Here is a 72,089-nt window from a genome sequence, read left to right as displayed (position 1 = left end):
TCCATTTATTGGAACCAGACAGTCGGATTTCGGTAATGAAAGACAGAAAATGCTGGAAAAGTTCTGCAGGTCTGGCAGTATCTGTGGAGAGAAAAACAGAGTTTGTGGGCGAGATTCTCTAACCTCTAGCGTGTTTCTGGGATGCGGGAGGTGGCCCGGCATTGGCTGGTGGCAGGATCTTCCAGTTGTCAATGGGATTTCCCATTGAATCCATCCCACGTCACCGGGAAACGCACGGCGGGGGTGTGCCTCAGGCGGGAAAGGAAGATCCCACTGGCAGGAACAGTCGAAAGATCGCGCCCAATGTTTCCAGTCCATATGACTTCTTCAGAACTGCCTGGAACTATGTCCCAGGTCTCGGAGGACAGTTAAATGGTAGGAGTCCTAGGGCGGAGAAGGTAGGAAATGTTTGGGCAGTGGCGTGAGGGGGGCAATTGAGGTCTCCGGGCAATAGGCCAGAGAGTGTGAGATGGTTTGGAGGTCACCGACAGGAGGCAACATCTGATGGAGGCGGCCCCATCCCATTTCCACCCAAGATCGAACTTTGGGCGGGATTCTCCGCCCGCATTCGCCCGGCGACCGGAGAATCCCACCTGAGGTCAATGGACTTCTCCATTGTCCGCGTCTCACCAGTGGCGATCTTGCAGTGGGCGGGGCAGAATAATCCAGCCCTGTGTTATTTTCCAGCCTGCCCCTTCTATCACCCCTTACGGCCCTTAACTGGGGCAAGGGCAGGCTTTCTCTCTGAGTCCCTGCCTGTTCCCTTGTAAAATTCTAACCAGATCAGGGTGCATGGGAACCGAGAAGAAATCCCAACCCTGCAGTTTCACGCTCCCCTATAAAATATCGGCACTGAATATTTTCAAAAATTGAATTTAAATTCCATCGTTTATCGTGGGTGGGATTTGAATGCAAGCTTGGCCCTCTGGATTGCTAGTGCAGTGATATCACCTATACACCACCATATCCCAATGTGTGTGAAACAATGTTGGCTAAAAGTAGCAGTTATTTTGCATTATCACCCATGACCATAAGGTGTTAGGAAATGGAGTGACGTGGCTGAGGCTACTTAACTCATATCAGACTGACCCTCATTAAGGCCAGTACACGCAATATATTTTCATCCCATCTGTCTGAGGGGGCATTTGAATCCAGAACCAAAAGGCCACTACCCACCACATCAAAAGATACACCAATTAGCGCAGGAAGAGGCCATTCTTCCTGGCAAGGCCAGCAGTTATTGCCCATCTCTATTGACCGTCCGAGCATGGTGGCGAGGAGTGAACCAGATGTGTTACAACAATGGTTTCATTCGGCTTTTAATTGCAGATATTTTATTGAGCTTAAATTCAACCACCTGCCATGGTGGGATTCGAATCCAGGTCCCCAGAGTATTACCCAGGGTCTCTGGATTGCTAGTCTAGCGTCAATACCACCACCCCACCACCTCCTTGTAAAAACTTTCTAATTAGCCCCACTCCTCTGTTCCTTCCCCGAGTCCTGCAATTGTTAACTTTTTAAGTCAATACACTCATGTATTAACTTTTTGCCAATAGGTGTCACTGATAGTATTTGGATAAAAACTGGTTTGCAATATTGATAGTGACAGAAGAAAGGGTCCCTAATGTACATCAAATATCCTTTTTTTCCACATTAGAATGGCAAACGTGCTCTGCATTAACGTCTCAAACATTTACTTTAAACAATTTAGCCTGCAGCCTCAGTATTCAACCAGCAAGCAAGCTGTGTGTTGTCTCAACAGTGCTGCACAACAAAAGGTCATCACTTAATTTGGAAATAAAATCAAACTTTGTAGCGTAGTTCATTCAAAAAGCGCCCTCGGCAAAGAATGGCTCGTTACAGTGCAACAGCTCCGCTTTTGTCTTTGTAAATCCGGTATTTGGTATTCTAATTGAATGCCATACTCGCAGACTAACATCCTCCAGTGATGAATTTTTGTGATATTTTACAGAACCCAGCCCTGTTTTTTATCACTTATTCCAACAACAGCAGTATCGGTATAAATTCTGCATAACGAGTGCAGTGAATTTACAGTGTGCAAGATTTGAGCAGAATTAATGGTTCATGCACGGGCCTCCAATCAAACCCACCTTCGCTTTGTATCCGATTATGCAAACTTGCTGACCCTGGCAGAGCACTGACATGCATAAGCCTGATCCTACCATCATATTTTCCACCAATTATGCATGTGTATATTACTCAGGGCACCGAATGTTGCAAATCTATTATCTTCGTTAGGGCACCAGGCAAGTATTCTCAGCTTTCTCTCCGCAAACGGTTTCACGTGTTGGGGGGGTTAAAGTTTCTGATTGTGTGTTCCAGGAACAGAGTCTCAATCAGTGACAGATTCTCCTGGGAAATAGGCCACAATTCCAGACTGTGTAACTGACTTCCTGATGAAAGTTGATGGTGGACAGGACTCCACATCAGGAGGGGGGAGTGATCGGAATACTTGCAAAGTACCAATCTTAAAGTATTTGTAAATTTTTCCAAAATGCTGTAAATTTAGTTACAGGGCACGTTTAGTTACAGGGCTCATTCGCGGGGTGTGAGTGTTGCTGACGAGGCCAGCATTTGCCTCCCATCCCTGTTTGCCCTCGAGAAGGTGCTGGTGAGTCGCCTTCTTGAACCGCTGTAGTCCACCTGGCGTAGGTGCACCCACAGTGCTGTTAGGGAGGGAGTTCAATGTTATTGACCCTGACAGTGAAGGAATAGCAATTTATTTCTGAGTTCGGATGGTGTGGGGCAGCAGGGTGGCGCAGTGGATTAGCACTGCTGCCTCATGGCGCCGAGGCCCCAGGTTCGATCCTGGCTCTGGGTCACTGTCCATGTGGAGTTTGCACATTTGCCCCGTGTTTGCGTGGGTTTTGCCCCCAAAACCCAAAGATGTGCAGGCTAGGTGGATTGGCCACGCTAAATTGTCCCTTAATTGGAAAAATGAATTGGGTACTCTAAATTTATATTTTTAAAAAAGGATGGTGTGGGCTTGGAGGGATAATGGTGATGTTCCCATATGTCTGGTGCCCTTCCTCTTCTAGGTGATAGAGGTCACGGGTTTGGAAGGTGCTGTTGAAGGAGCCTTGGCGAGTTGCTGTACTGCATTTTCTGAATGGTGCACGCTGCTACCACTGTGTGTCAGTGGCGGAGGGAGTGGATGTTTCAGGTAATGAATGAGTGCCGACCAAGCGGGCTGCTTGTCCTGGATAGGGCCAGGTTTCTTGAGTGTTTTGGGGGCTGTAGTCAGCCACACAAGTGGAAAGTATTCCATCTCACTTCTAACTTGTGCCTTGTGGATGGTGGACAGACTTTGGAGAGTCAGGAGGTGAGTTGCTCCCTACAGAATTCCCAGTTTTTTTCTCTGCTCTTGTAGCCAGTATTTATGCTACAGCCATAGAACCTTAAGGGAAAATAATAGATTATTTCTCATTGCAGACGGTCATTGCGTGACATTTGTAAGGCATGAATGTTGCTTGCCATTTATCAACCCTTAACCTAAATGTTATCCAGGACTTGCTACAGCGGGGATAGACTGCTTCAGTCTGGGAGAATTTCCAAATGGGACTGAGCGCCTTTCGATCATCCATAAACATTCCCATTTTTGTTCTTATGATGGAGGGAAGGTCACTGATGAAGCAACCGAAGATGGTCGGGCCTAGGACGCTAAGCTGAGGAACTCCTGCAATAAGCCCCTGGGATGGTGATAGTTGGATGCACTCGAAGTACATGATTTCATGTGAGGACCAGTAGGCATGGCTATGCTCATACATGCCATATCCGCAGGCCTTAAACCACCTATATGTTGATGCTTAAGGACAACTACTGCCACCTCTGGACCAAAAGAGGACCAGTTACAGAGGTTTCCAATCCATTTTGAGATTTCTCTGGCCAATCTCACTGTCATAATATACACCAGTATATCATGGTGCAGACACACACACACTGATGGACATGCAGTGGGACCAATCAGCATACACAACACCACAGCCAATCACCAGTGAGAGCACACACACTATAAAGACAGGGGACAGGAGATTTCCCGCTGATTCTAGTAGCAGCCAGCTCAGAGCACAGAGCTCGCAGCCTGCAACACAGACATTCACCATGTGCTGAGTGCATCACCTGGTTAGGACTAGGCAAGGGTCAACAGTTAAAGCTGGTATTGCATTTACCCACAGTTCAAGTATGTTAACATAGTTAACCTTATAATAAAATAGAGTTGCACCACTTCCAGTGTTGGTGACCTGTTTGTGATCCAGAACACCCAACACATCACTCACTTTACCATAAAGCCAACAGTACCAGTCAAGATCATCACTGCCAGTTTTATTAAAAAAGGAAGTCTAGACCACGGGCCTGGATAACTGAAGACGATACCTACGGAGACAGAAGGGAAGCAAATATTTGGATTCCAGTGCAGTGACTTTGCATCAAACTGAGGCTGCTTTGCAAAGCAATATGTGCATGCCTGGTGGAAATGAGAAATAACAGCAGATGGTTCTCGTCCTGCCCCGGGAACACCTATGATTGCATTCAAAATGCCTGCATGCCGGAATGACCATGGTCATGGTGACTCATCTATGGGAGCTAAGAGATTGTAACATTTGCACCTTCTTCCAGTTCAGGCCTTCTGTTCAATGTTAACTTGCTGCAGAATTACAGCAGAAATCTCACAATGTGGGCTGAAGGAGCAAGAACACAGTGACAGATGTGTCCAACCTGCAGGCCATGCTGTGTGTCAGTCAGTAACCATGTACCGTGCAGCTGTTGTGTTAGAATTATCTGGCATGTGAAGCCTACGGGGAAGATATCAGTCAGCTGAAGCTTTCAATTGAATGTCGCAGCTCAGAAATGCCTTTTGAGGTGGAGGTACGCATGGAATGCCATGACGGGTCTGTGAGGCCTTGGCATGGGTAAGCAGTTAATGAGGGACGGGTTGACAGGCAAAAACCTTGCTGCGTGCAATCTGGGGGAATCAATGTCACACACACAACTGTTGGGCTCTCTTACCCTGCCAGATTTCTTTCTTTCCCAAATCTAGTGGACAGTATGTAGAACACTGAAACTAGCTGCCGTAGCTGCCAGGAACAGTGCACCACGATGGTGCCAAGCTTACCAATGTATCCGGCGAAGTAGCTCTTCACTTCACCAGCCATCAACAACATCAACAGAAACATCTTAGAACCTTTAACATAGTAAAATCTCCCAGTGCATTTCACAGAGGTGTTCGTAAACAAAAAGAGGGAATATGAGGACAGATGGCCAAAAGACTGGTCTAAGATGTAGAATTTAAAGGGCACCTTAAAGGAAGAGGTTGATATCAGGGGAGCTTTAGGTGGCAATTTCAGAGATTAGGAAGCTAAAGGCAATTGTGGAGGGAAGAAAATCAGTGATGTGCTTGAAACAAGACGTGGACGAGCAAAGGATTTTGGAGGGTTCATAGAAATGCTACAGTGTAGAAGGAGGCCATTCGGCCCATTGAGCCTGCGCCGAACCTCTGAAAGAGCGCTCTACCCAGCCCCACTCCCCAGCCCTATCCTAGTAACCACGCGCATTGATCATCACCAATCCACCTAACCTGCACAATATTTGGATTGTGGGATGTTGTGTTGGGTGCTCTGCTACACAGACGAACCAACACGGTTGCGAATGGTACAACTCAGTTTTACTACTAACATTTATTTACAATGGTAAACTGGTTACTGAGGTTCGATCATAACCCTAGAATCTGTGGACCTATTCCTAATACTATCTTGGAGTGGCACTCAGCACATGGTGGATGTCTGAGTGGCTTGCTGTGAGCTCTGTGCCCTGAGCTGTCTCCTGCTGGAATGCCCGGGAAGTGTCGTGTTCCCTGATTTGTAGTGTGTATGCTCTTGCCTGTGATTGGCTGTGGTGTTGAGTGCGTGTTGATCGGTCCGTTGATCTGTCCATCAGTATGTATGTATGTTTGTACCATGATGTTTACCTGAATATCATGACATGGGAGGAAGCCGGAGCACCCGCGCAGACACGGGGAGAACGTGCAGATTCCGCACAGACTGTGACCCAAGCCGGGAATCGAACCTGGGACCCTGGCGCTGGGAGGCAGCAGTGCTAACCACTGTGCCACCGTGCAGCCTACAGAAATAGGGAAGGGAGAACAGAAGATGAGGTTAATTCTCTGTCACTTGCCCACTGACTGTTTTAAGCTTCTGCATTGTGTTTGTCTTACCCTGCTTTCTGGTTCTTACTTGATTTTACTCCTCATACAGCCTTTGTGAAGGAGCTGCCGCAGAGTTAATATCTATTTTTGGCCTTTACAGAGGCTGAGTTAATATTACCCCCAGATGTGGCCACTTATCTTTAATTGGCCACATCTCTTTCCATACTTTCTGCTCGCCCCTTCAGCGAGCAGCTGGTTGCGATTGCAACATAGACGTTGAGAGATTATTTTGGTGAAAGGTGAAAACAGAGGCTGCTGTGCTAATAACATACCTGTTGGAAAGTCTGGTTTCAGCACACAACTTTGGTCCTAATTGCTGATTACCATGATTTAAACTGGCCTACAGGCATTAAAACAGACACCTGCAGATTTAGCACGAAGCACTATTTAGAAGCACATTTTGGAGTGGTTTGATGTAACCTCCAAACACCCACTTCCATTGGAGTGTGTGTGCTAGGCTGTCACGCGTGGAACATTACAGGATGGCTCAGGGATTGAGGGAGAGGGTGCATAGGTTCCCAGGCATAGTACCGGATCTTCTGCTGGAGGACGCCTTAAGAAGGAAGGATGTCCTGTACCCACAGAGCTCATGTCATCCTCCGATTTCTTCTCCAGCAAGGTTTGCATGACCAAGCACTCCCTTTCTCCCTGTGAGATCCCGGCCCTGGGTGAATGTCCGTGTGGAGTTTGCTCTTTCTCCCCGTGTCTGCGTGGGTTTCCTCCGGGTGCTCCGGTTTCCTCCCACAGTCCAAAGATGTGCAGGTTAGATGGATTGGCCATGCTAAATTGTCCTTTAGTGTCCAAAAGAGTAGGTGGGGTTACTGGGTTATGGGGATAGGGTGGAGGCATGGGCTTACGTAGGGTGCTCTTTCCAAGGGCCGGTGAAGACTCGATGGGCCGAATGGACTCTTCGGTATGAAGGTCTCCAATGAAACACTGTTCACTCCCTTTCGGTGAAATTCTCTGAGAATTTTCCAGAAAACTTGTCGACGGAGGATTCTAGGTGAAATCTCAAAAGAGTGTGCCAAAATTTCTCCCACGGTGGTTCAAACATTCTGTTCAAACCTGGGGCGAAATTCTCTGGAAACGGCGCAATGTCCGCCGACTGGCGCCCAAAACGGCGCAAATCAGGCAGGCATCGCGCCGCCCCAAAGGTGCGGAATGCTCCGCATCTTTGGGGGCCAAGCCCCAACATTGAGGGGCTAGGTCGGCGCCGGACGAATTTCCGCCCCGCCAGGTGGCGGAAAAGGCCTTTGATGCCCCGCCAGCTGGCGCGAAAATGACATCTCCGGGCGGCGCATGCGCGGGAGCGTCAGCGGCCGCTGACAGCTTCCCACGCATGCACAGTGGAGGGAGTCTCTTCTGCCTCCGCCATGGTGGAGGCCGTGGGGAGGCGGAAGGGAAAGAGTGCCCGCACGGCACAGGCCCGCCCCCGGATCGGTGGGCCCCGATCGCGGGCCAGGCCACCGTGGAGGCACCCCCCGGGGCCAGATCGCTCCACGCCCCCCCCAGGACCCTGGACCCCGCCTGCGCCGCCTTGTCCCGCCGGTAAGGTAGGTGGTTTAATTTACGCCGGTGGGACAGACATTTTAGCGGCGGGACTTCGGCCCATCCGGGGCGGTGAATCGCGCGGGGGGGCCCGCCAACCGGTGGCGGAGACTTCAGCAACCGGCGGGGGCGGGATTCACGCCAGCCTCCGCCGATTCTCGCCCCTGGTCTCTGTTCAGCAACAAAGAGTGAAAGCTGAGCAGGGGTTGAGGTAACACGAGAACTCCTCAGCAACGACTTCTTTGCTCCTTTTCAGCTGGTTGCTCCAGAGAGGTCGTTAATTCAAGCTTCATCCATCAAAACGGCATGTAGCTTCTTTAATGAGTACTAGGAGGCAATTTAATCATCAAACAGAGCATTAACGATCCTCAGGGTAGCTGTTCCTAGCACAGGCTTCATTACCAAGATGGCAGCTTGCACTGAACATGGGCTAAACTGAACTTGGCTACCTCAGAGATTCTTTTGGCCTACAATGGAGGGAGGGGGGAGGGAGGAGGAGGGAGGGAGGGGGAGAGGTAGGGAGGGGGAGAGGGAGGGAGGAAGGGAGGGAACGGGGAGAGGGAGGGAGGGGTGGGGGAATTAACCCCGGAGTTTGTCGAATGCCACAAAATAACGTGAGGTTATAATTTGCAGTCGATCGTGAGCAGTGCATTCAATACTCCAAAGCTGCCTGCCCTGTGTTGCGACTTGAGAATCGCTTTGAGTTCTGAACACAAAGGCATTGAAATACTGGAGGTTGTAAAGCGAGAAGAGCTACATGGTTGATCTCCAAGGTCTGTGTTATGAGAAAAGGATGGAGAAATTTCAGCTTTTAATCCAAAAGAAAGAGGCATCTGGGAGATGGTCTGAAAATAGAAGGTAAACCTAGAATATTATTTTGTTAACCGACACACGTAGTATAAGGGAACCTGTATTCAATTAGTAAAAAAGAGGATTGACATCCGAAGACTTCTTTACACGAACAATGATAAACACATGGAATCGACTTCCAGGATGTGTAATAAGTTCATACGGTATAGGAGCAAAATTAGGCCATTCGGCCCATCGAGTCTGCTCCGCCGTTCGAACACGGCTGATCTCATCCTGGCCTTAACTCACCGTCCTGCCCGTTCTCCATAACCCTTCAACCCATTACCAATTGAAAATCTGTCTAACTCCTCCTTAAATTTACTCACTGTCCCAGCATCCACCACACTCTGTGGTAGCAAATTCCACAGATTCACAACTCTTTGGGAGAAATAGTTTCTCTTCATCTCTGTTTTAAATCTTCTATCTCTTATTCTAAGACTATGACCTCGCGTTTTAGAATGCCCCACAGAGAAGGCATTCGCTCCACGGCTACTTTATTCATACCTTTTATTATCTTGTACATAATGAAGAATGAAATCCAGGCGCTTAGAGAAAAAAAGTTCCATTATTTTACTCGGTGGGTGTGAATCTTCATCCGTGTGGCGGATTCAATCATTTAATCTGGGCACAAAAATTAATTGCTCGCTAATTATCTCAAAACACATGGGAGGGTTTCTCCGGGAATCGGCGGGGCGGACAGAAACGGCGCAGTGGAGTGGCGGGAACCACTCCGGAGTCGGGCCGCCACAAAGGTGCAGAATCCTCCGCTCCTTCAGGGGCTAGGCCGGCGCCGGAGCGGTTTACGCCCCGCCGGCCGGCGTGTAAGGCCTTTGGCACCGCGCCAGCCGGGGCTGAAGGTACTCCGCCAGCCGGCACGGGTCCGTGCATGCGCGGGAGCATCAGCGTCTGCTGACTTCATCTCCGCGCATGCACACATGGAGTCACCTCCGCACCGGGAATGGCGGATGACCAAGGCCTCCGGTGCAGAAGGAATAGAGTGCCCCCACGGCACAGGCCCGCCCGCGGATGGGTGGGCCCCGACCGCGGGCCAGGCCATCGTGGGGGCACATCCCGGGGCCAGATCCCCCCGCGACCCCCAAAAACCCAGGAGGCCGCCCGCACCACCAGGTTCTGCCGGTAAGGGACCAACTCCAATTTATGCCGGCGGGCAGGACTTCGGCCCATCGCGGGCCGGAGAATCCGGACGGCCCCGGGCCCCATTGAGTCGCGCCGGACCCCGCCATTCTCTGAGGCGGGCTGCGCGACTCACGCCACGCCGGTTTTTGGGGGGTGGGAGAATTCGGAGGCCGGCGGGGGCGGGATTCACGCCGACCCCCAGCGATTCTCCGACGCGGCGGGGGGTTGGAGAATCCCGCCCCTAATTTTTACAACAAGCTTTTGTCCATGGTTGGCTCGACCCATTCTTCCCCATTTTGGATCCTGCTATTCATGCACTTAATGGAAAATAAAGGTTTTCTTTTCTTCTTCTTACTAGGCCCAGGTACAATGAAACAACTTTACATCAGAGCTGGGTTGATTGGTGATGCTTACAGTGTTATGATTCAATTTTAGACTTTTTTGCTCTGAGGTGTTGCATTGCATTGACAGAGCCAAGATTTTACTTGTAGGCTTCAGGAGACAGATGGCATCAACAAATGTCAAGGCAGTCTCATACAAACACACACGTGGAAAATAACCTTACACATCAAACTACTGTTCACTTAAGAGCCGAAATTAGATTTTCAAGCCCTTTGCTTTTAAACGTAACTTTTTTTTTGAATAAAGAAAATCTGCTGGGTATGTTTCAAAGACATTGACCACGCCCGCAGTATCCCACCCAAGTGTGAGCCTGAACAGTAAGTGTTGGAAGGCCATTGGCCCATGAGTAACTTCATAGCTGAATCCAACCGTGTCCTTACTGGGTGTCCATGAACACTTTGCAGCGTAAATCACTGGCTCTGGAAAGCAGAATCTCAGAGTGAATTTCTTTTCCTCTTCAGAATCTGGGGTTGTGTGGACCAGTTATAGAGCGTGTCAGTTCTGTGAACCCAGCATGCCCAGTGATCAAACCTCGAAACACTGATCTCTGTTGCTTCGTCCACACTGGGTAATGCATTTATCTCCTGAGCCATCAAAAGGTTTCTTAAATTTTATGCACTGCTGCCATGATGTAGTAACCATTCCCATTCTGCTCTAACCCCTTTCCCTCCCTCCCAGAGTCATAATAGGAATCCCCTTGCCTTCATCTTACACCCCACCAGACACCACATTGAATAGATCGTCCTTCTTCATTCCTGCCACCTCCAGCACGATGGTCCCTCAAACCACATTGTCCCACTGCTCTCCCTCCCCCTCCCCATTTCCAAAGGGGCCACTCTCTCTGTCACACTCTTGTCCACCCCTCAATTACCCCAACAACCCTTCTCTTCTAGCAAGTGCAGGAGATGCAACATCTGGGGCGAAATTCTCCCCCAACGGCGCGATGTCTGCCGACTGGCGCCAAAAACGGCGCCAATCAGACGGGCATCACGCCGGCCCAAAGGTGCGGAATGCTCCGCATCTTTGGGGGCCGAGCCCCAACATTGAGGGGCTAGGCCGGCGCCGGAGGGATTTCCGCCCCGCCAGCTGGCGGAAATGGCGTTTGTTGCCCCGCCAGCTGGCGTGAAAATGCGGCGCATGCGCGGGAGCGTCAGCGGCCGCCGACAGTTTCCCGCACATGCGCAGTGGGGAGAGTCTCTTCCGCCTCCGCCATGGTGGAGGCCGTGGCGGAGGCGGAAGGGAAAGAGTGCCCCCACGGCACAGGCCCGCCCGCGGATCGGTGGGCCCCGATCGCGGGCCAGGCCACCGTGGGGGCACCCCCCGGGGTCAGATCGCCCCGTGCCCACCCCAGGACCCCGGAGCCCGCCCACGCCGCCTGATCCCGCCGGTAAATGCCAGCTTTGATTTACGCCGGCGGGACAGGCAATTTCTGGGCGGGACTTCGGCCCATCCGGGCCGGAGAATTAAGCGGGGGGGTCCCGCCAACCGGCGCGGCCCGATTCCCGCCCCCTGCCCAATCTCTGGTACCGGAGACTTCGGCGGGGGCGGGGGCGGTAATCACGGCGGCCAACGGCCATTCTCCGACCCGCGGGGGGTCGGAGAATGACACCCCTGTTCTTTACCACTGTCCAGGGCCCCAAGCACTACTCCCCCCAAAAATAGAGATCCACCTGTGCTTCTTTTGATTTAGTAAACTGTATCCCCTGCTCACAATGTGGTCAACTCTGGATTGAGGAAACCAAATTCATATTAGGTGACTGCTTTGCAGAATTCCTCATGTTCGGTCTGCAAGCTTAATCCCGAGCTCCTCGTCATCTGTCTTTTTAACTCTCTGCTCCTCTGCCACTGTGACCTCTCTGGCTTTGACCTCCTTGCTTCAACCTCAAGCTCAAGGAGCAGCATCACATCTCTCAGTTATGCACTTCACAAACTTCTGGACTCAACATTGAGTTCAAAAATTTCAAATCAGGGCAGCACGGTGGTGCATTGGTTAGCACTGCTGCCTACGGCACTGAGGACCCGGGTCCAAATCCCGGCCCTGGGTCATCGCCCATGTGGAGTTTGCACATTCTCCCTGTGTCTGGGTGGATCTCACCCCCACAACCCAAAGATGTGTAGGTTAGATGGATTGGCCACGCGAAATTGTCCCTTAATTGGAAAACAAATAATAATTGGGGCGTCTAAATTTATTTTTTTGAAATTCAAATCATGGGGCTGGATTCTCCGCCCCCTGACAGCGAAATCGCGTTCGGCGATGGGGAGGAGACTCTGTTTTGGTGCCGAAATCGGGAGCGGCGGCAGTTTTTAAATTCTCTGCCCCCGAAAATCAGCGTACTCATGGAGTACGTCGTGCCGAGTATCCACCGCCTCAGGCCATTGCCTGAGGCCCGCCCCGCGATGCTCCGTCCCCAACCGGCTGAATTCCTGATGGCGTGGGACTCTCATGGTCCCAGCATTCGGGGACCTCACGAGGCGGTCTCAGTCCGGGGCTGCCACAATCGGGGGAGGGGCGGTCGGGGGGGGGGCATTAATTCGGGGCTGGGGGCAATGTGTGCCGGGGCGGTCCGGGGCGTGCGAGCGGTCGATGCGGGACAATACTTTGCCGGTCCACGTCCGGGGGCTGAGTACGCCATGGAGCATGGCGCAGCCGCTGCAGGCTGCCACTGTGCCCATGTGCGGCCTCTGACCCGGAAACCTCTGTGGGCCGTATCGGCAGCTGGGGCTGCGAGCTCTACGACGGCTCCCTGCTAGCCTCCAGCAAAATGGGGAATTGGTAGCCTTTGGACGTCAGTTGTCCTGCCGTAAAAGACCACGGTTTTCCCAAAGGCGTGAGGACTGTCTCCATAATGGAGCATCCAGCCCATGATCTCTGGCCTCCATCTCTTCAGCCAACAGCTGTTGCCGATGATTCTCTTTTCCTAATTCACACCTCCTCTGGACCCACCTTTTCTTTTTCCATTACCTCCCCGTTGGTCATATAATCCCCTTTGCCTTCCTTTTTTGTCTTCTATCCGCCACAACTCCCTTTAACCTTCTCCCACTTCTGCACCCTGTTTAAAACCTGTCAAATCTCCATCCATCTCCAGTTCTGACGAAGATCGTTGACCAGAAATGTCAACTTAGTCTCTCTACCCACAGATGCCGCCTGACCGGCAGAGTATTTCCAGCATGTTCTGCTTTTGTGTTGTAGGCGTAGCTTGATCCAAATTTTGAAAATAATTAACTTAATTACTCTGTCTCTGCGACGCAGGGAAAAAAAACGACTAAAATGTTTCAGGTGTCACTGTACTATTTTTACCCTGGCCAATGAAAGCCTGGTGGTTCCGCACGTGTGTGCAACAAGATAAATATCTCAACTCGAGCACAGAAATCCAACAACTCTCATTAGGTGGCCGCCTCTGATTGTATTCACTGTATCACATGCTAGGAGGTTCAGTGAAACCTGTTCAAATATTTAGTGGCATATGAGGGACAACGTTCCCGCAACTAAATGTATTTTCCGATCAATAAATCTGACATACCATATGCTGTCAGTAATAAAAAGCACATGGAAGCATTAAATCAAATGCCAAATGTATTTATTCAACAAGCAATGGCTTCAAAACCACACATAATGAGTTGCTCCGATCACAATTAGGTATTTTGAATGCTAGCTCTTTATTCCTCCTGCCACACATCTGTTACAGATATTTGGTGCAGCGCCTTTTAGTTGGGCCAAGCACTTCTGAGAGCCATTGTGTGAACCACTGCCCCCACATTTGTTTCATGTGCTCACAAAGTCTCCCTTTTTCTGACTGACTCCAAATATTTAATGCCTCTCTATTTTATTGAAAGACAGCCTATTTTAGCACTGTACTTTTCCCTGTTTCCATGTAATCATGGGTAAACCTCCTCTGAGGTTACTTCAAATAGTGTTTTTTGGGTTTTTTTTTGCGCTTTCCCCCCCCTGTATTCCAAAAGCAAATACAGGGCGAAATTCTCCGGAAACGGCGCGATGTCCGCCGACTGGCGCCCAAAACGGCGCAAATCAGACGGGCATCGCGCCGTCCCAAAGGTGCGGAATGCTCCGCATCTTTGGGGGCCAAGCCCCAACCTTGAGGGGCTAGGTTGGCGCCGGACGAATTTCCGCCCCGCCAGCTGGCGGAAAAGGCCTTTGGTGCCCCGTCAGCTGGCGCGAAAATGACATCTCCGGGCGGCGCATGCGCGGGAGCGTCAGCGGCCGCTGACAGTTTCCCACGCATGCACAGTGGAGGGAGTCTCTTCTGCCTCCGCCATGGTGGAGACCGTGGTGGAGGCGGAAGGGAAAGAGTGCCCCCACGGCACAGGCCCACCTGCGGATCGGTTGGCCCCGATCGCGGGCCAGGCCACCGTGGGGGCCCCCCCCCCGGGGCCAGATCGCCCCGCGCCCCCCCCAGGACCCCGGAGCCCGCCCGCGCCGCCTTGTCCCGCCGGTAAGGTAGGTGGTTTAATTTACGCCGGCGGGACAGGCATTTTAGCGGCGGGACTTTGGCCCACCCGGGCCGGAGAAACGAGCGGGGGGGCCCGCCAACCGGCGCGGCGCGATTCCCGCCCCCCGCCGAATCTCTGGTGCCAGAGACTTCGGCAACCGGCGGGGGCGGGATTCACTCCAGCCACCGGCGATTCTCCGACCCGGCCGGGGTGGGGGGGGGGGGGGGGGGGGGAGTTGGGGGGTGGGGGGGGCACAGAATAGCGCCCAACAAGTCAGTCAAAAATTTCTCCCTCCATTGTGGCAGAGAAGCCTTCAGCACCCTATAAATAACTGGGTAACAACTGCACTAACGAGCGGAGTGAGGAATTTCAGATAAATGTGTTAAGCACTTGGTGTGCTGGTATCCTTTGTCCCATTGCATACTTCCAGGACGCAGAGGCCAACAGGTTGTTTCAGGTCCTGAGGAAGGAGCTGTGCTCCGAAAGCTAGTGATTCGAAACAAACCTGTTGGACTTTAACCTGGTGTTGTAAGACTGATTCATAGAGGCAACATCACTCTGGTGTTTTTTTCATTGTGGCGATTGGGTTGCTGCAATCCCCAGCTGACATCCTTCCATGGTTAAAATAGCAACTCCAAATGGTGACATGGCGTGATGATTTGGCGAGGCGTCATTTACTGTAGTCCCTGTCTGATCTCAGCCAACCTGTCAGGATGAGGTAGGGTGTATTGGCTTGTCGGGGAGGAGGAAAGGCAGAGGAGGAGAACACATGAAAGATATGGGAGGAGGCCAATCAATGTTCAGTGCAACCTCCCTCGTCACTCTTCCCCAATCACTGGTAACGCTAACTCCTGGGGAGGCATTAAAAGTGCTGTGGCCGATTTCAGGGAAATTGGACTTGGAGTCAGGCGCGCGGGTGGCTGGTGGGGTCCCTCTCAAAATCGAACCTCCAGTCTGTTAAAGGCAAGTTTTGGAAGACAACTTTTAGTTGTCTTCCAGTTTATGTTATAACCTGCCTGAATCCTACGGGCTGGGGACTGTTGGTTATCCCATGTTGTATTTTAGGGCCCAATCAACTAAACAGAAATTAACAGAGGGATGAATTAAAAGAGGCCGCTCCTAAAAGTCAAACGGAGCACAGCCCAAAAAGGAACAAAGAGGAACAGACACTTAAAAACATTAAATCAAAAATGTGAAAACTGGGGTCGATGGAACAGTCCAACCCCTGCGGTGCCCCCCGAGCATGGAAGTGGTTATCCCATGTCTCTTGGGGAGTATGAGCTCCCTCAATGGGGAGGGGCGGGGTGGGGGGGGGGGGGGGGGGAGGGCGGAGAAATCATTAGCAGTTGCACCTCCTGTATAAATAGAGCTGGCCAGTGTTGTACCGGCTAGAGAGTAGGAAGCAGGGGTAAGTTACTGCTGTGTATCTATTATTGTAAATAATTTTCTTTTTGACTCTACAAACCCGTGCTGGATTCTTTGTGGCCCTCACCAATGTTTCCCAACGTATTGGGGTGGGGGTTCGATCAAATGCCGGGAAGCAGGCATCTAGCGGCAGGCAATGGTGTTAGACCTCAGGGCAGGCCATGCGGGAACCTCATTGTGGTGGTATGTATTAGGGGTAATATGGTACCTGTGAAGCCGAGAGGCTATTGGCTGACAGGTCCCGGGTCCTGGTTGGATCTGCCGCCTGAGGGAGATCTGCCATCCCAGAAGGCGGAGTATAAGAGCTCGAGTTCTCCCAGCAGCCGCATTCTGTAACTGAGCTGCTGGGGAACAAGTCTTGCTTAATAAAGCCTCGATTGATTTCACCTCTTCTCGACTTGAATGAGTAATTGTTGCGCTACACTCATTGAGGCATCTGTGCAGTTACTTCCTTTCTACTGCAGCGGGGGGGGGGGGGGGGCTTCTCTGAAGCTGGAAGGCCTCTGATTGGTCTTCTGTCTTTGGAACCGTGCTCGCTACCCTCAATTATCCAGGAAACCCATCTCCGTGTCAATTAAAAGCTCACTCACTTGAAAATCTGCAGTTATCAGTTTCCCATGGGAGGCAGATTTCTAACCTCAAAGCAAACCCAGCTCCCATTCAGCCCCATGATCCATCACTAAAAATAATTAACTAATCCCTCCACAACCGCTGAATTAAGCACACAGAGCATCCTAATTTGCTATTGCACGCCTCATCACGTAGAATTGGAGAACGTCGCTGAAAGCCCCCTTTGGTGGTGGAAGAATGCAAGGTGAAAAAGCTAAGAGACGCAAGAAAATAATTTTCAAGATGGAAGTGAAAAATTAAAATAATAAAACAAAAATGTTAACTGCAATAATAACATTGATAAATCATCGCAAGTGTTCAATCGGTCAAAGTGCTCCCTTTCCGATCTCAATAATCCTGAGAGCAGCCAAATAAATATATGTTCCCTTGTGATGGGAGTTCTAATAAATTGCTGGGACAGTCGATGAATAATAATACCTAAGACTGGAATAATGACAATCCTATCTGGAGCTGCTCCCAATAGAATCTGACCTGACATCACAGGACAATTTTACATTTAAAAGAAATGCTTGTGCTCTTTTTACCTTTCTGCAGTTGCGTGATTTAAATTACATTTAGAACCTTTCCTCTCCGATTGTTAAGTTTGTTCAAAGTGTGAGCTGAAAGCCTCTGCCTCACATATAGAACCTCTGGGTGCATCGTAATTGGAAGGAGCAGGAGGAATTAGATCAGTTGTATGTAAAATGCTGGAATCCATTATAAAGGACGTGATAAATGGACACTTCGAAAATAATGGTTAGGATCGGGCAGAGTCAGCATGGACTTAGGAACGGAAAATCATATTTGACAGACAAGAGTTTTGAGCATGTGGTTCGCAAACAGTTAAAGGGGAACAAATGGATGTGGAGCGTTTGGATTTTTACAAAGCTTTTGATAAGGTATCAAAAGGAGGTTCGTGAATAAAGTTAGAGCACATGGGATTGGGTGTAATATACTGGCACGGATTAAGGACTGGTTAATGGACAGAAAACAGTCACCTGTTCGGGGGTCCTTGAGCCCCCCGCACCCTACCTCCTGAAGGCAGGGCACCCCCGGGCCTGATCCCTGACGCAGGCAAAATACCACCTTAGCACCATGCCCCTGCTAGCCTGGCAATGCCACCCAGGCACCCTGGCAGTGCCAGGCTGGCACAGCCAGGGTGCCCAAGTGGCATCAGCAGTGCCAGGGTGTCACCCTGCCCAGCAGCCTCCAATCACCTGAGAGACGGCCCGCCCCCAAGCGCCGTTCCACCTGGTCCCCGTTTGCGGAGACCAGTGCTAAATGGCGTCAGCTGGGGTCTCCTCGGCAAAGGGATTTGATCCCAGGCGCTGTTTAGATCCGGCAAGTGCAATTTCAAGTGAGCCTAACTGCGCACTTAAATATGCAAATATAGCCCTGCGCTCTGTGGGCAGCATCCAGATTGTTTCGTCTTGCAAGATCCCGTTAGATCACGGGAGGCGTTGCGAGCTGGGTAAATCTAGTGAGAAGTCTCTTGCGAGATTTACTGGCCGTGTCATATCCCGAGTCGGGCGCGGCCATTAGATTTCACCGTTTATCAACGATTTGGATAAGGGGACAAATATAGGGCGGGATTCTCCGAGCCCCCGCCAGGGTCGCCAGCTGCCGAATTCTCCGGCGCTGGGGATTTGGTGGGGGTGGGAATCGCGACGCGCCAGTCGGCGGCCGCTAGCAGCGGGCCCCCCCCCCCGGCGATTCTCTGGCCCGCAATGGGCCGAGTGGCCGCCCGTTTTCGGCCGGTCCCGCCGGCGTAAATTACAACAGGTACTTACCGGCGGGACCTGGCTCCACGGGCGGCCTCTGGGGTCCTCGGGGGGTGGGGGGGTCGCGGGGGTATCTGGCCCCGGGAAGTGCCCCCACGGTGGCCTGACCCACGATCGGGGCCTACCGTTCCGCGGGCAGGCCTGTGCCGTGGGGGCACTCTATTCCTCCGCGTCGGTCGCTGTAACAGTCCGCGATGGCCGACGTGGAGATGAACCCCCCTGCACATGCGCTGGGATGACGCCAGCGCACACTGGCGCTCCCGTGCATGTGCCAACACGCACCAGCCGGCGGAGGCCCTTCGGCGCCGGTTTGCATGGTGCCAAGCCCTCGGCGTGGCACAAACCATTCCGCCGCCGGCCTAGCCCCTGAAAGTGCGGAGGATTCCACACCTTCGGGGCGGCCCGACGCCGGAGTGGTCCACGCCACTCCTTCCCACCGGAGTGGCCCGTCCCGCCGATTCCCACAGAATCCCACCCATAATGTTTTCAGTTTGCTGATGTCACAAAGCTAGGGAGGAACTTCAGTTAAGAAGAGGATGCAAAGAGGCTTCAAGGGGAATTAGTCAGGCTCAGTCAGTGGACAAGAGTGTGGCAGATGGAATATAATGTGTCAGAATGTGAAACTCTCCACTTTGGCAGGAAAAACAGCAATGCAAAGTATTTTTAAAATGGGAAAAGAATGTGAAGTGTTGATGTCCAAAAGTATCTGGGTATCCTTGTTCATGAGTCACTGAAAGCTAGCAAGCAGGTTCAGCAAGCAACGAGGAAGGTAAATGGTACGATGGCCTTCACTGCAAGTGGTCTTGAGTAAAGGAGTAACGATGTCTTGCCACAATTGTGCAGAGCCTTGGTGAGACCGGACTTGGGGTATTCTGTAGTTTTGGTCTCCTTCCCAACTTGCCATAGAGGGAGTGCAATGAAGCTTCACGAAACTGATTACTGGGGTGGCGGGATTATCCTATGAGGATTGATCGAGGATACTGGGCCTGTATTCTTTAGAGTTTAAAAGAATGAGAGGCAACCTCAGTGATGAATCCAAAATTGTTAAGGCTCAATAAGGTAGATGCAGGAAGGATGTTTCTCTAGAAATATCCCAGGCGGAAATGGCAGTTAAGAGGGGACATAATTTTAAGGTGATTGGAAGAAGGTATAGGGGAGATGTCAGAGGTAGGTTCTTTACACAGAGAGTGGTGGGTGTGTGGAATGCACTGCCAGCGGATGTGGTGGAGTCAGAGTCATTAGGGACATTTAAGCAACTCTTGGACAGGCACATGGACAGCAGTAAATTGAAGGGGTGTGGGTTAGGTTGATCTTAGATTCGGATAAATGGTCAGCACAACATCGTGGGCCGAAGGGCTTGTCCGGGCAGCACAGTAGCACAAGTGGCTAGTGATGTGTTGGGTGTTCTGGATCACATACAGGTCACCAACACTTGAAGTACTGCAACACTATTTTATTAAAAGGTTAACTATTTAAACATACTTGAACTGTGGGTAAATACAATACCAGCTTAAACTAAAGACCTTTGCCTTGTCCTAACCAGTTGATGCACTCAGCACATGGTGAATGTCTGTGTTGCAGGCTGTGAGCTCTGTGCTCCTAGCTAGCTGCTACTCGAATGAGCGGGAACTCTGATGTCCCCTGTCTTTATAGTGCGTGTGCACTCACTGGTGATTGGCTGCGGTGTTGTGTATGTTGATTGGTCCCACTGTGTGTCCATCAGTGTGTGTCTGCACCATGATATACTGGTGTATATTATGACGGCTAGCACTGTGAATTCACAGCGCCAGGGTCCCATGGTCGATTCCCCGCTGGGCCACTGTCTGTGCGGAGTCTGCACGTTCTCCCCCATGTCTGCGTGGGTTTCCTCCGGGTGCTCCGGTTTCCTCCCACAGCAAAGACATGCAGGTTAGGTCACCAAAAAGGTTAGGAGGGGTTACTGGGTTACGGGGATAGGGTTTAAGTGAGGGTTTAAATGGGTCGTTGCAGACTCGATGGGCCAAATGGCCTCCTTCTGCACTGTATGTTCTATGTTCTATATGTTCCATGCACTGTGATGTACTGTTCTATATTCTAAGTTCTAGATATGGGGGTCTAGAACCAGGGGGATGTTTCAGATTAAAGGGTAGGCCCTTTGGGACGAGGATGAGGAGGAATTTCTTTATTCAGAGGCTGATGAATCTTACGAATTCTCTGCCCAAGAGAACTCCGAGCTCACTGAGCATATTCAAGATCGATAGAATTTCTAAATATTAAATATATCAGTGGGGACGGTGCAGGAAAATGGTGTTGAGCTAGCCGATCAGCCATGATCACGTTGAGTGGCATAGCAACCTCTTGCTCCTATTTTCTAAGTTCCTAAATGTGAATATTACAAATATTTGCAAAATGTCCTTCACCTGCATGGTCAATGTACAAAACATCTCGAAAACCACATTCCTCATTTTTAGGTTTTGATATTTTGAGAACAGCCAATTTATGAGAGTTGGCACGTAATACACAAATGCCGGCTCTCAAACTCCCACGGTTATTTAACACTCACTTGGCTGTCAGCTCTCCACCCCAGCCAGGCACAGTACAGCACTGCAGTGGTCAGAAGCAGTACTGCAGCCCTCTGCCAGGAACGAAGGGCGGGATTCTCTCAGCCCGGGGTCGGGCCGGAGAATCCCAGCGACACGGAGCGAATCGCGGCACGCCGCCCCGACCCCGGGACGTGATTCTCCACAGAGCGGAGAATCGGCGCCATTGGCGCCGGTGTGGTCGGCACGGTGCCAGTCGGGGGGCCGTTCTACGCAGCCCCCCTGCCGATTCTCGGCCAGGGGTGGGCCGAGCGGCCGTCGCAAAAAACCCGAGTCCTGCCAGCGCAGTTCACACCTGCTCTCAGCTGGTGGGACCTCAGCGTGGAAGGGTCCGGGGGAGGCCTGGGGGGAGGGAGGGGGGTATTGACCACAGGGGGGCCTCCGTTGTGGCCTGGCCTGCGATCGGGGCCCATCTATCGGCGGGCCCGGCCTCTCGGGCTGCGGGCCTCCTTTCTTCCGCGCCGGCCCCTTTAGCCCTACGCCATATTGCGTCGGGGCTGGCGCGGAGAAGGGAGCCACTGCGCATGTGCGCGTTGGCGCCGGTGCCACTGCGAATGCGTGGACCCCGTAGAGCCCAGTTGACTACAGGATTAGCAGTTGGAGCGGCGTGGGTCGCTCCAGTGCCGTGCTGGCCCCCTGAAGGGGCCAGAACTGCTGACCCTGAGGCCATGACGGCGATTCTCGACGGCATGAACACTTAGCCTCAGGATCAGAGAATCCCGCCCGAAGTTCCAGATAGGGGACGCCCAGAGGGCTCGGGGGGAGGGGGTGGAGATCGCCACTTCAGCGAGGTAGGTAAGTTGGGAAGGGGGTCCCAGAGCTCCAACGGCCTCAAGGGATGCGTGCCTCAACTCTGACGGGGCCTTCAGGGTGAGGCGCACCCCACCCCCTCCCCCCCCCCCCCCCCCCCCCCACCCCCCCCCCCCAAGATTCTCTGCCCGAGATGGGGAGAATTATTTTGCACTTTCCCACTCTACCGGCACCCGCCAGCCTAACAGCTGAGGCTGGGTGTGAAAAGGTCCTTAAAGTACCTTTAAGTGGCCACTTTAAGGCCTTAATGGGTGAAGGGGGTGGGATTCCGGCCCGAGACTCTGCCCACCCGAGCGTGAAATTCAATCAGGATTTGGTGGGCGTGTTCCTGGAGGGGCAAATCCCATCCATTTAATTTTACCCCACCCCACCTCAGAGCCCAGCTTGGGGGGGAGTGTGAAATTCTGCCTTGTATTTTCTTTTATCGGCTGCGGTATGTGAGCTGCGCAAAGTACACAATTTCCATCTTGATTGGTAGATATTTACATCCGAAACCTGCAAATTGAAATCCTTTTTGCTTTGATTGTTTTAATTGGGTCTATTGGTCCTGAATTATTTTTCCATCTCACTCCCTCTTCCTGGAGGAGTTTGCTTTGCCTTCACTTTGCAACTCCTCAGGGTGTGACTATTTATAGTCAGAAGCTCGCCAAAGGGAGAGCTTGCAGGTGTTGATTCAGAAAGGTCATTCTTCCATGGAGAAAGTTCTTGGAGCATTCCCGAGAATGCACCTTGAACAAAACATGGGCGTCATTCTCCGACCCCCCGCCGGGTCGGAGAATGGCCGTTGGCGCCGTGAATCCCGCCCCCGCCCCCGCTGAAGTCTCCGAAGGGAGAAAAGTCGGCGGGGCGTTAATGGCGCCGCTGCCGCGGAGAATGTCACGGGGTCTGCACAAGGCAGCCGATTTTCGGCCTGCCGATATTCTCCCTTCCGGATGGGCCGATGTCCCGTCGACGTGATGACCGTTCACGTCGACGTCAATCAAACCTCCTTTTCATCGGCGTGACCCGGTGCTCCAGGCTCACCGCCGACCAGCGAGGAGGTGAGTGACGGCCTGGGGGGTTGGCTCTGGGCAGGAATGGCGTGGCCGCAGACTGATTGCCTGAGGAGAGGTGTGTCTCGGCTTGTGTGTGTGTGCGGCGGGGGGGGGGGGGGGGGGTGGTTAGAGTAGGCTGGGCTCCGGGGGAGTGCGGGAGGGGGTCCGTGCCGGGGTGGAGGTTGGGGGTTGGGGAGGGGGTCCGTGCCGGGGTGGAGGTTGGGGGGGGGTCCGTGCCGGGGTGGAGGTTGGGGGTTGTGGAGGGGGTCCGTGCCGGGGTGGAGGTTGGGGGTTGGGGAGGGGTTCCGTGCCGGGGTGGAGGTTGGGGGGGGGGGGGTCCGTGCCGGGGTGGAGGTTGGGGGGGGGTCCGTGCTGGGGTGGAGGTTGGGGGTTGGGAGGGGGTCCGTGCCGGGGTGGAGGTTGGGGGTTGTGGAGGGGGTCCGTGCCGGGTGGAGGTTGGGGGGGGGTCCGTGCCGGGGTGGAGGTTGGGGGGGGGGGTCCGTGCTGGGGTGGAGGTTTGGGGGTTGGGAGGGGGTCCGTGCCAGGGTGGAGGTTGGGGGTTGTGGAGGGGGTCCGTGCCGGGGTGGAGGTTGGGGGGGGGGTCCGTGCTGGGGTGGAGGTTGGGGGTTGGGGAGGGGTTCCGTGCCGGGGTGGAGGTTGGGGAGGGGGTCCGTGCCGGGGTGGAGGTTGGGGGTTGTGGAGGGTGGGTCCGTGCCGAGGTGGAGGTTGGGGGGGGGGGGGGGGGTCCGTGCTGGGGTGGAGGGTTGGGGGTTGGGGAGGGGGTCCGTGCCGGGGTGGAGGTTGGGGGTTGTGGAGGGGGTCCGTGCCGGGGTGGAGGCCGTGCCGGGGTGGAGGTTGGGGGGGGGGTCCGTGCTGGGGTGGAGGTTGGGGGTTGGGGAGGGGTTCCGTGCCGGGGTAGAGGTTGGGGGGGGGGTCCGTGCCGGGGTGGAGGTTTAGGAGGGGGTCCCGTGCCGGGGTGGAGGTTGGGGAGGGGGTCCGTGCCGGTGTGGAGGTTGGGGGTTGTGGAGGGGGTCCGTGCCGGGGTGGAGGTTGGGGGGGGGGTCTGTGCCGGGGTGGAGGTTGGGGAGGGGGTCCGTGCCGGGGTGGAGGTTGGGGGTTGGGGAGGGGGTCCGTGCCGGGGTGGAGGTTGGGGGGGGGGTCCGTGCCGGGGTGGAGGTTGGGGGTTGGGGAGGGGTTCCGTGCCGGGGTGGAGGTTGGGGGGGGGGTCCGTGCCGGGTGGAGGTTGGGGAGGGGGTCCGTGCCGGGGTGGAGGTTGGGGGTTGTGGAGGGGGTCCGTGCCGGGGTGGAGGTTGGGGGGGGTCCGTGCTGGGGTGGAGGTTGGGGGTTGGGGAGGGGGTCCGTGCCGGGGTGGAGGTTGGGGGTTGTGGGAGGGGGTCCGTGCCGGGGTGGAGGTTGGGGGGGGGGGTCCGTGCTGGGGTGGAGGTTGGGGCGGGGGGGGGTCCTTGCCGGGGTGGGGTGATGGGAGGGCAAATGAGTTGGTCCACCTGGCCAGGTGCCAGCCTCCAACAGTTGGACCCATGCAGTCCATGCCACCCTGGCTGGGGGGAGGAGGGGATATGGGCAATGATGACATGTCGTCGTTCCCCTCCCCCCCACCAGGTCGTCATGTTTTCAGATCATCCAGCGATGTTGGCCGCCGTGGTGGCAGCCGCTCATGTCTATGTTGCCCTGGATGAGGAGGAGGAGGAGGAGGAGGAGGAGGAGGAGCGTGCCAGAGAGGCGGCGCAGGCTGCCGCAGAGGGGCAGGCGGCAGCCGCCCAGGCTGGAAGGGACACCTGACCGACAGGACGAGGAGGGGGAGGAGGACGTCGCGGCCCCACGGCAACGGAGGCACCCGAGGGCGCCCCGTGTGTACCGGCCCCGGCAGTCATACCAGGACCTCACGGACCGGGAATGCAGGAGGAGACTCCGGATGAGCCGGGAAACCGTTGACACACATCTGCCCACCTGCTGGCACACCTGTCACCGCGTGGCACTGGCGGGGGACACCCTCTCGCCGTGTCCGTCAAGGTTACGGGTGGCCCTGAACTTTTATGCAACGGGGTCATTCCAGGCACCGAGTGGGGACCTGTCCGGCATATCGCAGACATCGGTGCATCGGTGCATCCGGGCAGTGACAGATGCCCTTTATGCCATGGCGCACCGCTACATCCGCTTCCCCGTGGACCGGGCCAGCCAAGATGCCCGGGCCGTGGGCTCTCTGCCGTTGCCGGGTTCCCCATGGTCCAGGGCGCGATCGATGGGATGCACGTCGCCGTGCGGCCACCTGCAGATAACAGGGCCGTGTTCACTAATAGAAGGGGACCTAGTCAATGAACGTACAGGTGGTCTGCGACCACCGCATGATGATCCTGCACGTCTGCGCCCGTCACCCAGGCAGTGTACACGACTCATTCGCGTTGTCACGGTCATCCATCCCCGGCATGTACGAGGGACGCCATCCCGGCTGAGGGCTGGTTGCTGGGCGACAGGGGCTACCCATTGCGATCGTGGCTGATGACGCCTATACGGAGGCCACGCAATGAGGCGGAGAACCGCTACAATGATGCCCATGTAGCGACAAGGGGAGTGATCGAGAGGTGCTTTGGCGTGCTGAAGATGCGTTTCAGGTGCCTGGACCTCTCTGGGGGGCGCCCTCCAGTATCGGTCAGATAGGGTCGGCCGCATCATTGTGGTGTGCTGCGTCCTGCACAACATAGCCCAGCAGAGGGGCGATGTGCCGCAGGCAGAGGAGGGCGGAGTGGAGGAGCAGCAGGAAGAGGCCCAGTCCTCCCCAGATGAGGGGGATGGGGGCAATGGTCAGGGCAGACGGGGTAGACACAGGCGGGTGGCTGTCCACCGTTACCGGCTGGCCCAGCGGGCACGGGACAGACTGATAGACGCCCGCTTCACTGACTAGATGGGCGTGGGAATCGGGTAGTATGGCCACAGACCGCACACCATGCCAACAGCCGACCACCCACACCCCACCACCCATCCACCCACCAGCACCCTCACCCCCCTCCCCAACCCCACACACCCCACCCACATGCACACCACCCCCCCCCCAATTGCCGATCCACCGGCGGCACAACGGGCCGGGCTCACCCAGTTGCGGGGTGGACGCGTGTCTATCGCAGGCCATGGAGGATGATGACAACCCGCCTCCGATGAGCTCCTGGCTCTACATCGTTGGACTATGTCTGACCCATGGCCACAGTACCACCATCCACCCGGACCATCCCTGCATGCGGCTGTGACACTGCAGCGCACGGTCCCGTCCTCTGCCCGGGGATGTTGATGGCGGCCCAGGGGGAAGGGGGCAGACTCACCTGGGGCTGAGGTAAGACCACCCGTCACACACACACTTGCGCTCAACGTACATGACACGCCCGCACACTTTGGACAGAGCACAAAGGCAGCTTCGGTAGGTGTAACATTGACTTTAATAACCAAAGGAGTTCATGCACGTGCCCTAGCCCCTAAAACTCATCTGTGCCCTGCACCCATGCCAACTTACTCAGTGTCTAATTGTTTGGCCTTACGGGCCCTTTGACTACGTCTACGTGGTTCCCCAGACGGTACAGCAGAACTGGAGGTGGACTCCTGTGATTCCTGCCCTCTGACACTGGATCCCTTTGGCGGGCCGTTTCCTGGGGCGTCCTGGCCTAGATGGGCCAGGCTGCGGCCCCGAGCGACTGGGATGGCGAGCTGCCAGCCTGTCCTGCCCGTTGCCCACCCGATGCACCTGGGACGGAAGGGGGGGAGTCCGAGGTGTCGCGGTGTACCGGGGACCTCCCCCTACAGAGGGAGCCGGGACGGACCACACCACCTCCTCCTCCCTCGGGGTGCCCGAATGGCCCCCAGGCCCTCTACATGGGTGGGGGATGCGAACAGACGGGCCATCCGACGCGCCCCCGACATCTGGCGCTGCCAGTCCTGGAGGCCCGTGCTGGTATCGACAGGGGTCTGCAGGTTTGCAGCCATGGAGCCCCAGGGGTTGTCGAACCCTGTCCTGTGACAGTGCGACGCCGGCTCGCACATGGCCACTGGCGCCGATGCCCCTCAGCGATGGCCTGCTGAGACTGGGCCATGGCCTGCAGAGACTGGGCCATGGGCCTGCAGAGACTGGGCTATGGCCTGCTGAGACTGGGCCATGGCCTGCTGAGACTGGGCTATGGCGTTGAGCGCCTCTGCCATCTGGCGCTGGCACTGGCTCATGGCCTCCTGTGAGAGGGGCAGCCATTTCCTGGGCCACAGACGCCGCCTGCACAGAAGGCCCCAGGCCTCGCAAACCGTTCCCCATGTCTGACACCGTCGCACCCATTGCCTCCACCGCGGACGCCACCCGTGCGGTGTCAGCCTGGGTGGCACGCATGACCGGGACCACTCCCAGCTCCTGGACGCAGGTGGACTCCTCCACCTGCGACCGCAGCCGCCGCAAGCCACCCGTCACCCTATTCGCTCGTCTCCGTGTCGGTGGTTGCATCGGATCTATGTGTGGGTGTGGTAACTGCAGGAACCCGGGATCCATCTGGGCGGCAGATGTTCGCTTGGCCTGGGCTGCCCTCCGACCGCCCGGTCCCTCTGCTGCTCCTACCTCCACCTGCTGTACCGGGACGGCTGTGTTGTGCGCACCAGTGAGTGTACCAGACGCCTCATCACTAAAGTGCCCAACCGTGGTGAGTGTTTCTGCGATGGTGGTGGTGGGTTAGTGTGACAGCAGTGGCGTTGTGTCGTGCTCTTCGTCCCACTCTGAGTCCATGGCACTTTGGGGTGGGGGTTCGTCTCCACCATCCACTCTGAGTCACTGTCCGGTATTTCGTCTTCCCGGGTAGGGGTGTCCTGGGTAGTGCTGTCCCGGGTAGTGCTGTCCCGGGTAGTGCTGTCCCGGGTAGGGGTGTCCTGGGTAGTGGTCTGTCCCGGGTAGGGGTTGTCCTGGGTAGTGGTGTCCTGGGTAGTGGTGTCCTGGCTCGATGTGACGGGGCCTGTGGCTGCCCCCCTCATCGCTGGGTGGTCGCTCCCGCACGTGACGGGGGTGTCGTCTCCCTGTTGCTCCAGGTCTCACCGTCTCCCGTGGTGTGCGAGGGGCATCCTGCGGGCGTCGCATGCTGGAGGGTCCGGGTCTCTCCGTCTCCCGTGGTCTCCGAGGGGCATCCTGCGGGCGTCGCATGCTGGAGGGTCCGGGTCTCTCCGTCTCCCGTGGTCTCCGAGGGGCATCCTGCGGGCGTCGCATGCTGGAGGGTCCGGGTCTCTCCGTCTCCCGTGGTCTCCGAGGGCCATCCTGCGGGCGTCGCATGCTGGAGGGTCCGGGTCTCTCCATCTCCCGCGGTGTGCGAGGGGCATCCTGCGGGCGTCGCATGCTGGAGGGTGCGGGGTCTCTCCGTCTCCTGTGGTCTCCGAGGGGCATCCTGCGGGCGGTGTGGCATCTGCGGGGATGGGTGCCTGGACGTTTGGTCCTGCGATACACAATGAAGCATGCATGGTTAGACATCAGGCAGTGATCAGGTGATACGGGGGAGGGGGATATAGGGGAGGGGGGATATGGGGACGGGCTGTTGGTGGCTCACTTGCTCGTGGGGCCCCGACCTCTGCATCAGCAACCTCCCGGTCCTCAGGTCCGCCAGCCAGTTCCAGGGCCCTTTCCTCGTGTACGGTCAGTGGCCTCTCATAAGCGGGCCCTCCTCCAGTCCTCACATGCTCCCTATTGTTATGTGCGCGCTTCTCCTGTGGGGGGGGGGGGGTGGTGGCAGGGGTAAAGGCAACAGTGTTAGGCAGGTATATGAATGCACGCCATAGGTTGCGCGTGCATTGCAGAGGTTAAGGTTAGGGCTGGATTCACTTGGGGATATGGGGAGGGGGGATATGGGGTATATGGGGGAGGGGGGATATGGGGGGATATGGGGGAGGGGGGATATGGAGAGGGGGGTTATGGGGGAGGGGGGTTATGGGGGAGGGGGGATATGGGGGATATGGGGGAGGGGGGATATGGGGGAGGGGGGATATGGGGGAGGGGGGATATGGGGGAGGGGGATATGGGGGGAGGGGGGATATGGGGGAGGCGGGCAAAAGGAGGATATGGGGGAGGGGGGGATATGGGGAGGGGGTATGGGGGATATGGGGAGGGGGGGATATGGGGAGGGGGTATGGGGGATATGGGGGAGGGGGGGATATGGGGAGGGGGGTATGGGGGATATGGGGGAGGAGGGTATATGGGGGAGGGGGTATATGGGGGAGGGGGGTATATGGGGGAGGGGGGTATATGGGGGAGGGGGGTATATGGGGGAGGGGGGTATATGGGGGAGGGGGGAGGGGGGATATGGGGAGGGGGGATATGGGGGAGGGGGGATATGGGGAGGGGGGATATGGGGGAGGGGGGATATGGGGGAGGGGGGATATGGGGGAGGGGGGATATGGGGGAGGGGGGATATGGGGGAGGGGGGATATGGGGGAGGGGGGATATGGGGAGGGGGGATATGGGGGAGGGGGATATGGGGAGGGGGGGATATGGGGGAGGGGGATATGGGGGGAGGGGGGATATGGGGGGAGGGGGGATATGGGGGGAGGGGGATATGGGGGGAGGGGGGGATATGGGGGAGGGGGGGTATGGGGGGGTATGGGGGAGGGGGGTATGGGGAGGGGGGTATGGGGTAGGGGGGATATGGGGGAGGGGGGATATGGGGGATGGGGGATATGGGGGAGGGGGATATGGGGGGAGGGGGGTTATGGGGGGGGGTATGGGGGGGGTATGGGGGAGGGGGGATATGGGGGAGGGGGGATATGGGGGAGGGGGGATGTGGGGGATATGGGGGAGGGGGGATGTGGGGGATATGGGGGAGGGGGGATATGGGGAGGGGGGATATGGGGAGGGAGATATGGGGGAGGGGGGATATGGGGGAGGGGGGATATGGGGGAGGGGGGATATGGGGAATATGGGGGAGGGGGGATATGGGGGGAGGGGGTATATGGGGGAGGGGGGTATATTGGGTGGGGATATGGGGAGGGGGTATGGGGGAGGGGGGATATGGGTGAGGGGGGATATGGGGGATATGGGGGAGGGGGATATGGGGGAGGGGGGATATGGGGAGGGGGATATGGGGAGGGGGATATGGGGGAGGGGGGATATGGGGGAGGGGGGATATGGGGATATGGGGGAGGGGGGATATGGGGGAGGGGGGATATGGGGGAGGGGGGATATGGGGAGGGGGGATATCGGGGAGGGGGGATATGGGGGAGGGGGGATATGGGGGAGGGGGGATATGGGGAGGGGGATATGGGGGAGGGGGGATATGGGGGAGGGGGATATGGGGAGGGGGGATATGGGGAGGGGGGATATGGGGGAGGGGGGTATGGGGGAGGGGGGATATGGGGGAGGGGGGTATGGGGGAGGGGGATATGGGGGAGGGGGGATATGGGGGAGGGAGGGATATGGGGGAGGGGGAATATGGGGGATATGGGGGAGGGGGGATATGGGGAGGGGGGTTATGGGGGAGGGGGGATATGGGGGGTGGGGGGATATGGGGGATGGGGGATATGGGGGAGGGGGGTATGAGGGGGGGTATGGGGGGGGTATGGGGGAGGGGGGTTTGGGGGAGGGGGGATATGGGGGTGGGGGGATATGGGGGAGGGGGGATGTGGGGGATATGGGGGATATGGGGAGGGGGGATGTGGGGGGATTGGGGGAGGGGGGATATGGGGAGGGGGGATATGGGAGGGGGATATGGGGGAGGGGGGATATGGGGGAGGGGGATATGGGGGAGGGGGGTATGGGGGATATGGGGGAGGGGGATATGGGGGAGGGGATATATGGGGGGAGGGGGGTATATGGGGGAGGGGGATATGGGGGAGGGGGTATGGGGGAGGGGGAGGATATGAGTGAGGGGGGATATGGGGGATATGGGGGAGGGGGATATGGGGGAGGGGGGATATGGGGAGGGGGATATGGGGGAGGGGGTATATAGGGGAGGGGGGGATATGGGGATATGGGGGAGGGGGGGATTTGGGGGAGGGGGGATATGGGGGGGGGGGATATGGGGGTGGGGGGATATGGGGGGAGGGGGGATATGGGAGGGGGATATGGGGGATATGGGGGAGGGGGGATATGGGGGAGGGGGGTTATGGGGAGGGGGGATATGGGCAGGGGGGATATGGGGGATATGGGGGAGTGGGGGTTATGGGGAGGGAGGGGGATATGGGTGAGGGGGGTATGGGGGAGGGGGATATGGGGGAGGGGGAATATGGGGGAGGGAGGGATATGGGGGAGGGAGAATATGGGGGATATGGGGGAGGGGGGATATGGGGAGGGGGGATATGGGGGAGGGGGGATATGGGGGAGGGGGATATGGGGGAGGAGGGATATGGGAGGGGGGATATGGGGGAGGGGGATATGGGGGAGGGGTTATGGGGGAGGGGGGATATGGGGGAGGGGGGATATGGGGGAGGGGGGATATGGGGGAGGGGGGATATGGGGATGTGGATATGGGGGAGGGGGCATATGGGGAGGGGGGATATGGGGGAGGGGGATATGGGGGATATGGGGGAGGGGGGGATATGGGGGAGGGGGGATATGGGGGAGGGGGGATATGGGGGAGGGGGGATATGGGGGAGGGGGTATGGGGGAGGGGGGATATGGGGGAGGGGGGGATATGGGGGAGAGGGGATATGGGGGATATGGGGGAGGGGGGATATGGGGGAGGGGGGATATGGGGGAGGGGGGATATGGGGGGGTATGGGGGAGGGGGGTATGGGGGAGGGGGGGATATGGGGGAGGGGGGGATATGGGGGAGGGGGATATGGGGATATGGGGAGGGGGGATATGGGGGAGGGGGCATATGGGGGATATGGGGGAGGGGGGATATGGGGAGGGGGGGATATGGGGGATATGGGGGAGGGGGGATATGGGGAGGGGGGGATATGGGGGATATGGGGAGGCTCACCCTGCCTGCTCTGACGAGGTCGTTCACCTTCTTGTGGCACTGGGTGCCTGTCCGTGGTGTTAGGGCCACAGCGGTGACTGCCTCTGCCACTTCCCTCCACAGACGCCGGCTGTGGCGTGGGGCAACTCTGCGGCCGTGCCCGGGATACAGGGCGTCCCTCCTCTGCTCCACCGCGTCCAGGAGCGCCTCCACATCGCGTGACTCGAACCTCGGGGCTGAGCGACGGCTAGCCATCCAGTCGGGTGTTGCGGTCGGGTGTTCCGGTCGGGTGGGGGGGAGCTGCGCGGCCTTATGAGCCGTCACGCCGTGCAACGCGTATGACGCTGCACGGCGTGAACCATTGCGCAAGCGCGGATCCCGTCACGTCGCTGCTAGCCCATTTCGGGCCGGAGACTATCGGCCCATTTTTATGACGTGACACAAGTGGGATTTGCGCCGTTTTTTGCGCCGATCGGCGGACTTTCCGCCGATAACGGAGAATTTCGCCCATGGTTCTTGACAAACTGAATATCTGCTATTTGTTAACATGTAGGAACAGCTGTATATTTTACTCACACAATGAATTTCTTGGAGCAAACATTGGGCGTGATTTAATGGAAATGTTCAGTGTTATTTCGGGTGGGGTTCGCTGGGTGTTTCTCCCTTGGGTGTTTCTTCCCGGTCTCGCAATGGGGAGCTGAAGTCGCCGGCCAGACTGACTCTTCAGAGATCGGGCTGCCATTTTGAAAGAGTACGCTGATCTATAAGTGAGCTTGACTTGTCCCCTCAACCCGCACCCAATGTCACCCCTCGCACGTATGCACATTACCCCAAACACCCCCAAGTGGGGCACCCCACTACTGGGTAGCTGAGGGCCCTCCCTTTTACTGACCTCCCCAGGCCCCCTTTAGGGCCCTCCTGTTTCCAAACGTCCACCCTTCAAATCCCCCCAACATTTGGAGGCCTCTTCATACCTGCTCTTCACCCCCCTCCCCCCTCACCCTTCATACTCCCCCCTTCATCCCCCCTTTCATGGGCATGGCCTCCCTCAGGCCCTGGCCCTTGCCACACTGGCACTGCTGCCCAGGCGGGTGCTAGAGGGAGAGCCAGGTGCCACCCTGCCCTGTCCATGACCACCCAGGGGTCTCCAATGGCCTGGGAGACCCCCCAGGTGCCGTCCCACCTGGTCCATAGTTGTGTGGACTAGTACTAAATGTCTGGCTGAGGTGTCTTCAGTGATGCTGATAGATCCGGCGAGCCGGATAGATAAGGCATTGGCGTAGTTAAGTGAGCAGTTAAGCTCACTTAGCTGTGCGAGTCTGGATCCAGCCCATTGTGATTCCGGCAGGACATAGCCAGTTTGGGGCTACAGTGGTATAGAATAGAATGAGCATTTACAGATATCAATGTTTCATTTCTGTCTGAGTGTGTAAGTTAAAGACCTGCCCAAACCAAAATATGGCAATGCATCAGTTAAGTTTGATGCAGACTCCGCTCACAGGGAAATGGAAGTTAGAGGCTTTGTGAGCAGAGACTAAATTGTAAATACTGCTGTGCATTAATTTTGTTTTAAACTTTAATAAACTTATTCCTTCAGTTTTTAATCTTACAGAATTGTTCAGTCAGCACCTTCAAGGGAGAAAAGGAAGGGAGAAAACTAGCGAGGGAGGAAAGAGAAGTTAAAATGAAAACTCTTACGCCTTTTTACATGTTCTTGAAATTAATCTGAAATTGAACCTTGTCAGCGTCTTTCTATTAATCTAACAGTTCACTGAATTTCATTAGTGTAGGCATTGCATTATGGCTCATTTGACTCCTGTTACAACAGTGATAGACACACAAAGACAGATGGTCTGGGCCAATAGCTTATGTCTTTTCTGGATCCACTTAAAAAGAACTTACAAGGTGTGACTTCACTGTTCTCTGTGTACGGTCACACGCTAATAAATGTCAGATAATTCGCTTTTACTTGCAGTGCATCACAATATCAGTCATTCATTGCTGGAATATAATACAGGCACTTTTGTCCAAGTTAATATCGTGCATTTGTTATTCCCCAATTCTGGAAGAGCTTTGTGCTTGGAGAAGGGAAGCAGCTCAATCTCTCGGCAATACTAGAAACCAATTTGAAATTTGATTCTCCTGCACAAAGTCCAGGGCCGGGATTCTCCCCTATCCGACGGGGCGGGGGGGCCCGGCGGGATTATCATAGAATTTACAGTCAGAAGGAGGCCATTTGGCCCATCGAGTCTGCACCGGCTCTTGGAAAGAGCACCCTACCCAAGGTCAGCACCTCCACCCTATCCCCATAACCCAGTAACCCCACCCAACACTAAGGGCAATTTTGGACACTAAGGGCAATTTATCATGGCCAATCCACCTAACCTGCACATCTTTGGACTGTGGGAGGAAACCGGAGCACCTGGAGGAAATCCACGCACACACGGGGAGGATGTGCAGACTCCGCACAGACAGTGACCCACGCCAGAATCGAACCTGGGACCCTGGAGCTGTGAAGCAATTGTGCTATCCACAATGCTACTATGCTGCCCAGAGTGGCGGGAACCACTCCGGCGTCGGGCCGCACCTTTAGGGGCCAAGCCCTCACCTTGACGGGTTAGGCCTGCGCCGGAGTGGTTGACGCGCAGCCGGCCGGCGGGAAAGGCCTTTGGCGCCACGCCAGCCGGGGCCGAAAGGACTTTGTCAGCCGGTGGAAGTCCGCGCATGCACGGGAGTGTCAGCGGCTGCTGACGTCATCCCCCACATGCGCGGGAGGGGGGGGTCTCTTCCGCGTCGGCCATGGTGAAGGCTGTGGGCGAGGCGGAGGGAAAAGAGTGCCCCGACGGCACAGGCCCGCCCGCGGATCGGTGGGCCCCGATCGCGGGCCAGGCAACCGTGGAGGCACCCCCGGGGCCAGATCGCCCCGTGCCCCCTCCAGGACCCCGGAGTCCGCCCCGCACCGCCTGGTCCCGCCGGTAAGAGAGGTGGTTTGATTCTCGCCGGTGGGACTGGCATTCCAGTAGCGGGACTTCGGCCCATCGCGGGCCGGAGAATCGCCGGGGGGGGGGGGGGGGGGGGGGCTCGCCGACCGGCGCGGCGAGATTCATGCCCCCGCCGAATATCCGGTGCCGGAGAATTCGGCAGCCGGCGGAGGCGGGATTCACGCCAGCCCCCGATGATTCTCCGACCCGACGGGGGATCGGAGAATCCCGCCCCAGGTTCTCGATCTTTGTCTTTACAAAATGAATGCAATCTGACTTACAAACATTTAGTGCAAATCTGCAATAAGGACAATGGTTGGAAGTTATAGAGCCTCTGCTAAACTTGGAGCAGACAAAACGAACCACTCCTGTACCCTGGTAAATGGGAGGTTGTGGTGATGAACCGCCCACCCTGATAGGTGACCCTGGTGTCTTTTGCTTGAAAAGGAAAACTTGTGTGTGGCTTGGACAGACAAAAAAAGGTTTAGTAAACAACCCAACGATTCGCAGGGTAGGTGGATTGGCCAAGCTAAATTGCCCCTTAATTTAATTTTCTTTTAAAAAGTCAATGCTATCATCGCCTCCTCCCAACACACTTACCCTGACCAGATCAAAAAGGAAAACTACTCGAGGGTCTCAGGATAAGAGGGACGAGGACGCAACCATGATCCCATGAACCCCTCATGCTTCATGCCTGAGTTTGCTAGCTGCATCCACCCAAGTGGATAGCATTCAGGAGTGAGAACATTGATTCCTCCTTCGCCTTCCTTCCTGTATCAGCCCAAGAATCCTGAGATGCGAAGAAGTTAGAAAGAAATTTGCAGTCAAATGTCGTCTTTCATGACCTCAGGATGTCCAAAGCACTTCCCAACCAATGAAATACATTTGAAATGTAGAGTCAGTTGTGATCTAAGAGAGGTGGCTGCTAATTTGTGCACAGCAGAACCCCCATAAACACCAATGAGATAATGACCAAATAATCTGCTTGTATGGTGTTGGTTGAGGAATTAGCATTGCCCAGGACACTGGGGAGGAATTCATTTGCTGTTCTTCTAAATAGGGTCACAGGGGATTCTCCTCCCACTTGGTAGGGGAGACGGGGCCTCAGTTTAAGGTCCCATTGAAAAGATGGCACCTTCAATAGTGCAATGTTAACCCCGATTGTGCACATAAGACCTCGGAGTGGGACTTGCATCCACAACCTTCTGACTCAGGTGAAAGTGTGGAAGTGAGAATGAACTTAGTCAAAAGTCGCACTATTTGACCAACTAAAATTGCTGTGTTTTTTTTCAACTAAGAGCTTGCGGAGGATACAAAATGACGAGCAACTTTTTTGATTGCAAAAATTGGCTCAAATGGTTAATCATGCTGTGTAAACATAACAATAACGCAGACCTCCTCCTGACAACGAAACAGTCCAAAACGTATGAAAGCATTCCATAATTTGATTTGATTTTGATTTGATTTGATTTGATTTATTGTCACATGTACCAAAGTACAGTGAAAAGTATTTTTCTGCGGCCGAGGAAACATACACAGTACGTACATCGTAGACAAAGAGAATAATCAACAGAGAACATTGACAAATGGTACATCGACAAACAGTGATTGGTTACAGTGTGGAACAAGGGGCCAAACAAAGCAAATACATGAGCAAGAGCAGCATAGGGCGTCGTGAATAGTGTTCTTACAGGGGGAGTCATTGAGGAGTCTGGTAGCTGTGGGGAAGAAGCTGTTCCTATGTCTGGATGTGCGGGTCTTCAGACTTCTGTACCTTCTGCCTGATGGAAGGGTCTGGAAGAATAATGTTTACATTATTTTTTTTAATTGATACCCTGCAGTGACATCATTGCAATAAACTCATCTCAGAGTTCAGATAATAGTTATAAATGCCCACGTTTAACTGCTGTGTTTGCTGACATTCTTTGAATTCTTCGATTAGGTTGCTACCTTGTAGTCATTTCTGGTTTTCCAACAGCTGAACAATTCAAATAAATGACAGTCTCATAATCGCTCCTAGTTTCCAATAATTCTGTGTATAAAATGTCGGAATGCGGCAATTAGGTTGCCCGCTGTGCATTCACTGCCAGGGGTCTATTGCCCTCCAGTTTAACCAAGCTTCAGTCTTGAACTAATTCCTTGTTATCCGGCCCTCTTAATAATAACAGAAATAATAATGCTGGGATTTTGTAGTTTCTGCCACTCAATACAGTGAGGCAAGGTTCAATGGCTGAAGTGTGAATATCCTACAATGCTCCCAATCTCCCATTAGATTATATTAAACTGCTGATAGCTCAAACTCAGTCAGTGTATTTATTCTTCGATTCTGTCAAGTTTCCCTGGGCTTACAGGGTGTTTGCAGCTTATTCGCTGTGCCTGAGATGAACATTATTATTATTACAGGGATAACAGTGCTCACATGTCAGGACTAGTGTCGTAATCCCAAACTAAATTAAATGCGAACACGATTTAAAGATAAACAACTAATAAGTACTCTTATTCTACTTTCTTCACTATTCTCTGTGTCTTTTACCCCTGCCTCGAGCCGCCGGTAATGGAGTTCCTGCTGCGGCAGAGAATCCAGCGTCGGAGAGAGAACGGGATCAGCGTTGGCGCCGACCCGTTTCCACTGCTCCGACCCCTCGCTAGCGTTGGGATCGAGGTTCGCGCCCCGCTCCAGCGGGAGGATGCAACACTGGACTTGGTGCTTCAGATTGTCAATCCAACACTGCAGCTTCTGGTTTTGGCTCTGTAGCTCTTCGACTGGTTGGCTTGTCGAATTGGAAGCAGTGAGCGCTTTTTGTTCTAGTTTTATCAGGTGGTTTTGTCAATGATTTTACTCATCCAAGTGATCGTTGTGCTAACTGATATTCACCCTGTTTCTATTCCATTGTAGAGGATTTTACAAAGGCTGATAGTAACAAATGATCATAATTTCTAACACGACCTTAATGTTTATTTTATTAATTGTTTTTCAGCCACTTCACAGCAGGAAACAGACATTTCTGCCTATTTCCACGATCTACCACACTTGTCCATCTGTTTTTTTCTCATTTTTTGTGATGTTTTACAGTTGGAGATAAGTATGTCCACTCTATTCAAAAAAACTTGGATCATTTCCTCACCTTACAGCTGCAAAATATGAGGGAAATAATCCTTTTGAATGCCAAAAATCATTCAACAAGCAACCGGGTTACGTAAGTAATGAAGAACCAAGTGGTTTGTAACATTTGGATCATGGTTTGAATATTTTCAATGTTTAAATGTCTCCACTGAGAGAGTTGTTTATGTCACAAACGTGGCAGTGGGTGTCAACAATGGTGATCACTTTCAAATGTCTTCAATTCTTTGGATGTTTTTTTTTAAGGACTTGGATTCGAATTCCCTTTGATGGCTTAATTTTGTTTCTCTATTCTTTCATGGGATGTGAGCTTTGCTGACAGGATTAGCATGCGCTGCCGTCCCTACTTGCCCTTGAGCTGAGCGGCTTGCCAGACCATTTCAGAGGGCTGTTAAGGGACAACCACACTGTTCTGCATCTGGAGTCACATGTAGGCCAGGCCGGGTAAGGGCGGCAGATTTCCTCCCCCAAAAGGACATTAGTGAACCAGATGGGTTTTTACGACAACTGACAATGGTTTTGACGTCACCATTACTGAGACTAGCTTTATAATTCCAGGTTTATTAGCTCAGTGGGCTAGACACTGGTTTGTGATGCAGAACAAGGCCAGCAGCGCGGGTTCAATTCCCGTACAAGCTTACCTGAACAGGCGCTGGAATGTGGCGACTAGGGGCTTTTCACACTAACTTCATATTTGTGACAATAAAAGGTTATTATTATTATTAATAAATTCCGCCAATGGCTGTGGTGGGATTTGAACCTGTGTCTCCAAGGCATTAGCCTGAACCTCTGGATTACTAGTCCACTGACATTCTAGCTCCCCATAGTAGGTGAATGCATTATAATAATCTTTATTGTCACCAGTAGGCTTACATTAACACTGCAATGAAGTTGCTGTGATAAAATCCCCGAGTCGCCACACAGGCGCCTGTTCGGGTACACGGAAGGAGAATTCAGAATGTCCAATTTACCAAACAAACACGTCTTTCGGTACTTGTGGGAGGAAACCGGAGCACCCGGAGGAAACCCACGCAGACACGGGGAGAACGTGCAGGCTCCTCACAGACAGTGACTCAAGCCGGGAATCGAACCTGGGGCCCTGGAGCTGTGAAGCAACAGTGCTACCCACTGTGCTACCATGCTGCCCTACATTTGGCCCCTGTATTTGAGAGAGAAAAGCTAGTTTTATAAGAACCACGAAGAGTTCACACAGAGTCTGTCACATATTATTTCACAACGACTATTATATACAGCTCCAGTAGTTCCCTTATGGGTCTTCACTAGTCGGTGCCTTTCTGACTATTTATACACGGCCAGACATTGTTAGAGATCCCCCACCTCCTTATCGAGGGCGGGGGCTCGTATGCTGCAAGGTCCATAGGGTTGTTAGTCATTCCCACCCCGTAAGACCCGTGCAGGTTATAACATCTATTTCTGTTAGGCCTTGCTTGCCATCTAGAATAAATGGACATGTCAGAAGTTGTGGGCTTAATTCCCATTCCAGGACTCCAGTGTGGGACTGAGGGAGTGCTGCACTGCCAAAGGTGCTGCCTCTCAGATGACACATTGAACCAAGGTCCATAAAAGATCACATTTTACATCATTATGTTGAGAAGAGCAGGGACATTCATTCTACCCAGTGGCCAACAAGTCTGCATATTCAATGATTGAAAAATGTCCACCTTAAATGTTTTAGACTGCGCCCCCTTTTCAGTTTCTTATCAAACCTTTTATTAAAGTTTTGATTGCACTTCAGCCCCCCAGGCACCTGGTGTGGGTAGGGACTGGGAAGGAGGAAGACCACTTTGTGAACCTGCTCCTGGGCCTGGCGAAACTTGCCATTAACAGGTCCAGGTAGCGGGCGATCGAGGGGATCATCCAACCTGATTGTCAGCCCCTCTTCCACAGCCCCATTGACTGGGCCAGAAAATTGCACCCTGTAGAGAGAGCATGCGGTGTCCATGGGTACCATCAAGGCCTTCCATGCCCGGTGGGCACCACAGGGTCTGGGGTGCATTATCAACCCTTTTAATCACCTTTTAATTGCGTTTAAGGTTAAGCCTGGCCCACATTTGTGGGACCAATAGTAAATGACGTCTGGTCCATGCCTCGCTGGGGAGGTCATTAGTTCCCAGGTTCCGGGCGAATCCGATGCAGACATATTTAAATATGTATTTCTGAATCTCACCCAGCGACGGCGAGATCCAGATCATGACATCTTGAGAGGTTTGGTTGAATCTCACAAAATGTCTCAAGCGTCGCGAATCTCACGAGAGGCCTCCCTCACCAAGTCGGGTGTAACGAGGCTGGTAAATCGCTCCCATAGTATTGGCACAGCTGTTCCACAATGGAGCAAATTAAAGGGCGTCACACCGTCAAGGGCCAAATGTAGCACAGGGGTTAGCACTGTCGCTTCACAGCGCCAGGGTCCCAGGTTTGATTCCCAGCTGGGTAACTGTGTGGAGTTTGCACGTTCTCCCTGTGTCTGCGTGGGTTTCCTCCGGGTGCTCTGGTTTCCTCCCACAAGTCCCGAAAGACGTGCTTGTTAGGTGTATTGGAAATTCTGAATGCTCCCTCCGTGTACCCGAACAGGCGCCGGAGTGTGGCGACTAGGGGCTTTTCACAGTAACTTCATTGCAGTGTTAATGTAAGCCTACTTGTGACAATAAAGATTATTATTATTTTGAGCGTGGTTGACTGTTGAGGATACGAACTGGACACCGACCAGCATAGGGAGTTGACTCGTATAAAAGCTCAGGAGATTGAGAAAGTAAATCAAAAAGGCAATTAATTTTTTGCCAAAAGAAAAGGCTTCAACAAGGTACACAGCACGAAGATCCCAGCAGGGACTACTGACCGTGCCGGTCCCACTCAGGGTCGGCTTTTCTGAGGTGATTTCTACGAGCCCCAGCTGATGGGCCTCCACCCATCGTTGGTGGCATTCATCTGCCCATATTTTAACTCAATGTTAACACCTGTCACCAAACAACAGACAGAGGAAAGCTGAGCAATAAATGTTCATGAACTGATATCGCCATTGGCAATGTTTAGGTTTCCCTCTGTACCTGACATTGATTTAGCTCATACAGTCAGGGTCAAGGTAAGTCAATTGCTCAAACACTGGCGTCAACATTTCGTTCTTAATCAAAAAAAATGTAAAGACTGACAGAAGCTAAAGGATGTTAATGTTAAATTATAATCCTTCATGATTTAGAAAGCCAGATCCCCTCACTGTATTCAAGTTGTTTTAAATGCCTTGACATTGTCTTTAGAGTGAAACCAATGCTATGAAACATTGCCCAGTATTCCCCAGTTCTGTATTATTCAACAGGTAGTGTTCAGGTCCTGCGGCTTCAACTTCCTTCCAAAAGCTAGCAGCTCCCTGACAGCCCAGTTGATTTCACTTTGAGCTTCTGACACTGTTGCCCTATAAATTATCGGAATGAAGGCAAATAACTTTGGAAGGCAGTGCGAATGCGTACAGAAAGCAAAATACGTTTAAATCCCTATTTTATTGTTGTTAAAAAGGAAAATAAGAAAGGAAATTGTCAAATGCTATTTACTTCTCTGCATTAAATGACGCCAAGGGAATTCTGTTCTGCCAACGTACACACTCATTACAGTGAAGCCTAAGGTTCTAGGCCCTTTGAGAGCTGGTCACGAGGGAACAGGAATACAGGTTCCTATGACGACTGCGGGGTGGATTATGTCGCTGCCCTGAGCACTGCTTTTGGAACTTAAAGATCAAACGGTGAGGGCAAGCATTTCTGCAAACAGAGGCAGCTGTTTAGCCGTCTTTCTTTTAATGAGGTGAATTTGTACGATCGGGGATGGTGAACTGGAGCAACAGCCGGGGAGACGGAAAGTTTGAGACCTGTCAGCTCCAAATAGCTGCATGGATCTACAGAAGCAGATGGCACCCTGGAGCCCTGACTTCTATTTTAGCCAAAGAAAATATTAATCATATAAAGACATTTGGGCTTGTTGGGTGTCTGGCTGAGGGTTGTAAGAAAGATGTTTGATTAAGTTAACCAAAGGGGGTTAATTTTAACAAGGAGCTCATCCTGTCAGATGTATTCTTTAGAAGAGGCCTGTTGGATAACTTATTTTCGCTTTACTGTTCAAAATTGCCTACGCCGTGAAAACTGGGCTGGGGCCAGCTGTACACCATTTATTGGATATGATGAGGTTATTTGAACAGGGATAACATATTATAGCAACAGAATCACACACTCACTACAGTGCAGAAATGGACCCTTCAGCCCATCGAGTCTGCACCAACCCTCTGAAAGAGCACCTGACCTAGGCCCACTATGGGGAGGTAGCGGCGTGGTGGTATTGTCGCTCGACTACTATTGTCGCATGGACCCAGAGTCATGCTCTGGGGACTCGGGTTCGAATCCCACCTTGGCAGATGGTGGATTTGAAATCAATTAAAAAAAATAAAAAATCTGGAATTAAAAGTCTGACGACGGCCATGAAAACGTTGACGATTGTCGTAAAAACCCAACTGGTTCACAGGGGAAGGAAATCTGCCGTCATTACCTGGTCTGGCCTACCTGTGACTCCAGACCCACAGCAATGTGGTTGTCTCTTAAATGCCCACAGGGATGGGCAATAAATGCTGACCCAGCCAGCGACGCCCGCATCCCATGCACAAATAAAAAAGTTTAAAACTCTGCCCTATCCTCGTAATCTTTGGACACTAAGGGGCAATTTAGCATGGCCAATCCACCTACCTGTACATCTTTGGACTGTGGGAGGAAACTGGAGCACCCAAAGGAAACCCACGCACACACGGGGAGAAAGTGCAAACTCCACACAGACAGTCACCCGAGGCCGGAATTGAACCCGGGTCCCTGGTGCTCTGAGGCAGCAGTGCGAACCACTGTGCCACCCTATAAATTATATCAGAAATAGTGGAAATCCATTGTCATAGTTCAACACTAAAAAGTAGCAAGGTGCCTCTGTGGGAATAAGCAATCACACAGAAATCCTTTCAATTATTTGATTTTGCAACACTCACTCCATTTCCTACCCAGGTCCCTGTTCTCAATGACTCACCCTTGTGATGGAAAACATGGGCAAGTGACTTCCTCCTGTGGGTTTCCAACACTGCTGTAAACGGCCATCTGAGAGTGCGGAACATCAGCCTCATCATGATTGTGTCTGGTTTTTCCTCATTCCCGTAGAATAGCTGTTGTATTTTAAGCGAATGGCATTATCCTGTGAATTGCGGCGTGGAAACCAATGATCATCATGTTCTGCAGAGAAAAAAAAGGTTGAAGTTTCTCTTTGGGAGCTGGAAACAGGGGGGGCAGAAACCGACTGGGAATTTTGACTGAGATTAACCCATAATTGACATTGACACAGGTTTCCCAGTCCAATTGAGGTTAAGGGTGGCTCTCGAAACTGGAGAGACAATCAGAGGCCATTCCAGCTTCAGATGAAAAATAGAAACACAGAAAATAGAAGCAGGAGGAGGCCATTCGGCCCTTTCAGCTTGCTCCGCCATTCATTGTGATCATGGCTGATCATCAAACTCAATAGCCTGGTCCCGCCTTCCCCTCATATTCTTTGACCCCTTTCGCCTCTTGGTCTATATTGCCCTCCTTCTTGAAAACATATGTTACGGCCTTAACTACTTTCTGTGGTAATGAATTCCACAGACACACCACTCTCTGGGTGAAGACATTTCTCCTCATCTCAGTCCTAAATGATTACCTTAGACTGTGACCCCTGGTTCTGGACTCCGGCATCGGGAACATCCTTCCTGTCTAAGTTAGAATTTTATAGGTTTCTAGGAGATCCCCTACCATTCTTCTCAACTCTAGTGAATATACTCCTAACCGACTCAAACTCTGCTCATATGTCAGTCCCACCACCCCAGGAATCAGTCTGGTAAACATTCACTGAATTCCCTCTACAGCGAGAATATCTTTCCTCTGATAAAGAGAGCAAACCTGTACACAATATTCCAGTGCGGTCTCGCATGTGCCCTGGAAAATTGCTCCTGTATTTGAATGTTCTCGCTATGAAGGCCAACATACCATTTGCCTTCTTTACTGCCTGCTACACCTCCGTGCTTACCTTCAGCAACTGGTGCGCGAGGACAACCTGGGGCTGGATTCTCTGCAGCCCCGCGCCAAAATCGCGTTTGGCGCGGGGGCGGAGAATCGATGTTTACCCGGGAATCGTACCCCGGAGAATCGCTCGTGTGCGGATTATGCGGCGTGGCTGGGGGGCCATTGACAGAGGCCCCCCCCCCCCAGCGATTCTCCGGGCAAAACTGGCCGAGTTCGCTCCGGCATGGTTCTAACCACGTATCGCCGGTCGGGAACCTCGGGTGGCGGCTGGGGACTCAGTCTGCGGCCGCCCTGGTGGGGGGGGGGGGTGCGCGGGAGGATCGAGCACCGGGGGTGGGGGGTCCTCATGGGTGGCCGGGGCAGCGATCGGGCGGCTCGGATCCACGTGCGTGCACCATCTCGGAGGGGCCTACATTGTCGATGTCGGTCTGCGGTCCGACTCCGCCATGGCGCACGGGGCGAACGCTGCAGGCCGCCGCTGTCTGCATGCACGGTGTCCAGACCAGAAGTGCAGGGCCCCGTATCGGCAGCCAGAGCTGCGAGGAGCACTCCGGGGCCCTGCCAGCCCTCTTCAGGTGGGAGAATCACTCTGGGCTTTCTTCAGAAAAGTCAAGAGTGAAACGCCTGAGTTTTTAGGAGTGGGGACAGAGGCATAGCCCCAATTTTGGCTAATCCAGCCCCAGATCTCATTGCACATTCTCTTCTGTCAGTTTATAAATGGGCGGCACAGTAGCACAGGGTTAGTACTGCTGCTTCACAGCGCCAGGGTCCCAGGTTCGATTCCCGGCTTCAGTCACTGTCTGCACGTTCTCGCCGTGTCTGCGTGGGTTTCCTCCGGGTGCTCCAGTTTCCCCCTACAAGTCCCGAAAGACGTGCTGTTTACGATTTGGACATTCTGAATTTTCCCTCAGTGTACCCAAACAGGCGCTGGAATGTGGTGACTAGGGGCTTTTCACAGTAACTTCATTGCAGTGTTAATTTAAGCCTATTTGTGACAATAAAAAATATAAATTATTAATTGTAGCCATTCAGATAATAATCTGCCCTCTTGTTTTTGCTACCAAAGTGGATAACCTCAGATTTATCTACATTATACTGCATCCTCCATGCATTTGCCCAAATCATACGGAAGCATTTACGCATCCTCCTCGCAACTCACCCTCCCACCCAGCTTTGTGTCATCTGCAACTGTGGAGGTATTACATTTAGTTGCCTCATCTAAATCATGACTATATGTTGTAAATAGCAGGGTTCCCAGCATTGATCCCTGCAGCACCCCACTAGTCACTGCCTGCCATTTGGAAAAAGACCTGTTTATTCCTCCTCTTAGTTTCCTGTCTGCCAACCAGGTTTCTATCCATCTCAATGCACCACCTCCAATCCTATGCGCTTTGATTTTACTTGCTAAATCTTTGATGTGGGAGTTTGTTGAAAGCCTTCTGAAAATCTAAATAAACCACATCCACTGGTTCCCCCTCATCAACTCTACTAGTTACATTTTAGAACATAAAACATGGGGCAGGATTATCTCAGCCCGACGCCGGGCCGGAGAATCCCCGCGACCAGCGCGAATTGTGCCACGCCGCCCCGACGCCAGCACACGATTCTCCGCAGAGTAGCCGTCATAAAAACGGCGGGACCTACCTGCACCGTCCACACCTGCTCTCAGCCGGCGGGAACTCGGCGTGAAAGGGTCGGGGGGGCGGCCTGTCAGGGGGTCCGACGCGGGGGGGGTGGGGGGGGGCTCCAGTGTGGCCTGGCCCGCGGCTGGTGCCCACCGATCGGCGGGCCGGCCTCTTTGGCTGGGGGCCTCCTTTCTTCTGCGCACGGTCCCTGTAGCCCTGAGCCATGTTGCATCAGGGCCGGCGCGTTGAAGGAAGCCACTGCGCATGCTCGTTGGCGCCGGTGCCACTGTGCATGCGCGAATCCTGCGGCGCCCAGTTGACGCCGGGATCAGCAGCTGGAGTGGCGTGGGTTGCTTCAGTGCCATGCTGGCCCCCTGTAGGGGCCAGAATTGCTGATCCTGAGGCCGTGTTGCCGCCGTCGAGAAACGCGACGGTGTTTACGACGGCATTAACACTTAGCCTCAGGATCTCAGAATCCGGCATGTCTTTGCAAGATTACTTATCCCCATTGTTTCTGCAAACCATTTTCTTACATGTTCATTACTATGGGCGTGATTTAACTAAATGGGAATAAAAAATCTCGCAGCGAGTGCGTTTAGCACTGTTTCCCGGTGCTCGCAACAGCGAGAAACACAACGCTATCTAACGTCACGCGGTTAGCTAAGGGGCCACAATGTGGAACGCGCGGCTGAGGCCACACATAGCCCCGTTTTCTGCACTGAGGAGCTCTACTCGGCAGAACCTGTCAGTGCAGCAAGAGACTGGGACGCCATCCTGATCTCTCGAGTCGCCGACGTGACCACCAACCCTACGCCCCCCCTCCCCCCAAGCCCTAACTCACTTTGAGGGGACCGCCAGCCCAACTCACTATGAGGGCTCCCCCCCACCACCCTCACAGGGAAACCCCGGTCCCATCACCACCATGTGAAAAATGCCAGCTTGGCACCTTGGCAGTGTGAACCTGGTACCCTGGCAGTGCCCCTGCCAGCTGGCAATGCTGAACAGGCACCATGGCAGTGCCGGGCTGGCATATAAATGGTACTGCCAGGGTGCCCAGGTGGCACCAGCAGTGCCAGAGTACCACCCTGCCCAAAGGGCATGCACCTGGGGCCTCAGATCCTGTAGGTGACCCCCACCGGTGCCATTCCATCTGGCCTCCATTTGTGGATACCAGGACCGAATGGCGCTTGCCTGAGGTTATGCAGATCGCGTTAGATCAGGTGCAGTGTGGCCATTCGATTGCTCCCGTAACCAGGACTAATGAGTAACTCCCTCTGAGGTATATGTAGAGAAATTATTACAGCAGTGCCAAGTGTTTTCTTAATCTGTTCGCGCTCCCAGGCAGAGGCGATTCCTTCTCTCTCCACATACTGCTCTGCTAAGAAAGCAACAAAACAAAACATAGAACATAGAACATTACAGCGCAGTACAGGCCCTTCGGCCCTCGATGTTGCACCGACCTGTGAAACCACTCTAAAGCCTATCTACACTATTCCCTTATCGTCCATATGCCTCTCCAAGGACCATTTGAATGCCCTTAGTGTTGGCGAGGCCACTACTGTTGCGGGCAGGGCATTCCACACCCTTACTACTCTCTGAGTAAAGAACCTACCTCTGACATTCATAGAATTTATCATGGAATTTACAGTACAGAAGGAGGCCATTCGGCCCATCGAGTCTGCACAGGCTCTTGGAAAGAGCACCCTACCAAAGGTCAACACCTTCACCCCATCCCCATAACCCAGCAACCCCACCCAACACTAAGGGCAATTTGGACACTAAGAGAAATTTATCATGGCCAATCCACCTAACCTGCACATCTTTGGATTGTGGGAGGAAACCGGAGCACCCGGAGGAAACCCACGCACACACGGGGAGGATGTGCAGACTCAGCACAGACATCTGTCCTATATCTATCTCCCCTCAATTGAAAGCTATGTCCCCTCATGCTAGACATCACGATCCGTGAAAAAAGGCTCTCACTGTCCACCCTATCCAATCCTCTGATCATCTTGTATGCCTCAATTAAGTCACCTCTTAACCTTCTCTCTAACGAAAACAGCCTCAAGTCCCTCAGCCTTCCCTCATTAGGTCTTCCCTCCATACCAGGCAACATTCTGGTAAATCTCCACTGCACCCTTTCCAATGCTTCCACATCCTTCCTATAATGCGGCGACCAGAATTGCACGCAATACTCCAAATGCGGCCGCACCCGAGTTTTGTACAGCTGCAACATGACGTCATGGCTCCGAAACCATAGAAAAAGACAATTTGGCACTGCAACCGGTTACAACCCACCCAATCAGTTTGGAGGCAGAAGGCTGTCATTCCAAGCCACACTGCAGGATCTGAGGACCTAATCTGAATTGATATTCAGAGCCCTCAGCATGGTATTAGAATCCAGCATTGTCGGAGATACCGGGCAGCATTTTCAGGCACCACCAAGGGCACGAACGGGGCTTGAAAATACCGTTCTCGGCCGGCTGGTTCCCTGACCCCGTTCCTGGCATCAGCCATTTCGGCTGAGGCGTGTTTGGTGTTGACAGGACAGGCTGCCACCTCGAGGCAGCAGCTAATCAGGCTTGCTTAGAGCCTTATTAAAGATAGACGATGGAAGCCATCTGGGACTTTCCAGACTGCATCCAGTATGCAATGGGGGCAGTTCAACTGCCTGTAGGTGGCCACCCAACTGCCAAAAGGCAGGCCTAAACCAGGGGCTGGTTCAGCACAATGGGCTAAATCGCTGGCTTGTAATGCAGAACAAGGCCAGCAACGCGGGTTTAATTCCCGGACCGGACTCCCTGAACAGGCGCCGGAATGTGGCGACTAGGGGCTTTTCACTGTGACTTCATTGAACTCTTCTTGTGACAATGAGTGATTATTATTATTATTATTCCATGCAAGTCTACAGACTCTCCTTGGCTATCTGGGTGATGGTGCAGCCAAAGGCCGACAGGGGATTCCCCATGCAACCCTTACTCTCCATCCCACAGTGATAGCCTGGTTGCTTTTTCTACTTTTTAATTCATTTGTGAAATAATTGCTGAGAGGGCACCTTCACATTGAAGCCCCCTCTCCGTTACTGACCATGCATTGCACCCTCGTGCTCTTCTGAAGCTGGAAGGCCTCCGATTGACCCTCCAGTGTCAAAGCCTGTCTGCCACCCTTAATTGGACAGGAAACCTGTCCCCGTGCCAACTAAAGGGTTGCCCCCGTTAAAATCCTAATGACACAGTCCCGGCCTCCACTTCCTGTCCACCAGCCCACCACCTTAACACAGTCCCGGCCTCCACTTCCTGTCCACCAGCCCACCATCTTAACACAGTCCCGGCCTCCAATTCCTGTCCACCAGCCCACCATCTTCACACAGTCCCGGCCTCCAATTCCTGTCCACCAGCCCATTATCTTTCTGATGAGACATTAAGTCAAAGTTTGACCATCTTTATGAGTTTATAAGATCCAATGGTATTGTTCATAGAAGACCAGGGAGTTTTCCCGATTCCCTATGAAACATTCTTTCCAGAAATACATCTGGGAGCTTAAGTCCTTTTTAGGAATGGTCAGTTATTATGACCAAATATGTTGACATTGCTGGCCTCCATATTTGTGTCGCTAAAGTAGCACCAGCATTGGTTTTGGAGGACACCTCAGAGAGAAGGTTTTAACAAGCTAAAGCAGTTGTTACATTCATCTTGTTTATTGGTGCACTTTGACCCGTCAGAAATTTGGTGTTAACTTGTGTCGCCTCTCCTTTTGGAGTCGGTGCACTTTGTTCTCATACAATGGACGATGGTTCTGAAAGACTAATAGGATATGTCTCCAGAACCCTCCCAGAGGTCAAAAAAGGCTATTCTCAGATTGAAAAAACAGAGTTGGTTGCCGTGTTTGGAGTAACAAAGTTCCAGCAGTCTACGGAAGGCATTTTACCATCATGGCCGACCATAAATCACTTTTGGGTCTTTTTAAGGAAGGCAGGGCTATTCTGCTGATCGCATCAGCAAGGATTCAGCAGTGGTCATTAATCTTATCAGCAAGCGAGGGTACACTCCAACACCGACCTGGAACACAGATCGAAAATCCGGATGACTGAGTCACCTACCATTGCTTGAGAGCGTAGCACCCCCTCCGCCCCCAGTACCGTAGGAAATTGTGATGGCGCTAAACATCTTGCATGCGTTGCCAGTTTCGGCACAGCAAATCAACTATTGGACCAGCAGAGACCTGCTATTGTCCCAAGTGAAGCACACAATATTAACAGGATGGGCCAATGAGCCAAGGTCTGAAGAGATTGAGCCACATTGTATTCAGAAGGATGAATTAAGTTGTGAAGTTGGCATCGTACTTTGGGGGCAAGAGTAGTCGCCTCTGTACCAGGAAGGGAGTTGCTCCTGGCTGAATTACATAGTGCCCATCCGAGTGTGTCAAAAACAAAGATGCTTGCGGGAGTTATATTTGGTGGCCTGGCATAGATGCCGACATTGAGTGGTTAGTTAAACACTGCGATCAGTGCCAGTTGCAAAAGAAGTTGCCCTCCGCAGCCCCTTTGCACCCTTGGGGACTGGGTGGGGCGGGGTGCGGGTTCACCCTCGCGATGGCGGGCTTTTGCCTCGGATCGATCCCAGACACTGACTGGCAGCCACAAAGCTGCGGGCTTCTGCAAGGTGGTGTGTTGTAACAAACATTTGTTTTTTCATACCTAGCTGGTGAGCCAAAATTATTACACTATTCATCGTAAAGTGCTTTGTCATGCATGCGGACATGAAATGATGCGACATAAATGTAAGTTATTTCTATTGTTCGCGCGAGCCCACTCATTTAATATCCTGATGGAAAGCTCTGAATAAATAATCCCTGTTCCCCAAAGATTTTTAAGCATAAATCTTGCAAATTTTAATAAATTTAAATATCACAACGACAAATCAAATGATTTTCTTTTTGTAAATTAAATTGCCAATAAGCTCATTATGTAAACAGATGTCTATGCATTAAAACTGCCAGATACCACTTTGAGCAAATGAGCAACAAGCTAGTCTTCAGTGTTGAACTCCTGGTATTCTGCCTGTATATTAAAAACTCGGTGCAGTATGTGAGGCAGGGGACAGGATCATAGGAAGCCTGACATTACAGATAATCCCCTTCCTCTTAATTCTATGGTCCCCAAGGGCCTTTGTGCTTCCCGTGAGATAAGGTCACCGAGGCTGCTGAGTGGTGCAGCGTTACACTATTTGACAATCTTCCTTTGTGTGGCTGATAGTCCCCTCGCCCAACCCTACATCCTCCCTTGTTCCCATGTTTCAATTATCCTAAAGAGAACTTGAGGTCAGCTCCCTACATTCGGTGTTTTAGTGAATGTTGCCCCCCCCCCCACCCCGAGAAAAGCAGGCACAATGCACAGAAGTCCCAACTCGTCTTGCACACATCTGCAATGTGAGCAGTGACTGAAGCTCCTAATGCTTGACACAGTTATTGTGGTGTCGTCCTAGTAGCTTCCTTCATATCCCTCAGAGTTTGCAACGCATACAGCTGTAAAGCCCCCTTTTTAAATCAGTAATGTTTCTTGTGACTTCAAGATGCAATTGTAAATTAACTACATGGACTGAAGGTCCCTCCTGAAGGTATGGAGTATTTCTCCGCAGGCAGCAGTTACTCTGCAGGACCGCGTACTACTGGTCAGTCGTCATGTGTATTTCCAGTCTGTGTTGGAATGTTATTAACATCTCAGCCCAGTCCAATCTTACCCTCACACGGTGACCCTCCCTGCTCCAGTGGTACTGAGGCCAAGTGCTGCCCTTGTTGAGATCAACAAGAACAAGTAAAGCACCTTTATGCTTCACAGAGGCTTTAGGAAAATGAATGGGAAGAAATAGGAGGGGTTGGGAGGAGTTGGCAAACATCTGGACAAAGAGATGTGCTTTAAGGAGGAGGAAGAGTGAGACGGAGAGATGGAAATGTGAGGAAGGGAACCCCAGATTTGGAGCAATGATGTCTGAAGGCAGGTTTGCCAATAGCCAGGCAAATGGAAGGGTGGGGCGGGGGACCAGTTATGGGGAGAGGGTGGTTTGCAAAAGAAGCCTGAATCAGGTTAGCATAGACAAGGGATTGAATCTAGGGTCTTCCTGCTCTGTGCTTTAGCATTGCAAGGAACGTGTACGAACAGAGTCAATGGCAGTAAAAAGCGCTTTCATTTAAGACATTATGATATCTCTCAGGGGCACTTCATAGGAAAAGCAACATTGCAGCACTTAGTGAACTGTCAGCTTAGATGCCCTGACATTGGGGCTTGTACCTGGCATCCGATGGCCCTTAACGAGAGTGCTATCACACTTGGGGGAGCTTGTACCCCCACCCGTTATGGAGCTTCAGTTATTTTCGGCATCCAGTCACGTTACAATGGAAGTCTGCCGGAGGAAATATTTTCAATTCATTTAAGCACCATGTTTGGTTGAAGCGTAGTGAGGGAGAATATAAAATGTTACAATACCTTTACTAATCTCACTAATTTCTCGCTTCTACCAGTTGCCGATAGGTGTTTTTTTTTTTGTCGGCTTGTTTCTCCAGATCGAGATCCCCTTGAATTAAACGGCGAACATGCTTTCACGAACATTGGCTGCAAAAGCAGATGTTGTTTCACTGGGCTGGCCAGAGACCCAGACAGACTAGGTACACCAGATGTAAATAGCTGAAACTGTACATGGAAAAGTCCTTCACTCGAATTGTTTTTCAAATTTCCTGCTCTAATTTTCTCTCTTCCCCTGACAGCCCAGATCTAGTTCAGGCACTGGCTTCCTCACTGGGGCGCTGGGTTCTGGTGCAGTGGACATCCTCTGGTCACTTGCTCAGGTCAGCACTATTCATGTGTCCACGTTTGACAGGGAATATCAACAAAGCGATTCACCCATGCTCAGCTCAATTCTGACCTCACCTGATATCCTTGTGTACACAGTGGACATCACCCTATCACTACTCCAGCTTAGATCCAGGAACACAATGATGTCTTCAAATATAAAATGAATGTCATTTCTCTTCCAGTGGTTCCTTCTCACACTCACAGGATATACACACAATAATATCAAGAAGATAATTAAACCGTTCCATTTTTAAAACATTTGTTCATGGGACGTGGTCATCGCGGGCTGTGCCAACATTTATTGCCCATCCTTAATTGCCCTTGAGGGGGCAGTTAAAAGTCAACCACATTGCTGTGGGTCTGGAGTCAGATGTAGGCCAGACCAGGTGAGGACGGTAGATTTCCTTCCCTAAAGGACATTAGTGAAGCAGATGGGATTTTACGACAATCGTTTCATGGTCACCATTAGACTTTTAATTCCAGATTTTTATTGAATTCAAATTTCACCATCTGCAGTGGTACGTTATCCCTGTGTCTGCGTGGGTTTCCTCCGGGTGCTCTGGTTTCCTACCAGAGGTCCTGAAAGATGTGCTGTTGGGTAATATGAACATTCTGAATTCTTCCTCTGTGTACCCGAACAGGCGCCGGAGTGTGGCAACTAGGGGATTTTCACAGTAACTTCATTACAGTGTTAATGTAAGCCTACTTGTGACAATAAAAATTATTATTATAGATTGGAACCTGGGTCCCCAGAGCATTACTCTGGGTCTCTACATTACTAGTCCAGTGACAATACCACTACGCCATCACCTTCCCTCAATTAAAAGTAATAACTTTAAATATGGGCGGCACGGTAGCAGAGTGGTTAGCACTGTTGCTTCACCGCACCAGGGACCTGGGTTCGATTCCCCGCTGGGTCACTGTCTGTGCGGATCTGCACGTTCTCCCCGTGTCTGCGTGGGTTTCCTCCGGGTGCTCCAGTTTCCTCCCACAAGTCCTGAAAGACGTGCTGTTAGGTGAATTGGACATTCTGAATTCTCCCTCGCTGTACCCGAACAGGCGCCAGAGTGTGGTGACTAGGAGCTTTTCACAGTAACTTCATTGCAGTGTTAATGTAAGCCTGCTTGTGACACTAATAAAGATTATTATTATATCAGGAGTATAATAAAGGTCTGGAGACCCGAGGATCTGAATTTGCCCTACATCGTCGATCTTTCAGGATGGAAGAGCTCGATTGGGCCAAATTATTTGTCTCATTCCTATCTATCATTTGGTGTTGTAAATCAACACAATACAGTATGAAATACAAGTTGCAAATGATTCTGAGGATTTGGAGAAGCTACACTCTCCGCCAGTTCAGGAATTGATGCAATTCATTAATCGAGGAAATATCAATGGGAACCTGCAGTTGGGGTGGAGGGTTGGGAGGGCATGTTGTCTGAGCCTATTAAAGTTGAGGCTGAGCAGAGAAATATATCTTTATGTCGGAAACGCAGGTTCCAAATGTAAATACTGGAACAATATTATTCACTGCAGCCTCCAATAATGACTTTCACAGTCTTTCTTCTGTCACTTGTCAGTCCTAGACGCTTATTCTCAAGATAATGTGCAGAGCCCAGATGGGGCACAGCTTTCTGAAAAGGTTTTATTGAAACCATTGCATGCAGACTGTGAAGTACACTGAGGTTCACATGAATCATTTCCAGCTGCAATGTGAATTTAAACATTTCAATGGGAACAAAATCCTCATCGATAGCAGAATACCTCCGAATGCTGAGTCAGAAACAAAAATAGAAAACCTCTTGAAATTGCACAGCAGGTCCGCCTGCGTCTGAATGCGAAAGGGGAAGTTGAAAAGTTGGCCTTTTGCTTCATTTCAGATTCAACTTTTACGTGGAATCACATGGCATACATTTCCAGCAATTCCCAATGAGGGCACGCCTCCTTCTGGAAGAGGGTCATCCATGATGAATTTTCCATGCACAGGAATTCAGGGCAAAGAGCGGAGGGCCCCACATGAAGCGAATAAGGGCCGGAATCCTGGATGAATTTCTCCGTCCCTCACCAAGACACGCCTGCTGAATAGTGCGTACGCTGAGTGGTGACAGGAGGGGTTGTCAGCCAAGGAACCCAATGTTTTGACACGCCGGCACTCACTGACCAGAATCAAAATCCAAAGGAACGAAACACCTACGTTTATATCATAGCATATAGATCATAGACTTCCCTACAGTGCAGAAGGAGGGCTTTCGGCCCATCGGGTCTGCACCGGCCCTTGCTCCAATAGAGCACCTTACCTATCCCCCACTCATAGCCTCGTAAGCCCACTTAACCTTTGGGCAATTTAGCATGGCCAATTCACCTAACCTGCACGTCTTTGGTCTGTGGGAGGAAACCGGAGCACCCGGAGGAAACCCACGCAGACACGGGGAGAACGTGCAGACTCTGCACAGACAGTGACCCCAGCCGGGAATCGGACCTGGTATCGTGGCACTGTGAGGCAACAGTGCTAACCACTGTGCCACTGCGCCTTCTATAACCTCTCGCCACCTCGAAGCACATTTCTAAAAAAGTACTTGATTGACTGTAATGTAGTCACTAACGTAGGAATCATAGCGACCAATTTGCACACAGCATACGCCAATATGATAAGGATCAGATACTTTTCTTTTAGTGATATCGATTGAGGAACATCTAATGCAAGGAAATCAGAAACAAAGCGTGTTGTTCTTTGAGGTGGACAGAGGTTGACAAGGCAGAAAGAAGTTGAGACGTTGTCGGATCTGGGAGAACATTTTACATTATTGCCTCTTGAGCTCTGTTAACTAGGGGTGCATATTCGGAATCCAGAGTGGAAAATAGGATTTGGAAGGATGGCAAATCCATGAGATCTGCCCCATTCTGGTCAGGCTATAGCAATCAAAGCATGCTTCAGCCATGAGTACACACTGTTCCTGCAGCACATAATGAGTCACACCAGAACGGTATCACGGGTGGCCGTCAGAATTGCCACAGCGAGCTGAGCTGACTGAGAAAGGTATCATATCTGGATTTTTTTTTTCCGAAGGGAAATTGAGGCGATTTAATGAGGATTGGAGATTCAATAGGATCGACGGGGTTTGAGAAAAATCAATGGCGCAAAGTGAAATACACGTTTCAAATTTGTCAGTTGCTCTATATAAAAATCCATTAAACTAACCGAGAGTGACAGATAGATGAGCCACCTAGGCTACATCAACTGACTGGGATAAACCACAGTAGATATATTGGTAATGCGCCACTTAGCCAGAAAATGGTCAAGAAAGATTTCTAAATAAAAGTGTAATGGAAATAGCACAAAGTGCCTGAGGTGAATGGAAGTTTTCTCAGAAGCGACGTACAAGAACCAGAAACCTTCTCGTACCCACCTGTTCTGGTAAACTCATAATTTGAATGACTTTGTGCTTTTGTCATGCTCTGTCAACACCTCCTCACCCTGCTGAACACATCGATTCCCTGTTCGAACAAGGTTCCAAGAGCACAGTAATTGCCCGACAGCATATTCCCAAAGTTCTTCGGTGAGCCCAGTAATGTCTACAGATTTTATGACCATGTAGAGAGGGGGTGGTGACATGCAATAATAAGATAACATGTAATGTTCTTTCCTCTTATGTGCCTGCTTCTCCTGCAAGAGAGGGGGAAGTGTGTCACTGAGGCCCATGCAATATGATTGAGTGATGTGTCTGCCATGATTGAACAGCTGCCATTGTGGGTAAGCAACGATTTGTGGGCATGAGGCTTACCATAGTGCTAAATGTGTGAGTGTGAAATATTCCACATAAATTGTTGGCTCGAGTACAAATTGATACGGTAGCACAGTGGTTAGCACAGTTGCTTCACAGCTCTGGGGTTCCAGGTTCGATTCCCGGCTTGGGTCACTGTCTGTGCGGAGTCTGCACGTTCTCCCTGTGCCTGCGTGGGTTTCCTCCGGGTGCTCCGGTTTCCTCCCACAGTCCAAAGATGTGCCGGTTAGGTGGATTGGCCATGATAAATTAGTGTCCAGAAAGGTTAGGTGGGGTTACTGGGTTACAGGGATAGGGCGCAGGTGTGGGCTGAAGTAGGATGCTCTTTCCATAGGCCGAATGGCCTCCTTCTGCACTGTAAATTCTATGAAACTAACCAATTTCAGTGCTCTCACTTCCTCTTATCCTCTACAGGAAGCACTTAACTGTCTTTGATGTGATCCAGGAGCTGTCAATCATAGCTGGATGTTTATAAACATTGCTTTAGTGCTCACACTCTCAGGCCTTCAGCCATTCTTCAATATTTCACAGTATGGGTTCAGTTCACAATGAAAACCCACCAATACTTCCAGCTACTTTTAACAGATGCAAGCTTGCTTTATGTAGCGCTATTCACCTGCAATATTCGGCCCTGTTAGTGCAGGCAAAGCAATGAACAGCGTGGGCGTTCTGACTGTTCACATCAATCATGTTAAACAGCAGGCAACACCAACTTATCAGACTGCCTGCAACACAGTGAGCCGGATAATCATGCATCACGACTCCTCGGGCATCTCAGTTACACCAATTCAGACTGTGTGCCACTTAAATGTTTGGACTCAAATTTCCTCCTGTTGCGCATAAGCAAGAATGTCATGTTCCCCAGTCTTTTGAATTGGGGCTCGGGGTTTCTTAATGAGTGAAGTGCGGTTTCAGCATATAGAACATAGAACATACAGTGCAGAAGGAGGCCATTCGGCACATCGAGTCTGCACCGACCCACTTAAGCCCTCACTTCTACCCTATCCCCGTAACCCAATAACCCCTCCTAACCTTTTCCGTCACTAAGGGCAATTTATCATGGCCAGTCCACCTAACCGGAGCATCCGGAGGAAACCCACGCAGACACGGGGAGAATGTGCAGACTCCGCACAGACAGTGACCCAGCGGGGAATCGAACCTGGGACCCTGGCGCTGTGAAGCCACAGTGCTATCCACCTGTGCTACCGTGCTGCCCCAATATGTAACTCAGGAATGGTGCAAATGACCAAGGAAATTCACACACAGCGAGGCCTTCATAGAAGCCAAAAAACACCTTGTGACATGGCCTGTAGCTGCACTGAAAATTACAACGAAATTGCTGGCCATGGTTACTGAAACTTGCAGATAATCAATTTCCAAACCTCTGTGTCACACCACACTTGATTGTTCGGTCAACAGTGCAGCCTGCACCCGGAGACAAAAACAGAACACCAATTCTTGATGTTTACACTTCTGAGGTATTCTGTTGTTTTAAGTAAAATTTGACAGTTGACCCAGTATATTTATTATGCAATTAAAATCTAGATAGTGTACCAGGAATGCACCCCACTAACAACAAGCACATAAAGAATGACCACTTGGACAGCCGTCTGCACTGTGACAGGGACATAAATGATTTGAGTGCTCTTTGCATATCTTGAACAACAGCCAATGAGTGCGAGGAACTGAACCTGCTTTTTGCCCTAACTGAAGGCTTCCTGTTGTGGAATCAAAACTCTGAAGTATATAATACAAAAAGAGAAAAGCCTTAACCATCAATCCATAAACTACCGGTTCTCTCACAGTTGTGCTCTCCAGGTAGAAACACTAAGGGCGCGATCTAACTAAAATAAAAATACAGTCTGTTCTGGGTGGGATTAGCGGGGTCGCTCCTGCCGCTGGACCCTGCTATCTAACGGCACCTTGAGTTTTTTCAGTGACTTCTGAGGCCGCACTCAGCATCATTCCCTGCACGCAGGAGTTCGCTCGACCCCCGGACCGCCCCAAGGCCTCAGCTCACCTGTTGGGGGATCCTCGACCCCACCTCACATGGGTGGGGCACCCCCGGGTTCGATCTCCGGTGAGGGTAAAATGTCAGCCTGGCACTTTGGCAGTGTCCCTGCCAGCCTGGCACCCAGTTGGCACTGCCAGGGTACCCAAGTGGCACAGCCAAGGTGCCAAGCTGGCACCAGCAGTGCCAGGGTGACACCCTGCATGGCGGGCATCCACCCAGAGGCTCGAGTTGGCTGGGAGGACCCCCCCCCAAGTACCGTTCCGCATGGTCGCCATTTGTGGGGACCAGTACAGAATGGCGCCCAGCTGGGGTCTCCTCAGGAGGCCGATAGATGGTGGGTGGCGATTAGGTGCAGTGGCAGCGCCGCTAAGTGGGTTCTTAAACTCACTTAAACGTGCGAGACTGAGACCCGCCCGTTGTGGGTGGGATCCAGATTGAGACGTCCCGCGATGTCTCCCTCGGAGCTGCTCGGGCCTGTGGTCTCCAGCGGGCTCTAGGTGGTCCGGGCTGGTCGACTGATTGACCTGTAAGGGAAGCGAGATGGGAGAAAGGTCACTCACTGGCTGGTGTGTTGAGGGTTCCCACTTTTGTCTGGTGACCCCACCACGCCCTCTGCACGGGAGCGGCCCTTCTCCTCGCCAGCCACTCCAGGGCTCTCTCCTCAGAGGGCGTTAGAATTCTCAGCTCTGGCATGTCCCCGGCAGGCTGTGCCCGCTCACGTCTGTTGTGCTTGAGTTTGTCTCGCAATGAGACAGATTGGGAGCGTGTAGGTGGGAGTCCTGCCAGGTCAGATGGTGATGAATTCTGGTAAGCATAGGGGGTGAGTGGGAGTGGAGAAGTGAGGCGCAAACTATCTACTGTGGAGACCATGGGGAGTGACGTTGGGGAGGGAGGGGGGTGTATGGGGCATGACAAGTTTTGGGAATTCATGAGGTGGCTGGGAGAGAGATCACTGTGGAGTGATGGGTGCAGCGGGTGAAGAGGCACTTTCCCTGGCTGCACGAAGAAGGTCAACCCTATTCTTCCAGCACTGTATCCCATTCATCTTACAGAGCGAGCTGGCACTCTCTATCAGGGCCACAGCCTCCCAGGCTGGGTTGCTGACCTTTGCTTGCTGGCCGTCTGGTCGATCGTGGGTAGAGGATGTCACGTCCCTGCTCCACAACATCCAGGGGTCTGGTGAGGGCTCCCTCTGTGGAACGTCTTCCTGGCAGCCATTTGTCCAACTGGACTTGGAAAAAGGGCTGGGGAGATGTTTAAAAGGAACGGCCCACTGATTACAGAGCTTGAGTTTTCCTGAGAGGTCAGTCACCATTGTAATAGCGCATTTGTATTAAAAATCACTTCATTCACACATACAGACCCTTAATGATGTCATGTCACAGTGCCCAGCTCCGTACACCCCTGTGCAAACTCGTCGCTCCGTCCCTGTTAGTGTGACAATGACAGCGCAATGTTTCTCCCACCTCCCACACTGACAACACAGTAAAGTGGCGTTGCTGCCGGCACGGCCTTTGCCCCGAGGAGCCATCCCTACAGCTGGGATCTGCATGTGCCCCCAAGAAAGGATTATCATGGACGCTGCCTGGGAAATGGGTGCACACCTGCATGATGGGCATCGTGTGGTCACAGACGAGTGGGACATTGAGGGAGTGGTATCTGTTGCAATTCACAAAGGGCATCCCATGGGGAGTATAGATCCATGTGGACGCAGTCAAAGACATCCTAAACCTGGAGCATGCCTGTTACATGGGTGAAGCCCATGGCCCTGGTGTCCTGGCTTGTCTGGTCCAAGTCCAAGTTAATGTCCGAGTGGGCCCTGGCAAATAGCGGATCTGTGACATCCCCTGTGCACTTGTGTGTGGCTGACTGTGAGATACCACACAGGTCACCCATGCAGCCCTGAAACCCGCCACTGGCATAGAAGTTCAGAGCAATAGCAATTTTCAGAGCCACAGGCAATGGGTGACCTTCTAGCTCATGTGGTGCCAACTCTTGCATCACCCAACGGGCACGGAAGGTTTCGATGATGTCATTGGACACCGTATGCTCCCTCTCCCAGGACACCAGGCTCAAATGTAAGCAGTGTAGAGGGGAAGGTAGTTGGGTCAGAGGAGACACTCGATAGCCCACTGTCTGGACCTGTTGTCAATAGTAATCTGTATTGTCACAAGTAGGCTTGCATTAACACTGCAATGAAGTTGATGTCAAATTTGGCCCGGCCCAGGAGCAGGTTCATTGGACACTGCAAGCTTCCTCCCCAGGGACACCCGGCTGTGAAAGTAACCGCGGAAGAGGGACAGGCAGTCAGATTGGACAACCCCCGAGATCGCCCGTTATCTGGACCTGTTGATAGTAAGCTTTTCCAGGCCCCGGAGCAGGTTCACGAGGAGGTCCTCCTCTCCTCCCGTCCCTCTCCGTACCGGGTGCCCATAGATTAGGAGTGTGGGGCAGAAGTGCAAACAAAATGTCAACAAAAGGTTTGGTAAATAACGAAACAAGGAAATGCATCCTTACGGCATACGGCAACCTATATAAATGTGGTCCACAGACTCCACTAGGCCGTAAAAAGGGCAAGTATCTTAGAGGTCTGTGAAGCGGTGAATCCAAAGGGTTAACCATCGGGTGCCAATCAGTGGCACACTCATGCATTGCAATGCTGATTAAATTGGTATAATTGTCTTGTCAAGGAACGGTCAGGGAGTTGATTTGACAACTGCCTTCTCCTTGTGGCAGGCAAGGCACACCTGATGCATGTGAAGACTGCAATTAGCATGTTAGCACCATCATTAGAGGACAGCCTCATTACCGTAGCTCTCATAGGCTGCAGACTAAACGATCCTTCCAACTTTAACAGGCAGCCACCCATTTAATTCCTGACAGCCTGGCTTCCATAACCAGTGGCTTTGAACTCCCAGACATCCCACACCCTCTGGCCTCAAAATGCAGCCTGTGAGGGTTCATAAGAACATAACAACAGAAGAACTAGGAGCAGGAGTAGGCCTTCTGGCCCCTCGAGCCTGCTCCGCCATTCAATGAGATCATGGCTGATCTTTTGTGGACTCAGCTCCACTTTCCGGCCCGAACACCATAACCCTTAATCCCTTTATTCTTCAAAAAACTATCTATCTTTATCTTAAAAACATTGAATGAAGGAGCCTCTACTGCTTCACTGGGCAAAGAATTCCATAGATTCACAACCCTTTGGGTGAAGACGTTCCTCCTAAACTCAGTTCTAAATCTACTTCCCCATATTTTGAGGCTATGCCCCCTAGTTCTGCTTTCACCCGCCATTGGAAACAACCTGCCCGCATCAATCCTATCTATTCCCTTCAGAATTTTATATGTTTCTATAAATTTCAATGAGTACAGTCCCAGTCTACTCAACCTCCTCGTAATCCAACCCATTCAGCTCTTGGATTAACCTAGTGAATCTCCTCTGCACACCCTCCAGCGCCAATACGTCCTTTCTCAAGTAAGGAGACCAAAACTGAATACAATACTCCAGGTGTGGCCGCACTAACACCTTATACAATTGCAGCATAACCTCCCTAGTCTTAAACTCCATCCCTCTAGCAATGAAGGACAAAATTCAATTCACCGCCTTAATCACCTGTTGCACCTGTAAACCAATATTTTGTGACTCATGCACTAGCCCACCCAGGTCTCTCTGCACAGCAGCATGTTTTAATATTTTATCATTTAAATAATAATCCCTTTTGCTGTTATTCCTACCAAAATGGATAACCTCATATTTGTCAACGTTGTATTCCATCTGCCAGACCCTAGCCCATTCACCTAACCTATCCAAATTCTTCTGCAGACTTCCAGTATCCTCTGCACTTTTTGCTTTACCATTCATCTTAGTGTCGTCTGCAAACTTGGACACATTGCCCTTGGTCTCCAAATCATCTATGTAAATTGTGAACAATTGTGGGCCCAACACTGATCCCTGAGGGACACCACTAGCTACTGATTGCCAACCAGAGAAACACCCATTAATCCCCACTCTTTGCTTTCTATTAATTAACCAATCCTCTATCCATGCTACTATTTTCCCCTTAATGCCATGCATCTTTATCTTATGCAGCAACCTTTTGTGTGGCACCTTGTCAAAGGCTTTCTGGAAATCCAGATATACCACATCCATTGGCTCCCCTTTATCTACCGCACTGGTAATGTCCTCAAAGATTTCCACTAAATTAGTTAGGCACGACCTGCCCTTTATGAACCCATGCTGCGTCTGCCAATGGGACAATTTCCTTCCAGATGCCTCGCTATTTCTTCCTTGATGATAGATTCCAGCATCTTCCCTACTACCGAAGTTAAGCTCACTGGCCTATAATTACCCGCTTCCTGCCTACCTCCTTTTTTAAACAGTGGTGTCACGTTTGCTAATTTCCAATCCGCCGGGACCACCCCAGAGTCAAGTGAATTTTGGTAAATTATCACTAGTGCATTTGCAATTTCCCTAGCCATCTCTTTTAGCACTCTGGGATGCATTCCATCAGGGCCAGGAGACTTGTCTACCTTTAGCCCCATTAGCTTGCCCATCACTACCTCCTTAGTGATAACAATCCTCTCAAGGTCCTCACCTGTCATAGCCTCACTTCTATCAATCACTGGCATGTTATTTGTGTCTTCCACTGTGCGACCCAAAAAACCTGTTCAGTTCCTCAGCCATTTCCTCATCTCCCATTATTAAATCTCCCTTCTCATCCTCTAAAGGACCAATATTTACCTTAGCCACTCTTTTTTGTTTTATATATTTGCAGAAACTTTTACTCTCTGTTTTTGTATTCTGAGCAAGTTTACTCTCATAATCTATCGTACTCTTCGTTATAGCTTTTTTAGTAGCTTTCTGTTGCCCCCTAAAGATTTCCCAGTCCTCTAGTCTCCCACTAATCTTTGCCACTTTGTATGCTTTTTCCTTCAATTTGATACACTCCCTTATTTCCTTAGATGTTCACGGTCGATTTTCCCTCTTTCAACCGTCCTTCCTTTTTGTTGTATTAAACCTTTGCTGAGCAGTGTGAAAAATCGCTTGGAAGGTTCTCCACTGTTCCTCAACTGTTTCACCATAAAGTCTTTGCTCCCAGTCTACCTTATCTAGTTCTTCTCTCATCCCATTGTAATCTCCTTTGGTTAAGCACAAAACACTAGTGTTTGATTTTACCTTCTCACCCTCCATCTGTATTTTAAATTCCACCATATTGTGATCGCTACTTCCGAGATGATCCCTAACTATGAGATCATGAATCAATCCTGTCTCATTACACAGGACCAGATCTAGGACCGCTTGTTCCCTCGTAGGTTCCATTACATACTGTTCTAGGAAACTATCGCGGATACATTCTATAAATTCCTACTCAAGGCTGCCTTGACTGACCTGGTCAAACCAATCGACATGTAGATTAAAATCCCCCATGATAACTGCTGTACCATTTCTACATGCATCCGTTATTTCTTTGTTTATTGCCTGCCCCACCATAATGTTACTATTTGGTGGCCTATAGACTACTCCTATCACTGACTTTTTCGCCTTACTATTCCTGATTTCCACCCAAATGGATTCAACCTTATCTTCCATAGCACCAAAGTCATCCCTTACTATTGCCCAGATGTCATCCTTAAATAACAGAGCTCCTCCACTTCCCTTACCATCCACTCTATCCTTCCGAATAGTTTGATACCCTTGGATATTTAACTCCCAGTCGTGACCATCCTTTAACCATGTTTCAGTAATGGCCACTAAATCATAGTCATTCATGATGATTTGTGCCATCAACTCATCTACCTTATTCTGAATACTACGAGCATTCAGGTAAAGTACACTTATGTTGGCTTTTTTATCTCTGTTCTGAATCTTAACACCTCAATCAGTAACCTTTCCTAAGTTATATTTCTTCTTAACTTTTCTCCTAATTATCCTTGTCATTGAACCCATATATTCATGTAACAACCTGCCGCGTCGCTTACCATTAATGTTTTTACTTCCCGTTTTATTCCTTTTAGTATTACTGGTCCTATTCACTGAGCTCCCGTCAGTCACTGTACCTTGTACTGTCGCCCTTTTTGATTTTTGACTATGGCTTCTCTGCCTTACACTTTCCCCCTTACTGCCTTTTGTTTCTGTCCTGTTTTACTACCTTCCAACTTCCTGCATTGGTTCCCATCCCCCTGCCACATTAGTTTAAACCCTCCACAACAGCTCTAGGACATCGGTTCCAGTCCTGCCCAGGTGCAGACTGCCCGGTTTGTACTGGTCCCACCTCCCCCAGAACCGGTTCCAATGTCCCAGGAATTTGAATCCCTCCCTCTTGCACCATCTCTCGAGCCACGCATTCATCCTATCTATCCTGACATTCCTACTCTGACTAGCTCGTGGCACTGGTAGCAATACTGAGATTACTACCTTTGAGGTCCTTCTTTTCAGTTTAACTCCTAACTCCCTGAATTCAGCTTGTAGGACCTCGTCACGTTTTTTTACTTATATCGTTGGTGCCTATGTGCACCACGACAGCTGGCTGTTCACCCCCCCCCCCCAGAATGTCTTGCAGCTGCTCCGAGACATCCTTGACCCTTGCACCAGGGAGGCAACATACCATCCTCGAGTCTTGATTGCGTCCGCAGAACCGCCTGTCTATTCCCCTCAGGTTGCACCCGTTTCCCCCACTCCGTGGGAAGGTCTTCAGCCCTCGTGAGGCTGGAAACCACCCCTTTTCGGAGTCTTCCATTCTCCTCATGCAGCCTGACATCTCACAGGACACCACAGAGGGACCTCACAGTATCTGTCCAGGTGACGATTAAATATGGTGACCCCGGACCTCCAATCCCATTCGGTAACAGTGGGGCGGACAAGTCACTGCCCGGCCAGCCGTGTGATGCTGATAGCTACTCACCGATGTGTAATCGTTGAGCTTTCGAACCTGAAATCAGACACAATTTCCCATCACTTCGCGAAACATGCCCGCCACTGCTCTTAGTCTCCAGAATGGAAAATTGCATCCACTATTATCTGGAACTGTCCAGTCAGAACTAAATTCTCAGACTGTGAATATTTATAAAGGGTGCCAATGCAGCGATGTAAGTTAGCTACTGAACCGTTACCCAGTCCCGCTTTCAAACCTCATTTTGCAGCATGGCCCGCTGAGTCTTATGTAGATCAGGAGAATAATGATGTCACCTGGAACAGAAGCAGGCACAAATTACTGGTTGAATGTCTGTCTGAAATGGATCGGTTACTGCCCGGCTCTCCAGTCTTGGGTTTTTGCGCCATTTTCAGCAGTAACATTACGTCAACATTCATAGAACCATAGAATTTACAGTCCAGAAGGAGGCCATTCGGCCCATTTTCATTTTTCATTTTCCATCGAGACTGCACCGGCCCTTGGAAATAGCACCCCACTTAAGCCCACACCCGTAACCCAGTAACCCCACACAACCTTTTTGGACACGAAGGGCAACAACATTCGTTCGAGTTTTCTCACTCTTCACGCCCACAGAATTAACAAACATTCAGAACGTAAAAGGGAAATGAATAGCAGAGAGAACCAAAGAGAAGCATCAAACCCTTCAATTTCTTTAAGGCATACAACCGAACCTCTCTCGGGTAAATGTATACCGTGTAGTCTGATTCTGACCTTTACAGGCCCACGTTCCAGGTTTGATTTCAGGTCGGCGCTCAGTGTGTTGACTTCGGGCAGGATGGTTTGTCCTGCGGTTAAGGATGCCGCACCAAAAACAAATCCGTCACCGTCCAAGCACGTCACGTGAACCCTTCGGAAAACTGGATGTGTGGGCCAAGGACCCCTCTCCCCACCAAACTGTCACCAGAATTAAACGGCCTGTCGCTCGTCATTGTCTGAGCTCACGTGTGAAGAATGACCACTTGGGTGAGATACCGCATGTGTAGTACCCCCGCACTGGACCTACGGGGTGGGAATGCTTGTTTATCCTGTGCTCCTTGCGGAGGACAAGCTCTCCCACGAGGGGCAGTGTAGCCCAATTACCCAGTGCATATAAGGCCGGCCAGTAAGGCCAGCAGCCAGAGAAGAACCCGGTAGGGGGCTACCGGGAAGCGTACATATCTTGTTTGTAGATGAAACTTTGTTCTAATATTTATTCGGTGTAGCCTGCCCGTGTCCTTATTAAAGTGAGACTGACAGATCCTGCAGAACCAGAGCAAAGCAAACTCCATGGACTGGACCCTCCGGGCAGGATTCCCCCAGCCCTGCGGCGGACCGGAGAATCCCCGCGACCAGGCCACGCCGCCCCGATGCTCTGCGGAGAATCGGCGCCATTGTCGCCGGCGTGGTTGGCGCGGCGCCAGTCGCGGGCCGCACTACGCGGCTGGCCCGGCAATTCTCGGGCCGGGATGGGCCGAGCGGCCGTCGTGGAAACGCTGAGTCCCGCCGGCGCCGACCACACCTGCTCTCAGCCGACGGGAACTCAGCGTGGAAGGGTCGTGTGGGAGGGGGAGGGGCGTTCCGGCCCCGTGGGGGGCCTCCGATGCGGCCTGGCCCGCGATCGGGGCCCACCGACCAGCGGGCCGGCTGCTCTGGCCGGGGCACTCATTTCCTGCGCCGGCCCCGACGCAACATGGCGCAGGACTACAGGGGCCGGCGCATTGAAGGAAGCCAATGCGCATTTGCGTGTTGGTGCCGGCACCACTGCGCTTGCGTGGATCCCGCGGCTCACAGTTGATGCCGGGATTGGCAACTGGAGCGGCGTGAATCGCTCCAGTGCCGTGCTGGCCCCCTATAGGGGCCAGAATTAGTCCTGGGAGCGGCTCGTTCCCGCCGTCGTAAAACGCGACGGCCTATACGACGGCGTGGACACTGCTGCTGGATGAGAGAATCCAGCCCTCAGTTTCTGAGTTGAAGTGTTGACGCCAACGGAGAATCCGTGGACTTTTACGACAGAGAAATCGGCGCCATACCTGCACCGATTCTGCTTCCGGTGTGGGTCTCGCACCGGCGCCGCGTGGAACACCATCAAATCCCATTGAAAAATGCTGCGGGATTTGCCGGGTTCGTGATGGACACTCACAGGACTGACAAGCTGCAGCCGCACTTAAACAAGCCCCCCCCCCCCCCCCCCTCCCCCGGCCAGCGGCATGAATGTCGGCGAAGTATGGTGGTTTTGGGCACTGTCCGTACGCCCTCTCTCTCTCTCTCTCTCAGCAGCCACCACGCCAGGTTGACGATTTGTGAGAGCACACGTGGGCTGCACCGTCGGGTACTCGACCCATCGGGGGCGGAGAATCACAATTGTGCCCACTAATGATATGCCACCATTTAAACTGCGCGCCGCGTGCGTCGCATTGACGCTGTTTTCAAAGAGACGGAGCATCGTGATTTCGTGTTAAGCCGGCGCCAGCCACAATTTCGGTGTCGGGAGCCATTCTCCGCCCGATCTCACACCCCGATTTTGGCGTTGGCTAATGGAGAATACAGCCCCACGAGGTTGCGAATCAGTGGTAAAATAAGTGTAAAAAAAAGAAAATTAATTTTTTTTTAAACATTTCTACTTTACACTATTCGCAAAAATCAATACAAAGGATCATCCAAATTGAAGTTAGTTCATGAAATACCCTTTGAATTCAATAGAGTTATGAATTAGGAATATCTTGAATACATGGAGCTGGAGCTAACTCATTGCATTGGTCGAATACTTTACCCTCTGCTTTCAATGGTCACTGTGCGAGAATGTTACTTTCCATATTCGGCCTGGTTGTTCATTGAAGCATATCGCGTTGATTACCTGTGTAACAGCTAGATCGGAGGTAATGATTCCAGAACATTCCTAATGCAGCGTTACTAACATTCTGGGCATGACAAGCACAGCTGTGTTATTATTAAAAATACATTTGAGAGGGAACAGCTGAAATATCGGGACTGTTCAAAATTCTGCTCGTATCAGGGAGTGAATGATACTTGTGAAAGGGATGGTTTGAAATGTTCAACTACATTGCAAGTTGCTGCATTGATCATGTGCTGCCTTCTACTTTATCAGTAGGCCAGAGTTCATATCTCAGTCTTGTCTGCTATTCAAACACAATTGCCTTTCATGGGTTTTTTTCTGCTCATGTCATCCGAGTGCTACTCACAATATGGGATGAAGTAGATAAATTATTGCTTTAAACCACAGTTTAAAATAACCTGAACAGTTTTGGAAATGAGCTGCGGAGAATCGAGAGAAACTGGAGTTTCCTGAGAGAAAACGATGGGGAAAGGACCCGGTAAATATATTTATGTAAGAAAAAGGTTAACGTGGAACACTTTTTCAAGTTAAACTCTCTTTCGGATAAGGGAGCACCTTCGCCGTGAGAAAGAACAATTTTAAACTGATAATGAACTCCAGCCATTTAAATATTCAGGGTTCCCCAAAGCATTTCACAACCAATATTTTTTTAATGTTGTGGTCTCTTTAGTTGTGGTGGAAAATGTATTGGACAATTTTGCACACAGCAAGATCCCCTAAACAGCAAGTGAGATAAATAACCAGGTTTTAGTGATTCTGGTTGAATATACACATTGGTCAGGGCAACAGGAGAATTGTCCTACTCTTCTTCAAATAGTACTGTAAGGATCCTCCTGTTTAAATCCTGTTTGCTTCCTGTTTTCCCCTTTTCTTTTAATTTTGCTATTACAATTTTGACCTATGGATGATTTATGGACATGTGTCTTGAAGGTAACCTGAATCTTTAACTCAAGCAGAGGCAGCAGCCTGTGGCTTCAAGAAAGCAGACTGCATCAAGCAGCCTTTTAATTCAAACAAGCAGATTCGATTTGACTGGTATCAGTGCTGACTCAGATTGATGGACTTGACTGGCAGCCAATGAACTGGCTCGAAATGCTGGGCTTTGCCGAAAGCCCATGGTAACTGGTTCTGGTTTCTCTGGGATGCCTCTCTCCCTAGTAAGACTGGGTCTTAATTTCGCTTTCAGAAGCTGGAAGAAGCTTCTCTGAATTTCTCTCCCTAACAGGATGAAATCTCTCTGAACAAAAATCTAGCGTAAGAACTCTTTCGTTCCCCAGAAAGGCTGGATGTCATTTTAGTGAAACAGCAAAGGATTGAGATTAAAAGTCGGGCTGGAAGCTGGGTTTGATGAAGACCAAGGGTCTATGAGATAAGCAGTCCCAAAGGTGGACCTTTAAGTTGAAGGCCCAGTTTAATACAGGTTAAAGTGGCTCTCCAGAAGAAATCCTACTGCCTGTGAGTACGGAATGAAGGTTCCTGTCAGAAGACCATCACCAACTCTACACCGGTGACTTTGATCACTTAACATGCTGGGAGGAAAGCCTTTAGCAAATAATTCAGCATCGAAACAAGGATTCTTATCTTTCCTTTTTAGGGCAGCATGGTGGCGCAGTAGTTAGCATTGCTGCCTCACGACGCCGAGGTCCCAGGTTCGATCCCGGCTTTGGGTCACTGTCCGTGTGGAGTTTGCACATTCTCCCCGTGTTTGCGTGGGTTTAGCCCCACCACCCAAAGATGTGCAGGTTAGATGATTGGACACGCAATTTAGCCCCTTGATTGGAAAAAAAAAATGAATTGGGTACACTAAATTTATAAAAAAGAAAAAAGAAAAGAAAAAAATATTTCCTTTTTATATGAATCCCTATTATTTTACCCCTTTCCACCCTTCTATGTTTGTTTGCCTTGTGTATGGGTGGGTAGAGGGTGGGACAACTGAAGGGGCGGGGTCGTAGATTAGCTTGCTGTTATTCCGTTGTGTACATTTCATCTTTATTTCTGTTATGAATGAACAGTAATTGTGTTTCAACTTACACACCTGGTGACTGTAAATTATTGGGTAGCCAAGGGCCAAAGATTTCAGGAATTCTTTTACACAAATTATTGGTTATTTCACTTGTGTTGGGACCCCGGGGCTTGTGGGGCTGGAATTGACCGTGCACCAGCCCAGGGTGTTGTAACAGTACCATGGGAATTTTTACATTGACCTAAACAGGCAGACAGCAGTGTCGGCCTACATTATTTAAACACACAGGATGCTAGTGTAGAACAGCAGAATCTTGCAGTTAGTTTCTCGGGCTGGATAGGCGAGGGTGGGAACAATAGCCTTCTTCGTCTATTTCTTCTTGTGACTCCAGGGGCGGATTTGTAACGAAACGCACCATGCCCAAGCAGGTTCTCTAACTCATGTCCTTCACAGACAATCAGGTACAGACATATGTAGCAAACCCGCCCACAATTGAAAAGTCAATCACTGTTCCTAACCAAGCACCAATGAGGCAGTGGGGCTTATCTGATCCGCTTCCACTCTGCGTTCTGGAGGTTTTAATAAGGACACGGGAGTCCAGACAGAGTAAAAGTAAGAACAAATTTTTATTTACAAACAGTATATTTACACTCCCTGGTAGACCCCAACTGGGTACTTCTCTGCTCGAGGCCTTACTGGCCGACCTTATATACTTTCGGTAATTGTGATATCCGCCCCTAGCGGGGGAGCTCATACTCCGCAAGGAGCACGGGGTAGATGAGCATTCCCACCCCATAATGATTCCGGCTTGAGTCACTGTCTGTGCGGAGTCTGCACATCCTCCCCGTGTGTGCGTGGGTTTCCTCCGGGTGCTCCGGTTTCCTCCCACAGTCCAAAGATGTGCAGGTTAGGTGGATTGGCCATGATAAATTGCCCTTAGTGTCCAAAATTGCCCTTAGTGTTGGGTGGGGTTCCTGGGTTATGGGGATCGGGTGGAGGTGTTGGCCTTGGGTAGGGCGCTCTTTCCAGGAGCCGGTGCAGACTCAATGGGCCGAATGGCCTCCATCTGCACTGTAAATTCTATGATATGACTATGATAGGTCCCGTGCATTACATTCCTCCCGCCCAAAGTCCGAAGACCCCCTTGACGAACGATGAGACAGAGAAGGAGGAGCAGGTAGAGGATGTCGGAATCTCTTCAGCTCCGGTAAGTCCCAAGGAGCTGATGCGCCAGATCAGTCGACGGATATCGCGCTGGCGAACGCCGTCGGCGGCAGGGACGACCTGACGGACGATCGCCAGGAGGCGGCTGAACCACGGAGTCGGCATCTGAGACCTCCGAGGTCTGTGTCTCCATCTCGGAGTCTGAGGAGGCAACGTTGGGCATGTCGCCATCGAGAAAGACTCGAAGCGTCACAGCCGGATGGTTCAGCAATAGGCCGGAGGATCCAGAGAAGGCTTCTTTCGAGGTGCTTCGAGAGAGAGCAACCACTGTGAGCGAATGTGATCCAAGTGTTATTTCATTAGTTTCCCCCAGCCTCGAACCTGGTATGAGACTGGTCCCATTTGACGGCGTCAATCCGAGAGAGGCAGCGGTCACCGTGGTTGAGGTTACGAATCAGCACCGCGTCGTCAGGTACAAAGTGGCGAACAGGTCAACAACGAACTGGGCAGCGGCCTTGCAAATCGTGGTTAAGGCGCACCCTTGCGCCAATGTCCGGCAGATTCAAACTCAACCATGTACGAAGTCTACGACCCATTAACATCTCAGCGGGGGCACCCCAGTCACCGTGTGTGGCATGGTCCTGTAACAAAATTAAAATCTTGCCAGTCGCGTATCTATCGAACCGGATGTCTGTTCCTTGAGCCCCCTTGAGTTTGCACGGCCCACTCTGCCAAACCATTCAATGCCGGATGGTATGGGACGGTGTGGAGGTGGCGAATCCCGTTGCTCTTCACAAAAGCGGCAAACTCTTCACTCGTGAAGGCAGCCCCGTTATAGGTCACGAGTACTTCTGGGATTCCGTGGGTGGAAAATGAAAGTTGCTGGGAGGTGATCGTCGCTATCTTGTGGACCACCAGTCACTTTGAGTGGGCGTCCACCAGGACAAGAAACATCGAACCCAAGAAAGGACCAGCGGAAT

The 72,089-nt window shown here is 51.9% G+C and overlaps 1 long non-coding RNA gene across 1 annotated transcript; it reads right to left on the bottom strand.

Annotated features, from left to right (window-relative positions):
- Positions 1–36,216: 36,216 nt before the first annotated feature.
- On the bottom strand, positions 36,217–68,120 carry LOC140394777 (uncharacterized). Its single transcript, XR_011935998.1, has 3 exons — positions 67,899–68,120; positions 42,928–43,127; positions 36,217–36,536 (listed from the first exon to the last, which is right to left on the bottom strand). It is a non-coding gene; the product is annotated as an uncharacterized lncRNA (long non-coding RNA).
- Between the last annotated feature and the right edge of the window lie 3,969 nt (positions 68,121–72,089).

The sequence above is a fragment of the Scyliorhinus torazame genome, chromosome 18, assembly GCF_047496885.1.
Source record: "Scyliorhinus torazame isolate Kashiwa2021f chromosome 18, sScyTor2.1, whole genome shotgun sequence".
Lineage (NCBI taxonomy): Eukaryota > Metazoa > Chordata > Chondrichthyes > Carcharhiniformes > Scyliorhinidae > Scyliorhinus > Scyliorhinus torazame.
This window is presented reverse-complemented; position numbering and strand designations above follow the sequence as displayed.